The sequence below is a fragment of the Lactuca sativa genome, chromosome 9, assembly GCF_002870075.4.
Source record: "Lactuca sativa cultivar Salinas chromosome 9, Lsat_Salinas_v11, whole genome shotgun sequence".
Classification (NCBI taxonomy): domain Eukaryota; kingdom Viridiplantae; phylum Streptophyta; class Magnoliopsida; order Asterales; family Asteraceae; genus Lactuca; species Lactuca sativa.
Genome location: NC_056631.2, coordinates 61797888 through 61869976, shown reverse-complemented (window position 1 = coordinate 61869976; position 72089 = coordinate 61797888). Strand labels below are relative to the sequence as shown.

The 72089-nt window shown below is 37.4% G+C and overlaps 2 protein-coding genes across 2 annotated transcripts; both read left to right on the top strand.

Moving 5' to 3' along the window:
• Positions 1-50076: 50076 nt before the first annotated feature.
• LOC111903007 (dihydrolipoyllysine-residue acetyltransferase component 1 of pyruvate dehydrogenase complex, mitochondrial) lies at positions 50077-55442 on the top strand. Its single transcript, XM_023898799.3, has 21 exons — positions 50077-50322; positions 51110-51160; positions 51577-51628; positions 51704-51737; positions 51849-51898; positions 52001-52045; positions 52198-52271; positions 52398-52467; positions 52564-52755; positions 52849-52967; positions 53046-53115; positions 53202-53594; positions 53693-53753; positions 53840-53884; positions 53978-54061; positions 54151-54227; positions 54315-54377; positions 54551-54621; positions 54722-54843; positions 54934-55014; positions 55103-55442. The coding sequence occupies exons 1-21, from the start codon at positions 50225-50227 to the stop codon at positions 55159-55161; spliced, it is 1911 nt and encodes a 636-aa protein (XP_023754567.1). The 5' UTR covers positions 50077-50224; the 3' UTR covers positions 55162-55442.
• Positions 55443-58254: 2812 nt separating this feature from the next.
• Positions 58255-58822, top strand: LOC111903008 (60S ribosomal protein L27-3). Its single transcript, XM_023898801.3, has one exon. It carries the CDS (start codon positions 58303-58305, stop codon positions 58708-58710), a length of 408 nt encoding a protein of 135 aa, XP_023754569.1. The 5' UTR covers positions 58255-58302; the 3' UTR covers positions 58711-58822.
• The last annotated feature ends 13267 nt before the right edge of the window (positions 58823-72089 follow it).

The window sequence follows — 72089 nt, the reverse complement described above, 5'->3', positions numbered from 1 at the left end:
AGAACATTAGGATGGTTTCGATTAGCTGTCATGCTACTTGAAGGGTATTTCTAAGGTTGTTTAGAATAATATATCATAGTGGGTGTACATGCTCCAAATGTGCTTGTATACGTGTCAATCAAGGTTCAGTTACCTCCTCGAAAATGGGATAACGATACTACGCCATGATGGTTTCTTCCATCGTTAAGTAGTTGTCTATAACGATGTTCGAGAGGTAATATCCCCTCCAAGTATCGAATGATGTTGTAATGGGTTAGTTGCCCTCCATATTAAAATTTTGTAATTAGGGATAAAAATGAAAGGGATTCGAACTTAGGGATTAAGGTAAAAGATTAAGGAGTATCTAATATTATAAGATACTTATATGTATGCTACCAGTACACTACAAGGTAATGAGAGTGAAGTCTATAGCAACGTAAAAGTACTAGCGATATAACATGGTCCGCGATCAGGTATGCGACATATGACGATGAAGATGTCGACCTAAGGAGACTTTGACACAGCTGACTAGCACGTAGGTATCATAGGTAGGTTCCAAACTACTAACCTCCTCTCCGGGCACCAATACCATATAGGGGTCCTTTACTAGCTCAGTACTGGATTAGTTAACTAATGCACATCCGATAATGTATCTTCATGCGTCGCCCGATTTGGGAGCGTGAGACATAGAGTTCAACCCAACTAAACTGTACATAAGGAATTCTAGCGTTTAAAATCATTTTAGCAGCCTAATGTAACGTGGTAGCTATGTACGTCTAAGGGTTTCTATTTTTATTTAGAGTTTAAGCAGATCCTAGGTTGTTCATACCACTTACTATCACCAATTCCGGTCGTGCACTTGCTCCTCCTTACTTATACATAGGTGATCAGGATATGTCTAATTAAGGTCCAGTAGTCCACTACCCGATTTAGTTATACTAGATGGCATGATTATTAACTCGTTGGTTATAGTTTAATCTTTCCGAGGGAAAGGAAAAATTAGTATTTGCTATAACCTTCGACTCTGATACCAAATCTGTCACACCCTATTAAAGTGGAAATACGAAGAGTGGTGGGCTAAGGTCTCATAACACAAGGTAAATAGGAGTACCAACCATAATCATTTATACGATATAGTCTAATAAAATCATAACATCAAACATAGATCGTTGTGGCGTCTTAAATTGGCTCACTGACCGTTTCCTGAAAATCATGCAAAAACGAGGGTCAACTATAAAATAGTTGGTGAGTTCATAGGTTTATAAAGGTACATCATTTCAGTAAGAAAATATAGATTTGTTCAACAAAAGTTCCAAATCAAAATAGTGTTAAATGCCAAAGCACCCCATTCACAACCAACCCTAGCGACCGTTCTTTCCCCATTCCATCATGTCCATGGTTCCCATGATGCCAGTTCACGAAAATATGCATTCGCGGTTCTCGACAAGTGAGAGCTGTCTACCCCAAGAATTCGAGGTTTTAACCGCATACGCGCAGCGTACCATTTGGTACGCCCAGCGTATGCACATGGCCACCTCAACTTCTTATTAAGAGCTTAATCCATCAAGTCCTTACGTCCAAATCCATATCCAAGCCCAAAATATCATTATAAGTCATAAAGTTTCAAACTTTATGACTTTGCGTGGCTAGAAGTGCTTAATACCAACAAACCCACCCTAATTTCTTAATCCATTAGGACGTCCTAGAACATGCATGGGGAAGAAATAAGAACCAAGATCGTATTTTTATGCTTCTATACATCTCAAAAACGTCTTAAAGGACAAATTATATGGGCTAGAGTATGTCATACTCAAAAATGTCAAGATTCGGGACCAAAATGCTTCAAGACTCAAGACTTAACATGATCTAAAGAAATGCACACCATGTTCAGAACTTCCTTTCTTCGCCTTCGAGGTCACCAAAAATGCACACCAAAGGTCAAAAATGTTCAAACAAGGAACTATGGTTTGCTATGGTCGAGTGAAGTGATGAAGGCTGATGAGAGAAAAGACTTGGAGGCCATAAAGAGGTTTAAATAGGGTCCAGACCCTAAAAATTAGGGGTTGTGATCCTGCCACGTACGCCCAGCATACGTGCCCCACGCCCACTATTTACAAAAATGCCACTATGGACCATTTTGCAACTTTTCTCATACACAAGGGCTAAAATGCATTAATATTCATACCTAGGGTTAAAATTTGGAAATACCTCAACATCGGGATGTTACAATTCTCCCCCACTTGAACTAGACTTCGTCCTCAAAGTCCACTATTGTGAACAACTCAAGGTAATGCTCCCGCATATCCGACTCGGGTTCCCACGTTCATTCGGAGCCCTTTTGATGATGTCACTGAACCGTGACCAAAGACACATCCTTGTTGCGCAAGGCCTTCGTCTTCTGATCCAAAATCATCACTGGCCTTTCAACATAGTTCAGGCGATCATCAACCTAAATATCATCCATAGGAACTACCACTTAATCATCAACCACACACTTCCAAAGCTGAGAAATATGGAAGATGTTGTGGGTCTAACTGAGCTCCAGATGCAAATCCAACCTGTAAGATACATTAACAAACCTGGCGATCACTTGAAATGGCCCCATATACCGGGGTCCCAAATTGCCCCTCTTCTTGAAGCATATTACACCATTACAGGGTAATACCTTCAACAAAACCATGTTGTTGACCTGAAACTCCAACTCAGATCGACGCTTGTCGATATAACTCTTCTGCCAACTCTAAGTTATCTACAATCTCTGTCTAATATGTTGAATAAGCTCTGATACCAACCTGTAACGACCCAAAAATCACAATAAATTTTAACTTTTCAAAAACAACCCAAAACCATATTTTTTTACAAGAAAAACCATTGTTTCAAAAGTACAGTCATAGACAAAGTATCCCAAGAACCAATATCATAAAAACAGGAAGATGTGCACAATCACGCCTTCACTCTCCCACGCTCCTATGAAGTACCTGAAACGATAAACTAAAACCATAAGCCAAAGCTTAGTGAGTTCCCCCAAAGTACCACCACGCAACATAACAAACAAAAACATGCATACAAGAGCCATCAACATGATTCGACCGCCTCGCAATCCCAACAGCCTATCTGGACCGCTCTCTAGGCCTTCTGCCTGATTGGACCGCCTTGTAGGCCTTCATTATATCCATGTCGCGCTGGGTGTTTTGGCCTTCAGCACCAGCTGTTCTACCTCAACTCATCAAACCATAACATGTTGACATATACAATAATAAACAGTAATCAACAAAACACAGGTAGTCCTACAGATCTACCAGTCTAATCACATAACCAGTGAACACGTATCTAAACATAACATTATGTAACAAAAAAGAATATCTAATCCAAAGGTCCGGCCTTGGTGTATTCGGACCTTAAGTACAGTGAGGGAAAACTCACCTCTTAGGCCAAACAAATAATTAAATATGTATCTGCTAAGAATATCAGCTCTAATTGTCACCTATTTACCATATAGTAAGCAATCTCAAATACAACTCAAAGTACCCAAAATACCCTTACGTCAACTTGGTCAGATCCTAGTCAAAATCAAAGGTCAACAAACCAACCGAGTCAACTCAGCTAAGTACGTTGGGGATACTCAGCTTTACACGGGGTGTACTCAGCTTGACCAAGAAGTCGAGGTTTTAACCATGTATGCGTAGTGTACAATTTGCTACGCCCTGCGTACACACCTGGCCACCTCAACTTCTTATTAAGAGCCTAATTCATCAAGTCCTTACGTCTAAATCCATATCCAAGCCCAAAATATCATTATAAGTCATAAAGTTTCCAACTTTATAACTTTGCATGGCTAGAAGTGCTTAATACAACCAACCCCTAACTTCTTAATCCATTAGGACATCCTAGCACGTGCATGGGGAAGAACTAAGAACCAAGATCATATTTTTATGTTTCTATACATCTCAAAACATCTGAAAGGACAACTTATATGGGCTAGAGTGTGACATCCCCAAAATCTCGGCCAGAAAAGACCGATTTCATTTATGCTTTTTAAAACATTTTCAGAGTAAATCCGTTTGATTTTAAAAGAGATGCGGAATTTGTTCCCAAAAACAAAACATGATAAAATAGATATTTATCAAAACATTTCATATAGAAATATGATTTCATTTCATAATCAAAAGTCGGGATGTCATGTTCCGATATAGATCATAAAGCATAAACGATGATATTACAAGTCGTTCAACAAATATATACATATGCAGACTTGTAAACAAAATGACTTGATGATTCGCCCATCTTAAGCTCTTGCGCCACTTCCTGTAATACAAATCAACTGAGTGGGTCAGGCTTGGGAGCCTGGTGAGCATATAGGGTTTTCAAACCCACAATAATTATATTTAATTTCATCAATCAACAATAAACCCGATTACCCATTCCCGTTATCCTCACCTTACGTTCCTAAAAATAACGTCTATTATAAGGAACTTATATTCAGGATTTTCATCGGGACGGACATTACTGCAGAGGGGCTTCCTCAACAATAAGTGTCCTAAAGGCAACCATGTGGGGGATAGAGTACACCGGTGAACACGTCGTTCACAACACCTACAGGTAATGAGCCTGCTAGTGTTCCACAGGACAGTCTAGAATAGTCCGTGGTCGTCATCCATACTCTGCTGAATGACTAGAATAACACCAATAACACCGAGGCCTCTCATCTGTTTATTTCACACCAATTATCTACCCATGTTCTACCCAACATATTAGTAGATAAAAATATACATTTTTATACATTGTTTAAAAACCTGTATAGCATGCTTTAATCAATACATATTCCACATAACAGATGAGGCATACACACATAACACGTATTTCATAGAGAATATATCAGATCTATGAGATAGAAGAGAGTGAATATACATTCACACATATAACCACAAAATATATACACGTAGCACGTATTTTATATTAAATACTTCATAATATTGCGTTTTGAAAAGGGACTATACACTCACTTGATCAGAAGATGATCCGGCAGCACTACGGCTTATAGAAGTAGTATACTTCGATAGATCTGGAAGATCTTCACCAAAATCGAACTCCGCGCGGGCAGAGCTTCGGCTCGGGAATAACGCTCTTCGGGATCCTCGGGGCTTCGGATCTCGCTTCGGGGCTCGGGAATAATACCGGGGCTTCGGGATATGATTGGCACGCAAATCGAGGCAAAACTTAGAGAGAGAGAAGAGTTTGAACAAGAGAAAATGGCTGATTTCGAGTTCTATTTATAGGCTGAGGGTCTGGGATTACGCGGGGCGTAATCTTAAATTACGCAGGGCGTACTCAGTACGCGGGGCGTACTCGGTTACGCGGGGCGTACTTTGACGTCACTGCATGCGTCGACTGGTGGCACTCGAGTATTGGTCAGACAAGTTGCATCCGACTGAGTACGCGGGGCGTACTCAATTACGCGGGGCGTACTCAATTACGCGGGGCGTAATTGACTCGTCGAACTTCTAAATTGCGTAACTTTCGCATACGAGCTCCGTTTTCGACGTTCTTTATATCCACGCGAAGGTCAGACCATACTCTACAACTTTCATTTACACTCCGTCGGCTAATTTTGACTTTTAATTTTATTATTTATTTTTAGAAGGCCGGGACAGAAAAACTTCGTTATAAATTCATAACTTCTTCGTCTGACGTCCGTTCTCGCCTAACTTTTCATCGTTTCGCTACTAACAACGAGATCTTCGATTCTCATTTAGATTGTTTCGGCTAAAAACCGCTCGATCTCAAATCGAGTATTCGGGCTGCATACTGCTAAGTCAAAACTTTAGAAAAATCATAACTTCCTCATACGAAGTCAGATTTGGGCGTTCCTTTTATGCACGCTCTCGGTTTAACGAAATCTACGACTTTCGTTTAGATCGCTAAGGCTAAATATCGCGCTATCTTAAATTCATATTTTACGTCACTCGACGTCGTGCCGGTTCTGTCGCGAAACTTCGACAGGTCATAACTTCTTCGTTATAACTCGGATTTTGGCATTCCTTATATCTCCGGAATCCTTGTTTCAACCACTACAACTTTATGCAAAGATATCGAGCATATCTCACACTTTAATTTTGACGCTTATTTCATTCTTAATTCATTAAATTATAAAAATCAAGAAAATAAACACATAAATCACATAATTCACAAATAATACATTCTTATTATTTCAAGTTGAGTTACAAAGGTTAACCTAGACTATTACATTGCTAAAAATGGCAATCCCAGAAACACGGGCGTTACATAGAGTATGCCATACTCATAAATGTCAAGGTTTGGGACCAAAATGCTTCAAGACTCAAGAGTTAACATGATCTAAAGAAATGCAAGCCAAGTTCAGAATTATATACCTTTTGGAGGTTGTTAGATAGATAGGGTTCTAGATCCAAAGCTTCCTCAAGCTCCCAAGGTGATTCCACTTCCTTCATTCTCATTCAAAGGTCGCCAAAAATGCACAACAAAGGTCAAGAATGCTCAAATAAGGAACTATGGTTTGCTATGGTCAAGTGAAGTGATGGAGGCTAATGAGAGAAAAGACTTGGAGGCCATAAATATGTTTAAATATGGCCTAAACCCTAAAAATTAGAGTTTGGGATCCTGTTACGTACGCCCATCGTACAATATGTACGCTCCGCAAACGTACCCCACGCCCACTATTTACAAAAATGCCACTATGGCCCATTTTGCAACTCTTTTCATACACAAGGGCTAAAATGCAAAAAAATTCATACTTAGGGTTAAAATCTGGATATTCCTTAACATCAGGATGTTGCTTAGGCAACCTAGTGTTCATTATAATCTAGTAAGCTGGAAGATAAGCAAGCCTTGTCATGAGTCTGTCGTCAATATTAAAGTATTGGTTCCCATGTTTTCAAGCCAATAAACTCGTCACAATGGTTTTTTATTAAAATTCAGGATGATGGAACACCTGAACTAGATAGAGAAACCACTTAAAATCTAGATTCATGTGTGTTTTAAGATATCGCGTAAGCCTTTTAGAGGCATGTTCCTGTAAATGGATTCCAGTAGGAAGTCGTAGATAAAATCCCATAGTTAATCACCTCATAACCAGTCGATGGTATCAACATTTTACATCTGAAGGCAATCGCTAATCGTAGCATGTAAATTTTAGAAGTCCAAACCAACGAATTCCCATTTTTGGAAGACTTCACAAATAATTTGAGAGTACTTCTACAGTAGAAAAACAAAGTTCTACGGCCAAATATGTACAGAAGGACGAATTCAATGCGACAATGTTGGCCGGATCCTGAGTTGATCTCATGAAACCCTTAGTAGGGTAGTATGTAGGCATTATCCTAAAGTACGTTAAGAGTAGGATTTCGGGGGAAAAATTCTGATAAGTGGGAAAGAGTTGTAACACCCCATTTTCTCCTTATAGTATAAACGACCAGTTATGCAAATAGACGTCTTTGATAAAGGATTATTTAGGATAAATAGTCTTGACAAAATTCATAGTATTCGTAAATGCGAGAGTGTACACATTTAGAATGCCTAAATCTGACTTCGGATGAGGAAGTTATGATTTTTAAAAGTTTCAGCATAGTAGTGTACGGCACAGAAACCAAAATAGAAATCGGTCGATTGTTAGGAAAAACAATCTAAATGAGAATTGAAGATCTTATCCACATGATTCCGTCGATATAAAGACAGTCGAGAACGGAATTCATATGAGAGAGTTATGATTTTTATAATGGCTTTAACAGTCTAAGCCTGTTAAAAATATAGCTTTAAATATAAAGTGAGAATTAGTAGATGAAGTCTAAATAAAAGTTGTAGATCTCGTGGATAGCTACTCGCGGATATAAAGAACATCGAAAATGGAGCTCATATAAAGAATATATGATTTTTTGAAGAATCTGTTAGATTGCACGCAAACTGACACGTACTGACAGACTGTAACACCTAGTTTCTGGTACGCATTTGATTCCAAGTATTGTTGTATTTTACCATGGGACTCGGTGAGTTGAAGGTCCAACTCGTCGAGTAGACTCGGCTTTGCGCGTGGATTTTAAGTGACCTACTCGACGATTCGGGAAACCGACTCGGCGAGTAGGAGCTGTCTGAGTGAAACCCTAAATTTGAGGGTTTGCACCCTATTTAAATAACTTATCTCCTCCCATATCAGCCTCCATCGTCCCTCACACTTCCAGAAGACCTTAAACTGAAACCCTAGCCTTGTTTGAGTGCTCTTAAGCCATTTTTGTGCATTTTTGGTGGTTGTGAAGCTTGAGAAGAAGAAAGGAGCTTGGGATTTCAAGTTGAAGCTAGAAGATCCGGATATTATGTTCCATTTCCAGCTCATTTAAGGTAAAAAGCTTCAATCTTGACTTTCCATGTGATTAATCAACTTTAGGGCTTGGATTTTGGTATCTTTAGGGCATTTCTAATCCATTTGCGGGTTGTGGGTGTAATGTGGAGATATGGCTTTAGATCTTGGACTTTGGAAGGTTCTCATGGCATAAAGGTGCCAACTCTATGGCCATGAGAGCCCCATGCATCTAGTAGGTCTCATTTTTGGTCCTTTTGAGCTTAAAGACCCATCCATAGACGTAAAGTTCATAACTTATCGTGTTATATCGACCCTAGGAGGTCATATCGACCCTTTGGATGAGATGAGCTCAACAAAAATCGAGTTTATGGACATGGAATTTAGGAGACTCAACGATTCGTTCTTGGGACTCGGCGAGTCGAGCGTTGGTTCCCCAACCTTTTGTTTTGGAGGAATCTGGTTGAGTCTAGTAGGGGGACTCAACAGAGAAGGACGTGATTATAGACCTAGAAATCATGGGACTCGATGAGTGTATGAACAAACTTTGCAAGTCCAAGGCAATCTCCCAACCCATGAAGATGAACTTGACGAGTTATTCATACAACTCAGCGAGTCATAGACTGAACACCTTCTTAGGAGGGAGATGAACTCGACGAGTTCAAGGGGAACTCAGTGAGTCGGTTGAAGATGGTCCCGATATTGCGGTTGAAGAAGGACCCGTCAAGTTGTTGCTAGACTCGACGAGTAGAGTCGGGAGTTGAATCATTTTGGAGGAATAGGGACTCGACGAGTTGGTATATCAACTCGGCGAGTCAAGTCAACTGGAGGTTGGCTTTGATCAAAGTTGACTTTGACCAAGATTTAGGTTGACCCTTTTGGGGGTTGTGAGTACGAATTGATAACTTGTAGAGTTTTCGTGTAGCGATTGAGGAGTCGAGGAAAGTCGATTTTCACGTCGGGGACAATTCAGACACTACACGACTTCGAGGGGAGTTTTCTTCTAGTATGGGTGGGTCTACGGCCACAATGTCGGCCCACAAGTGAGAGTGTTGGATAGATGATTGTCTTTGTGATAAATATTTAGGATTGATATGTGATATGCTTACTGTGCTTGATATGATTAATGTGCTTGATATGATTATTGTAATTAATGTGTGATAGTAGTAGTAGGTGTGAAATAGTCCCCGGTTACCGGTTGAAAGATACCGAAGGGGAGGTTAGCTCCCAGTTACCGGTTGAAAGATACCGAATGGGGGGTTAGTTCCCAATTACCGGTTGAAAGATACCGAGGGGGAGTCCAACTCCCGGCAATGCCTGACGGTTAACGGTTGAAAGATACCGAGGATTATGCATTATTTGGTATGAGTATGATGGGGGAACTCACTAAGTTTTGTGCTTACGGTTTTTAGTTTTGGTTTCAGGTACCTCTTCATCTAAGGGGAAGGAGTTGGCGGTGTAGCAGCGCATCACACATTTGCACATGATTCTGCATTTGAGAAGCCTGAGATTTGTGTACTCTGATATTATATTATATTATTTGTTGGAATGCTTTTAAAACTTATGACTTATGATTTTGTGGCAAAAGGAATTGTAATGTTGTTTTTGATGAATATTTTTATAAGTAATATATTTTCAAACAAAATTTTTTGGGTCCCGATTTTGGGGTGTTACACACACCACCTAGAAGCTGCCATGTGTCACCACCCAGACGACGCCACATTAGCACCTCCGACCAAGTACGTGGAGCGCACCGACCATGTGTGTGGCACGCATCCCGAATCAGCCTATAAATACCTCTTGAACTTGCACTATTTCCTCACATTCAACCCTTTATTCTCTCTGAATTCCTCTGAAATTTGGAGCTCGAGTTTCTCTAATTATTAGGGTATATTAGTAAGATTCTGAGGTTCTAGAAGCTCGACATATATAAGCTATTAGGTCGAAGTTCTACCAGCACGAATCCCGATTTTCGCTACGATCCCTGTAAGTTAAGTTACGCTTTTAGTGTAACTTATATTTATATTCATAGTCGTTGCTATATATATATATATATATATATATATATATATATATATATATATATATATATATATATAAGATTTATCAGTAATTCCGGTTATAACATTGATTGATCTACTTACATGATAGGTATCTAGAATAGTCATGTTGGCTTGGTTATTGGATTTCAGAAAGGCTATATGCCGAAATGATCCTGCCTCCCAACTATCCGGCCTGACTGATCCTTCTTTAATAAAATTCTCGGTATTCATTTGGATTAGTGACGGATCTAATTTTCATTACCAAATTATCATAAGGATTTATAAGTTAAAGTATTATATGCTAATACTCGTTCAACATGTTACCCACTAGTAGGATTGCCTAGATAGATGTCAATCATCAGTAATTGTCCAGGTAAGTTATCTCACTATACCATGTTATATTATATATATATATATATATATATATATATATATATATATATATATATGCATGTATGTATGTATGTGTGTGTGTGTGTATATATATATATATATATATGTCCATGTGTGTTAGGATAGAGAGCGAATAGAGTAATAACTATTAGTATAGTCTCTTTGTGCTTAAGTAGAGTAGAAAGTATAAATGTGCTTGTACCAGTAGAATCTAGAGTGCAGTCTATATGTGCGTAATTGTTGTGATATTAGACTTATATAGGGGACGATAGGTAGAACGGTTAAAGAGGTCAAGAGCCTATAGGCCCGCATGTAGACGAAATGGCGTGTAGGTTGTAAGTACACATGGACCTGTGTTAACAAAATGGCGTGAAGGTCGTAAGTACACATAGACATGTGTTAACGAAATGTTGTGAAGATCGTAAGTACTCATAAACTAGTGTTAACGAAATGGCGAGTATGTCGTAAGTACACATATTACTGGCAGATCGTGAGCTATTGTTTGTACGCATGTATATGTATTGTGGTATATGGTATTCTGGGGAACTCAATAAGCCTAGCGTTTACCGAGTTGTTATAAATATTTCTAGGTGCTTCATGAGAAGGACAAGGTTCGACTGTACGCACGCGCATTCACAACATGTTTCCACATGATGTAACTATACTCTGATATATTTAATAAATAAAAATGAAAATTTTTGGGTTGCAAATCGTGACATTACAGTAACCATTCATGTTTCTCCATCCAAACCATTCATAATTCATCAATTCATGATTTTTAATATCATTTACACGTTTAGATGCTCAAATTCATATATTAATTTCATAATTTAACAATGAAATCTCCAAGTCATCATTTAAGTTTTGATTATATCATTCTAATGAGTTTGTAAGTTCATGATGGAGTTATTGCAACAAAACTACATCTATGATCATAGAATTATTTATATAATATTTTTGTAATTCCATAATCATAATTTAAGATTCTAGGATTCATGGCTAGATTTTACCCAAACTTCACATCTATCAAGTAAATGATATAACTTATACTAGAACCATATATACCACTCTAGGAGGGTTAGAAAACAAAACCTCAGTGTCAAATTGATCATAAGATGAATTTGGGTCTCAAACCCTCATCATACACTCAAATTTAGAGATGAACCAATGAGGAATTATACCTTGCAAGCCCTAGATTACTTCAAGTGTTACTTCAACTGATAAATCATTTATTGGATCAAACCATATATGTATTTCTTCTTCAAACTCGTCATAAATAAGCTCGCCAAAGCCCCTAGATCGATTATGTGGTTGTGGAAGAGATGATGCACCTTCTATTTCCTATATTTTCAAATTCTACCCTTGAGGTTGCGTATTTTGATTAAAACCACCACTTTCCTCATATTTGTGAGTTTTGACTTTAGTGGTTGACCCAATTAGACCTTCTCTATCCATAGTATGCTTTAATAGTCCAACATTCCATTAAGTGGGTCAACTCTTTGGTCAAACACATTTTCCTTATTTTTACACTTTCAACCCTTAAACCCAAACTTTTATTACTTAAACATTTAGTTTCTCGAACTATTACTTTAACTAATAATATGATTAACTTTTATTATTATATATATTAATTTGTATATATTTATTTATTATTAACATATTTAAATTTATCCAAAAAATCCTAGCCCCTGAATCGATTATTACGCTTTACCTTTACTCGAATTTACGCGGTCATAGATCCACATAGACCAATTATTAGAAAACTCATAAACTCCATACTTTAGAATAAATAACTCCAAGAAAATGATTCATAATACTTTTTAAAATCAATTTTGAAAAATAGAGTTTTTTTCTTCATATACCACTCTACAATTTCATTTACCAACATATACTCATTAGAAATTTGTCTACCTTTAATTAAGACTATTCAATACTTATAATGGCATCAACCACTATAGCCAATTTGAGAGTATATTTGTATATATAGTGTTTTCGTTTAGCCATCTATATTTTTTTGAGAAATCTTCAGAAAAATCCTAATATTTTATCCTAATTTACAAAGAAAAAAATCTCGATTAATATTTATTTATGAAAAACATGAATTACTGGTAAAAATAACGATTTAACCGTTTTTTCCGGTTTACCAGTTTTATTATTTATCCGGTTCCATTGAAGTCTCATTATTTTATCATAATTTATGAATAAGTCCCAAACTAAAACTTAGTTGTGATTTGCCGCTTTTCTCCCTATAACATGTATTTTACCGGTTTCATTGTTGACTTGGACGTCTAGTCCTTAAATGAGTTGATGAGATGGATATGGTGAGTTATATAATGTTATGTTTACCATAAAACTTGATATCCTATTGTATTGTATATTTTTTGGAATATAAAATACATCCAACGAAGGCTGCAATAATTACATAAACTAACAACAATTTCATCATTTTTAAGTTTATAAGAAATGCCAGATTGTCTATCTAATCTTATGTAACCAATCATATACATCTCATCGACTCATTTCCCTCCCTTTTTCTCGGAAACACATTTTACCGGGTTCATTGTTGACCTGGATACATAGTCTTTAATGAGTCGATGAGATACATATCAAGATTTACGGTAAATTTAGTATTATATAAACCATCATATCCATCTTATTAGTTCATTTGATGACTATGCGTTCAGGTTAGTAAATAAAATCATTAAAATATATGTTACATAGAGAGAAATATCAAATCATCATTTAATTTTAATTTGAAACTTATTCATGAATTGGGGTAAAATAATATGACTTTAATGAAACCAATTCAACAATGAAACCAGTAAACCAGGAAAAAATGGACAAATCGATATTTGTACCGATAATTCATATATTTTCATATATAAATTTTAGTTTAAGATTTATTCGTAAATTAAAATAAATTTTGATATGTTGGAATGGTGGCCAAACCGTTAATTATATATATATATATATATATATATATATATATATATATATATATATATATATATATATATATATATATATATATATATATATATATATAAATTAACGAGCATTAGTTTTACACGTTTATCAAGGACCATTTTTGCTTTTGTTAGATAAAGATATGTTGGAATGGTGGCCAAACTGTTAAAAAATTATAGCATAATTGCCGGTTCTATATTCTTAGTAAAGTGAAGGGACTAAAAGTAGAACTAGAAAGTGGTAGTTAAGAAGTTCTAAAACATGGTTTGACGAGCACGCCATTTCAATCCGGTCAGAAAACGAATGCTCAAACACTTTATACCGTGTACTTCTTGTTTCTAATGGTTAAAACACTTATAGTGTGCAAGCGACATAGAAAATAACATTATTTATGAGATCTTTTGTAATTGACTATGAGTAGGTATAGAATTTTAACTGATTTATTTATGAATGAGTTCATACAAAATGTATTTTTAATAAGTATAACCTTATGAGTTGTTTTATTCAAAACTAGCTGTAAAATTCATGTATTATATGGGTTTATATATATATATATATATATATATATATATATATATATATATATATATATATATATATATATATATATATATATATATATGAAGTTCTATTCATTTAAAAGTTTGAATTTATAAGAAAATTAGAAAAATATTTAATTATTAAAATTAATGTGTTTTTTTTTTAATTTAAACAAATAATTTAGATAAATAAACAAATGAAACTAATTAGGTTTTAATTTATAAATTTAAAATTAAAAGGAAAGTCAATTAATGAAATTGATATGCATTTATTATTACATTTATTATAATTATTACATTTAAATATTATGTAGAATTTGATAAAATGAAAAAAAACCACAAAATGCCATGTGGAAAAATTTAATTGAAAATAACCACAAAATGACATGTGTCCAAATCAATAAGAGCATGACATGTGGCAAAAAGATTTTTATTTATTAGAGTAAATACTAATAGTATTAGAGTAAGACTATATTACATAAAACGTTCATATGGTGATGATAGCTTAGGCTCCACTTATGGAACAATCTTTGTTTTTTGTTTGTAATTATGATTGTATTTGAAAGATTTTGTTATCACTATTTTTGTCATTGGGACTAACACCATTGGACTGGTCGGTATGGGTTAATTTCTTAAAATCATTTTTTTTCCATCTTACATACACTGACGGATCTATTAAGGAGCTTGGGGTCACTCGTACTACTTCTCAAATTTTTAGGCGTAGTGGGAATTTTTTTTGATGTAGTGTAATTTTTTCGACTTACTGCCTTTGGTATTTTGTTCTGGCTTCACTAATAACGCATCATCCTCCACACCACACCATTTTATATAGAAAATAGTCACCACACCTCCACACCACTTTAATAAGAAAAAAAATTCCATTGTGATTGTTTGGAACGATCAAAAGCATTAATTTTATACATTGAGACACGTTAAGATGACAACGAGCCTTAACACAACATATATTCGGGGCAGTGTTCTCCAAACCTTAGCGACATTAAGGGGTGTCAAATAGGATCATCCACACAATGGATTACCCATACTAAACAATCTTAGTCTTTTATTATTAAGTGTATATATAATTACTTTCTTTTTTATCCTTGTTTATATTTTAGAGATCATCTATACCAACCAACCAATTGGAAACCAAAAATAAAACTTTCAATATGCTATATAAATGAAAATTGTAATTTACCCTATTAAAATTCATCACTATAAATCTCATGGGGGCTTAGAGGGGGGCAAAATGAACAGTTGCATAGGACCCAATTTTTTTCATTATATATTTTTATTTAAAAATACAAAATTATAATAAAAATAAGAGTTTTTTTTTTCTTGTTCGTCTTAAGCCTTTAAAATATTTTATTTTCAGGACCAAACATAAACCAACTAATCAAATATAAATAGTAACAAATATAAAAAACTCACAACATATTAATGTAAAAAACTAAAAAAGTACACGATCCGCTAATCGGATATGGACCAAATTGTATGGACAAGAAGTTATCTCTTACAAATATTTTCTAGGCAGTAATAATGATCAAATTTTTTTCTATATAATTAAGGATCCTTCACTTTTTTTTTCTTTTTAAATTAATTTTATACAAATTAAATTATATTTTTTTAAAACCATTGAATTACTTTTTTTAATAAAAAAAATCAATAAGGTTTATATATGATTGTAACTTTTGTTTTCTTCTTGTGTTTAATATCTAAGGTTTTATATGTATAAAAAATTATGTGAAAATTATAATAGACACAAATAGTGAAGATTATAATAGACACAAATAAATTTAGTTTTTTTTAATTATAAAATATTGTTCTTTTTTAATTCAATAATATCTTTATATTGAAGAGGATAACATCATTTTCGTTGGTTACACAAAGAAACATTACAATTGCATGTTCCGTGTTTTATAATTTTAGAAGGAAAGTAAGATTGAGTGATAAGTTTTTTTCTTAATACGAACAACCCAATGTGAAATAATATGGAATGGGTAAATTTTTTTAAAAAATGTTATTGTTGTTGTATAAATTATATTTCAGTTGTAAACCTAGAATTATTTAAATTTCAATGTTAAAAAACTTTTTTAAGTTTATAAAAACAATTTATTTATATTTCGATTTATTTTATCAACCTGAAGACGTTAAAAAACAAACACTCTTCTTCTTGCAGACTACATACGTTTGGTTTGCCTCTTCTTCTGCAGATGTGGTCTACATATTGCATACCTTATATCTCTTAAAAACAAACAACACTTAGATACTTTTAATTTGCATCTTCGATTAAAGATACTTCCTACTATGTTAAATTTGGATTTAAAAAGGCTTAGATATTCGGACTATTGTTTGTAGCATTTGTAATTCGGAAATTGAAGACAACACGCATGTTTTTCTTTCTTGTCAAGTGGCGTCAGACCTATAAAGATTCATTGGGAAATGGTGTGACATAAGCATTCCGACTTTTACAAATATTGAAGATGTTATTTTTTGGATCGATACAATTCCTTTTTCCATTATGGAAAAGGAAGTTTTTGGATTCTATTATTATAGTTATGTGGTGGTTACTTTGAAATTTTCGAAATTACATTCTTTTTAGTCAACATATTGTTACTAGGAATTCATTGGTTGATAGATTGATCGACTATTCTATAACTGGTTTGTTATTAATAAATAAGCAAATTAGTATTAGTCGAGTATCGCGAATGTTAAATTCGATTTTTTCTATTCCTATGTAATTAATCGTTAGCTATTTGCTAACCTGTTCTAATAAAGTTATTCGGTCGTTTAAAAAAATTAACTTATTTACGTAATGTGTTGACACGATACTCCACACAAATTTAAACGAGTTAATGTCAAACTCTTTCAACCTATTTAGTGTTTCAACCCGCCACAACACTACATGTTTATAATGTCTAAACCCTAAACCTGCTAACCCGACACACATCCAACATGAAATAAAACATTTTTAGGTAACAAATTGTAACACGTTTAAGTGAAAGTGTTGACACGGCACGACACGAAAATCAAATTGATAAAGTTTCGGTCAAGCTCTTTCAACTCGTTTAATGTTTTAATCGAATATGGGTGAATATGAGTCAGTTTGAGGTCAAATCGAACCATAATTGAACCAATATGTTAATTAACATCCTTAACCAGTGGATATCGGTTTAGTTGGCTTTTTCGATTTTGGTTATGCATTACTATCGGTTAACGATAATGATTCAAATTTATATGAAAATAGAAAGTACATCACTATAATATTAAGGCTACCGGTGAAAGAAAAATACATGTGTATATTATTGTATTCAATTTCAAAGACCGCCTCTTAAAATTCCTCATTCCATATATGATATACTATATTTATATTTTTTTATTATTATTAAGGTTATGGCACGGTTTCACATGAATATCATAATCGAACCATATGATATTGGTTAATACATATAAGAAATTGCATCATGTTATTTAGTAAAGATTTAGTTAATTCATTTTGGTTTGATTTTTCAATCAATATGTTCACCCCTACAACCGAACGTGTGCCCGTCACGACACTACATGTTTACCGGGTCTACATATTATAGTTTGTATATCATGCAAACCATTATGTTAATTTATTTAACGAAATACTTGTCTATTGTTTTTGACATTTTACTCTTTTTTACTTTTGATGTTTAATATGTTACGACGAAAAAAAGATAAAATCAAAAAAACTATCATAATAATTATACAGGATAACTCATATTTATTAACTTTTTAACTTTTAGGCTATGGAGAGTAGTGGTAGAAGATGACGAGCCCCACATCACTTACCACACTTTGTGTAACACCCTGTTTTGAATCGTTTCATAATTCAGGGTCGTGACTCGAAGACCGGTTGTTATAACGCTTAGGGCCTTTGGGAAAGAGACTTAGGCCCATGTTGAGTGTGGATAATGTAGGTTAGATGATATGCGATTTCGGTTTGTGTTTTGGAGTTCAATGGTATATCGATAAATGGCAGTTCAGGCCTTTTATGTATTTTGGATTTTAGTTCGGAAAGCTTTATAGCAAGAGGATTTGATAGAAGTGTAGGGCTTCTCATTATATCTCTATGGATATAAGGATCCTCGAAATCAGATTTAGAACGAAGAAGTTATGGCCTTTAGAAATTTGGTGGCTTTAAGTTAAGCCTAGTATGCATGGCATACATTGGGAGTATGTTGGGCGTACTAGGCAAGTGGATCGCGAGCACCTTATGGAGTACGTTGGTCGTACTAAGAGCACGCAGGGCGTACTCGAGCCTCATGCAAACTCTAATTTAGGGTATTGGACCCTATTTAATGATCTTAACTCAACTTCAATCCTTCTTATCTTCAACCTCCATCCTATTAAACCCTAGCTTCCATTTGAGCATTTTAAGGTTCTTGGTTGATTTTGGTGTGCCTTGGAGAAGAAGGAGTTTTTTTTGAAAGCATTGCTTAGCTTGGAGCTTGTGGATCCAAGCTCTAATCATCTTCATCAACTTTCAAGAGGTATAAAGTTTCTAACTTGATGGCTCTATGTGTTAGATCTAGTCTAGGGCATTTTTGGGTTTATTTTGGTCTTTAGAGTCATCCTTGTGAGTATGAGTTACTCTAAGAGCTTAGAATGTTTGATCTTAGCACTTTTGATGTTGTGGGTGCATAAAAATATCATCTTGATGGGTTTAGGTGAGTCATGATTAAGTTGGTGCTCATAATTATGGGTTTAAAAGGATAAAAACAGGTTTTAGGTCCCATTAAGGCATGCAAGAGAGTAAAGTTGGCAACTTTATCGTTTAAGACCTTATCTAGGGATCAAATATGTGTTTGGACGACTTGACTTAACCTAATAAGAGCATAATAGGGATTTTTGGGGCTCTGATGGGTACGTTGGGCGTATGTAGGAGTACGCTCAATGTAATGCTATTTTTATGCATCGAATGCTTGTACGTGGTGCTTCGGGGGTGAGTACGCGGGGCATACGTTTCTGGTACGCAGGGAATAGTCCCCAAAGTGTCCATTTTGGGCCTTTTTAGGTTTTGGGCTTTGTTGGGCTATTCGACTTTTGAATTTGGGCCATGGATAGATTATGGGCTTTCTTGGATCTAGGTCCATGATGGTTTTTTGGCCCAATTAGGAAGTTAGGCCATATTGGGCCTTAGATGCCATTTAGGAAATTGGGCTTTTTGAGCAAATAGGTTGGGCCTTGATTTTGGGCCAAGTAAGAAAAAGGGTAAAATGGTCTTTTACCATGGATATTGGACAAGTAATTTAGATTCTTGATTATTGGTCGAGATCCAATTATTAATTGGATATTATTTGATGGTGCTAGCACGTGGGGATTTTCCGGATCAGCAGACCGAGATTTTATCTGAGAGGTTCAGCCACTAGAGGTGGGTTTCCTTCACTGTATCCATGGGTGGAAGGCACTAATGTCGGCCAACTAGTTTGTGTGGTAGTATGATGATTGTCTTCGTGACAACTGTCAATTATGCCTGTATTTGCTTGATGACTATGTGATTCTTTTGTTATGATATTATATGGTAATGGTAGGGGTGAAATAGACCTAGTATCCGGTTGAAATAGACCGAATGGGATTGCAAACACACATATATGCTTGACAGTATCTGGTTGAAATAGAGCGAAGGGGATTGCAAGCACTTGGATATGCTTAGTTGTATGTTTGTATGGTATAAGGTATTCGGGGAACTCACTAAGCTTTGTGCTTACGGTTTTATGTCTATGTTTCAGGTACTTCTGTTTTGAAAAGGAAGAGCTCGGGATGACTGTGTTGCACATACCACATTGCTCTGCATATTACACGACTTTGATGTACTTGGATGTTTATTGACACACTCTGATTTACTATGGTTTTTATGATATTGTTTTGGATAATGATTTTATTAATCTAAAAATCGAAATTTTTAGTCTTAATTTTTGGGACGTTACAAGTTGATATCAGAGTCTTAGTTTGAGGGATTTGGGCATACTCTCGGGTGTGTATGAACTCAAACTTAGGGTTTGCTATATTTTTCAAAAATAAATGTTTTATAAAAAGGGTTTTCTAATAAAAGAAAAAAATTTGTGGTGCATGCAATCGACCGAGATCAAGTAAGTTTTCCTAAAATACCCATACATGGTTTATGATATGATTTGATTTGTGAACCAGTGAATCACATGCTAGTTAGGGCTAAGGATCTGCTCAGGATTTGCATGATAAAATTCTAGGAGAGATGCCTTTATATGCCTATTGTATGAGCTTGTAGATTTGCATGCTAGTACTGATCATACACTAATAGGATGACATGTTTAGGTTATGCTTGTTTCGATTACTTAATGCTCGAATGTTGCTTGCTTTATGCTTTTAAGAGTTCCCATTAACCTCATCTAACTAGTAAACGAGTATATTAAGTTACATATTGTTGAGACTAGATAATTTTAAAAGGTTAGGCTTTAACTCTATTGCGCAACTCTTGTTTGAGTCCAACCGTTGTAGTGTGAGACCTTTCATTCGAAGAATTACCTGGTGTTGGTGATATGTAATTGTATTTGTGAGCTAGTTAAAGGATGTTAGGGGGAGTTCCTTATGCAACTGATGACGGGGAGTAGTGTGGTGGTTGCCCTAGGTACATCAGTCCTTTTCAGGGTTTCGGACCAGGTGGGTCGGGTTGCTTATCACTTGGATCTTTCTGAGTTGTTTAGTTAGATCCATAGCACGTTTCACGTCTCTTAGTTGCGGAAATGTTTGGTGGATGGATTGTTCTGATATGTGATGCCTTGTAGCCTAAGAGGAATTGGATGTTATATTAGATTTGAAATCTTTCTTGGTAGGAAGTGAGATTGAGATGTCTTCTGTTTGGCTGCGATTTGGAGTGTTATTGCACAAATGCTGCTTGATTTGTGCTTTGTGGGACTCATGATGATGTGAGTTAACTATTAAGTGACTATGTTAAGTCACATGTTGCATAGGTTAGATAATCTCAGAGTGACGGATTTGACCCTACTGCACAACTCCCATTTGAGTCTAGCCGTTGCAAGGATGAATATTTTACTCGAAGGATTATCTAAGCTTTTTTGTATGTGATTCTATTCATGAAGTAGTTAACTAACATTATTGGGAGTTCTTCAGCAGTTGACGGCAAGGTGAGGTCAGGAATCTAGGAGAGCCTAGGATGTGATGTAATGGGTGGCCTGTGTTGTTTAGAGATGGGTATTCGTTTGAGAAAACGTGTATCAGAATGGATAGGACAGATGTGGACAGTAGTGGTTACTTAGAGGACCCGAGATGATTCTTGAGGAAAGTATGGATAGGTGTGGAAGGTAGTATTGGGATCGTACTACTGGAAGCATAGTATCCATACTCGACTCGAGGAAAATTTGGGGGAGTCTAAGGAACCGGTTAAGGAAGATGGCATGGTTTGGCACCATGATTTGTTGCAGTGTATTTCCGCCTTTATCGTTTTATCGAGTATGATCGTCCAGGTTGAGGATGGGTCAGATGATCGTTCAAGCCTCAATGGTCATGTCTGTTGAGTTTCAATGGCACGAAAATGTGAAAGGTAGTTGATTCCGAGGTATGGAGGGCCTTGCACAAGTAGTGACAGTTGAGTCATGGGACCTAAGAAGGAAGCGATTGTGATGAGTGACTATAGGATTGCAGTTGGAGATTAAGTGATCAGCGGATGAATTGGGATGTCACTATCATCGACAGGGTTTATATACTTCCAACTTTCTACGACCGGAGGGAAGAGAGATTAGACATGTGATTTTTATAGATGGGATGTAGTCCCGACACGAGACTAGAAGATTGTGGTTTTATTTTTGACGAGTATGGAAACATAGGAATACACAAAAGGGCTTTGTGGTACGGTTTCCTTGAGATGAGATCACGAGTCTGCTTTCTTGAAATTAGTTAGGATAGGTGCTAGTTGATTGTTTCAAGAACCAATGGAAGTGAATCAGTAAGAGCAAATTATGTTGTCTTTGATGTATCATAACTAAGAGAATGATGCTTTTTATAATTATGAGTAATGTTCTCGTTGAATTGTGTGTTGGGGAATTAGGCAAGGTGTGTGGTAGTTCATTTGTTTCTAGATGTAGAATTGGTGTCATGAGTGAACATAATTATTATTTGTGCATCTGCATAGGAATATTATATTAGAGGTGGTTATGATTGGGAGTTTTTCGAGGTTTCCATCCAAGATCCAAGATAACATTGTGTTCGCTTGGTCCTTATCTAGAATAACAGTTTGAGATGTGGTATGTCTGCAACATCATTTAGTGGTAGCTTGAACCCTAGGTGGGGAGAACCGACTATTTTGGTTGAATGATCATCGCTATGTTTGATTTTATGATTTCAGAAGAATAGGTCTTAGGGATTTGTGGTTCGGGTATGAGGAACTTTATTTCAGGATTTGGTCAGGACGAAGGTGCAAAGCAGTTTATCAGATGTATGTGTTTAGGAATGCAAGAGTCGTCTTCGCGGCAAGAAGATGTTAGACAAGGAAGCTTGTTGTAGTCAGTGGTTCCTTTCAAAATGTCTTTGAATTGATCAATATGTATTTGGGGCGCTCAGGTTGAGCATCAAATGTTGAGGGATTCTTCAACTCGTTGTATAGATTGCTACCCCTGTTCTAGGGTAAGCGGTATTGATCGGTAAATCAGCTTCAAAGTTTGGTATGTTTAGTCTCATACGGGTTTTATGCAAGTAGTGTATTGGGTTATTGGGTAAGTTGTCAACGCATTCTCGATCGTTTGTCTTTTCATTCATCATCAAAAGTGGCAGTTCTTCGAAAGTTTCAAGTTGTGTCATTTGAAGTTCCATGGATGCGTGAACCTATCGTCAAGTTTCATATGTTTTATATTTTCGTTGGTTTCTGGGTATGTTTACCCTCAATTATGGTGTGGAACTTTGGTGCATAACAGGCTCAAGTTTTGGCAACATTTCTAGACCACCTTGGGAGTTTTCTCGAGCTAGTTATGTATTGGTGGAATATTTTCAGCTTCAATCAAAGTGTGGGATCTTGTATCGATCGTTCATGAGGAATTATGCATGATAGAAAAGTATGGCTCATGTTGTGATTGGATAACATTAAGAGGGATGTTGTTTGGGTTCCTGCAAATTGGTGGACAGATGGTTAGGTATCTTTAGGTCCCTGTAGTGTTGGTTGCGAGTCTTCAGGCTATGGATATGATGACAACAAGATCAGTTTAGTACTGTGAGCTTATCGTTTAGTCGATAGCGGGTGTCACGATGTATCGTGAACCGATGGTTGTATGATTTATATAGGTAAGACCCGATATTCTTTTGATTTAGACTCTTAGGTCTTGGATCGTTAGCTTTCTTGGCTTATTTTGGTGTTAGTGCATTGTGGGAGTCGGGAGATTCGGTGACCAGTTGGTTTGGATCATGTGGGCAGTTAAAGGTTGTTAGGAATGATGGTTGTGCACCAGTAGCCGCTTGCAGAGTGTTTGTATGATGAACTTTAGTTGCTTGATGGTTGTCTATCAGGAGTTCGGTTACCAATGTTAGGCATCGGTTATGGAATCTCGAGCCATGAAGTCCATTGTGAATGTCTCGAGCGATTCGTCAGGTGGGGGTACACCTGAGCTGGCATGGGATTTGTTGGATTAGGTGTCTAAGCTCATAACTATAATTGGTATGTACTTGAATTGATAGCAGCACAGTCGTTTTGGGTTGCCCTCAAACCTAGCAACCGGACAAGGAAATTATGAAAGGAGAGATATTAATTTATTATAAGATTAATAAATTAATATAAATGAATTTATTAATATGTTAAAAGATTAATATATTAATAAGAAATCATTTTTTTTAATTAATTGTTAGCCAGAAATTAATTAGAATTAATTTTGGGGTTAAAAGAATTAATTATAAAGTGCAGGGACTAGTTTGCAATTATCTAATAGTTGAGTGGAAGGCTCCAGAACCTCCTTGGAAGGAGGTGGACGAAATCTATAGGGGAAACCCTAAGGATTTCGTCCAAGGGGGCTTGGATAAGGCCTTTGGCTTTGCTTAGGCCCTAAGCAAGGAGCATTAGGGTTTTTCCTAAACCCTAGATCCCTCAACTATATAAGGAGCCTCCTGGTTCACATTTTGGTCACTCTTTCTTTGGAAGAAACCCTTAGGGCCGAAAATTGCATACTCCCTCTCTCTCCTTCTACTTTCCTTCTTGCTAGTTTGGGTGTGATTCCATTAGAGGCATTACACTTGTGGTGCTAAGCTTCCAAGAAGATCAAGATCAAGATCAAGGGAATTATCAATTGTTTACTATAACAATTGAAAGGTATGTAATTACTAAACCCTAGTTTGTTAATTTTGATATTAGCCTCTCCCCTCTAGGGTTCTTGTTTTGCAATTCAAAGTTGTATGTTCAATAGATAAAACATAGATCCAAAGTAGGTTGCATGTGAACTTAGGAATTGTTTTCTAGTTTATTTGTTTTACCTAAAACCATCAGTGGTATCAGAGCCATTGTTGTTTTAAATTGAATTGCTATAATAGTTGAATTGCAAATTAGGGTTTATAGCCATTAAACCCTAAAGGCCAAAATTTTCGATTTTAGGGTTTTGGTGCAAAGGGTTTTCGAAAACCCTAGCCTCCATGAGCCCTAGTCGAAATTAGGGTTAGGGTTTCCAAAACCCTAGCCTCCTCCCCTTGTAATTTCGAAATATGCTCCCCCTTTTAAGGTTTCTTTGTTTTGGATAATAGTTGCCTTATTGGATAATTGAGATAAATAAGGAAATTATCCTATCCCCATATTTTCGAAATCTAGAAGGGATATGGATTACGATTAAATTAAGTGTTTGATTTAATTAGATAATCCTTACTAGATTTAATTAATTAATTAAAAGTTAATTAATAGACAAATATTAAATCTAGTTATTTGATTGAGAAAATTAAGGAAATTATCCTATCCCCATATTTTTGAAATCTAGAAGGGATATGGATTAAGATTAAGTTAATTGTTTAATTTAATTAGATAATCCTTAAAAGATTTAATAAATTAATTAAAAGTTAATTAATAGATAAATATTAAATCTAATTAATTGGTTTACTTAAATTTAAAATTTAATAGTTTAAATTTCGAAAAATTTATATAAACCCTTGGAGTTTTAAAATGTTTTAAAACACACCTTATATGTATATTATAATTAAAAGTTAAACATTATATATGTATAAGAATATGGTCAGTCAAATCGCTAGTATGCCTCATTCACGAAGCTAATCTATAAGGGGGGTATAAGGAAACTGCCTATAAAATGGTAGTTGAATGGGTGTCCACTCTCACCCACCGCTTCCTTGATTAGTGGAGGGTCGTTAGCAGAACGGATTTGATAGGACAACTACATCTCATTAAAAGTATAATGTTATTAAAGAAAGTACTAGAACATTATTTTACAAAATCCCAACTCTAGTTACTTTAGGAGAAATGTGAAAAGTATGCTAATCCATGAAATTACACATTATGCTTTATTGGTCGTTAGTGGAGCATGTGTGGTTAACTGGCACACTAAAAGGTACTAATAAAGAGTAGTAATGGGTATCTCATAATTGTCATTTTGATGGAGCGTGTGTGGTTTACCGACACATCAATAGTTAATGATAAAGACAATGAAGTTACCAAGCACATTTGCATGGTTATTCACATCTTGTTTGTGATCCTCGGCATCCCAGTCACAAATAGAAGAGCATAATCCGAGATTAAAACATGCCATTGAATAGTTTCAATGTATCTCAAAGAATCTAGGAGTTTTCAATACATTTAAAACTTAACCTTCTTTTTCGTTTTTCATGGTGGAAATTGGTAAATCGTCATTTACCTACCTTCAAATATTCTGCGAATTGGATTACGACATCCCTCTTCCAATTTGTGGAATGTTGTGTTGGATCCTAGCCTCGATGTTTCTTTTGGGTGTTACATCAAGGATTCTTATCAACTAACTTGAATTTTCTCCCATTTTTGTAGATGTCTGAATCTAACCATGGTCTTCCCAAATCTAAAGGAAAAAGTATTCCTGCTCAAGGTTTGTTCCACTATGAAGGTGAAAGATCAATCCCTACCATGTGGACTAACTTGATTCCACTTCCTCCACCTCCTACCGTTGTTCTTCCAAACCCACAAGTTCGAAGGCTTGAAAAGTTCAAGCTCACTCAAGCCCTTTTGGCAAGTAAACATGAAGATGGGAAACCTATGTGTGCACACGTCTTAGAGATGAAGTCACACATTGATAGGTTAAGCATCTTTGGTGTCGAGATTTCAAGTGAGTTGGCTGTTGACTGGGTTCTTCAGTCACTTCCTGAATCATATAGTGAGTTCGTTAGAGAGTACTATATGATGGATCACGACGTGACCCTCATTGATCTCACCTATTTGCTTATAGCTGTTGAATCAGCAATGATTTGGCGTGCTGATCAAGCAAATTTGTCTGGTGAATCAAACTCCCAAACTTCAAGGGGCATTGAAAATGATGACATTGGAGATCCAGAAAAGGTAAACTCTGAGATTGTTCCTTGTGTCATTCCAAAAGAGTCCATTTGCTTTTATTGCCAAGAGAAGGGGCATTGGAGACGAAGCTGCCCTATCTACCTGAGAGATCTAAGAGATGGGAGAGTCTAGTGTTATGACTCCTCCTTGGGTATAAAATCCACTATCTAACTCCATCAAGTTCCTATTCATTGATTCTTAATACATAATGTGATAAGATTACATTTGAATGTTTTGCAGGATCAGAGAAAAGAGAGGAAGCTTGATGGAAAAGCAAGATGAGTCTGATCACGAAGAAATGGATCACCGTCGCATGGATTCGAAGATCAGATTTTGAGCTTAGAAAGTTATGATAGATTTGTTAGGAATAAATACATAGTTTTTCAGTTGATTTTGCATTGTAAGGACAAGTTTTCCGCTGCTTTTATGAATAAAATAAAATTTTTGGTTTGAATAATTTTATATATCCTTGCAGTGAAGTCGTTATGAAAAATTGATGTTTGTGTATTGTTATCAATAATGGATTTGATTCTTAATTATGTCATTTGTGGAAATGTCGAGAATTTGCCAAATGAGGAAAGATTCTCATCGCCTAAGCTTCAATTGGACAGAAACTTGGAGTCATGCGACTTGATTGAGTGATGAATGAGAAACGTCATATTTGGAAATTAGACTAATTATTTGACAAAGTGTCAAGAGAAGGACTAGGAGATCAAGTACACTAGGTTGTACATTGATCAAGTCCACCACGAGAGTGATAAAGATATTCGTCATAATTTACTAAAGTTTAGTGAATATGGTTATGCTTAAAAGATTAAATATAATTCTGAGTTGATTGAAAGAGTTTCAATCAATGGCAGAACGAATAAGAAGAATCAAGTAGGCAGAAAGATAAAAGTATCTCTATTCTAAGAAGAAGGGAGAGTAACTTTTATTGTGTTTTATGATAAGTATTAATGATTAGGAACCATATCTCAATTGATCCTCTGAGTAAGTCTTAGTACATTTGCAGAGGAATCGAGAATTATGGAAATGGTTAAAATCAAGAAGCCAATCATACTTCGTTCCAACATCAAGTCTTAGAGTTATACTCCAAGATTGTGAATTGAGTGACAAGTCTCAAGAAGGTTTATAACACTCATCAAATGTGGAATTTGGAAAAGTTTTCTTATTCTTGCACATTTAAAAATTTGTAAGTTGTGACCAACTAGGACAAATTTTGTGAAGTGTTTTGTCTTGATAAGAACCACACTAACTCTTGAATATTTGTTTTGTCGAGGAAAGTTTCCTGACAAGAGAATCGTATATGTCAAGAGGTCAGTGGGAGTTTTAATGATCTTGAAAAAGGTTTCAAGAACAAATCAAGAATAAACCTTATCGATCATCACTAGCACACGACTTGAGGTTTATAGCCTATCGTGGATGACATACTCCTTTTCTATGCCATTCCAATTGAATTAATTATGCAAGTGAGTTCTATGAGTTCTCATGTGAATGCATAAAGACATAGCACCTTGATCAATGGAAAGTACATTGATAAGTAAGGATGAGTTGATAAACCACTTGGAAGACATGGTGGGCACTCGTGTTACCATGAGGCAAGAAATCGAGATTGAGAAAGTTCAGTCCATATGAGTTTGGATTTCTCACAAACTTTGGTTTTGACAAATTCACATGGATAGGAACTTATACACCACAAAATCTAAGTGTCATAAGATTACCTCCTTCATGAAAATGACTGTGAGGAAATGCTTTCACTAAGAGAGATTTTAAGAAGATAGCAATTGTGGAAATTGTATGCTCAAATTCGATTATGGTTACGGCATCCCTTTCCATAGTTCGAATTGTGAGATTTGGCAATTAGTCTGAACATTTGGGACTTAGTGACATAAGTTCTGAATTTGTCTAGACACACATATGAGCTTTCTAAGGCAAAGGTGTATGATTTTAAGAAGCTTTGATAAAGGCTTATCAAAGCATTAGGTATTAGAAATATGAACTTAAGGAATTCAATAAGCATTGTTCTCTGGAAGTTTAATTGTTTTCTGAATACATGTCAAAGCTAGTGGGAGCATAAGTGTTATGTTGGTAAGAAAATAATCATCATGTTAGTGGGAGCATGATTATTATGGTAAAGTATTGCGAGTTAGCAATATTAATTATAGAAAACAAAGATTCACTTTGCAAAGTTGTAATGTTTGAAAAGTTGTTTTGCTATAATTAAAGGAGAGAACATTATACTTCATTTCAAAATTCTAAAGCTTAGATCGAGAAATGTTAATAAATTTAGTCAAGGATATATAGTGCATTCTCAAATTCGATTATGATCACGACATCCCTCTTCATAGATCGAATTGTGGGAACAGGACACATAAAATATTATGGCAGAAGGATGATAAAGTATCACTTCTTTATGTGAGACATTATGCATCATGTCCAATACGCTTCGGGTTTAGGATCGATTGCATATGCTGTAATATTTTACCATTCTAAAATTTTCCAAATGCCTAGGGCATTAAGAGGGAAAAAGGAACTAGAATCGGTTTTGACTAAAATAATTAAACAACTATCAAAGGAAAATCTGAGGTTCACTGAGGATTTGTCGCTTGTGAGTAGTTAGAAGTATAGTACTGAATGGGCTATATTGACATTATTATGAATATATAAGATTCTATTAAGAATAAGCTGTCATATGGCAAATATGGAAATGTCTCCATATTGGGAGTTGGATGTTGAGAGTCTGTGTCTAGATTAGAAACTTTTATGCAAGAAGGATGTTCAAAGGAATGTACTTTGAATGTGAGACTTCACGTCTATGGAATTATCTTGTAACAATTTCCGATAGAGTACTTTGTAATTTCATTGGCCAAGTCTTGGTGACTTTTGTGCTATGACTTTGCGAAAGGATCGTTGCATAAAATATTAGAATCTAGCATATTTTAGTAGTTGCAAGAACCTTGTGTTCTAACACTAGTAATAGGGATTGGGAATTGTGAAATGAGCATCATTGGAAAGGTTTTTCAATTGATTTATTTCACAAAGTATGGACCATAGGAAACCAAAGTGTGCATGCTTGGAGCATGGGACAATTGTGGTTATAATTCAAGTAATAAGTTGATTTTCTGAAACTATAAGCAATGAATAATGAGTGATCAATATGGTGTTTAAATAAAAGTGTTTTTATTTACGCTCAAAAGCTTAGGGGCCATATAGGATTAATATTATTATTGCGTTTCACTTTGCATGTTTTGACTTCCCGAATAATAAGATTATTCAAACTCCACAGTCGCTCGTACTTTTGGAAGTAAGTAGTGAATCAAGACTGTCATGAACTGGATTGTAGATTGTCTAAGGATAGACTTGGCAATAGATTTGCTGCAACGTTCATGAGTACTCAGAAATTGAGATTTGAGTATTGGATAAACCCACGCTCAGAGTATTACTTCATGGAATTCATCACGAGTAATACTGAGACGATAATATCTATGATCTTGAAATAGAGATATATGAGTTGTAATTTGCAAGTCGGCTATACATTGGTGATATGAAAACGCATCAGTAACTTGGTGTTATAAAACATATTGTCATGTATGGTTTGATGAGTAAAAGATACAAGCATATGAGTCAATGTTTATTCGTTCCTTTTTCCCTAACGGGAAAATCGATATCTGTGGGCCCCTCGATGATTTGGTGTTGACTTATGCGCTGGGCCCAGCCAGGACTGAATTGATGTGTTCGATTAGAAGTCCTATATCATCACAAATCAGAAATCGGGAAACATAGATTTTGGACAAAGAGATTGATTGTATTCCATGTCTTATGTCTGGGGATATCTTGCAGAACGAAGGATTATATGATCACTTATCTTAGGACTCGTAACTGACTAGGTCAGAGTTCGGCAGCAGCTTTTTGGAAGCTACAATTTGCTGGTCAAATTTGAAGGCATACTAGCAATTATAATTACAGACTTATCCAAGTGGGAGACTGTTGGATTAGGTGTCTAAGCTCATAACTATAATTGGTATGTACTTGAATTGATAGCAACACAGTCCTTTTGGGTTGCCCTCAAATCTAGCAACCGGACAAGGAAATTATGAAAGGAGAGATATTAATTTATTATAAGATTAATAAATTAATATAAATGAATTTATTAATATGTTAAAAGATTAATATATTAATAAGAAATCATTTTGTTTAATTAATTGTTAGCCAGAAATTAATTAGAATTAATTTTGGGGTTAAAAGAATTAATTATAAAGTGCAAGGACTAGTTTGCAATTATCTAATAGTTGAGTGGAAGGCTCCAGAACCTCCTTGGAAGGAGGTGGACGAAATCTATAGGGGAAACCCTAAGGATTTCGTCCAAGGGGGCTTGGATAAAGCCTTTGGCTTTGCTTAGGCCCTAAGCAAGGAGCATTAGGGTTTTTCCTAAACCCTAGATCCCTCAACTATATAAGGAGCCTCCTGGTTCACATTTTGGTCACTCTTTCTTTGGAAGAAACCCTTAGGGCCGAAAATTGCATACTCCCTCTCTCTCCTTCTACTTTCCTTCTTGCTAGTTTGGGTGTGATTCCATTAGAGGCATTACACTTGTGGTGCTAAGCTTCCAAGAAGATCAAGATCAAGATCAAGGGAATTATCAATTATTTACTATAACAATTGAAAGGTATGTAATTACTAAACCCTAGTTTGTTAATTTTGATATTAGCCTCTCTCCTCTAGGGTTCTTGTTTTGCAATTCAAAGTTGTATGTTCAATAGATAAAACATAGATCCAAAGTAGGTTGCATGTGAACTTAGGAATTGTTTTCTAGTTTATTTGTTTTACCTAAAACCATCAGGATTTGGATGCAGGATGAGAATTTTTGGACTGACCATCCTTATACTTGTGGGATCAGCAGGTTGGTGATGACTTGTTAGGAAGTCAAGCGCATATTTGAGGTTGTTAGGCACAACCTCCGAATTGGGCATTTGGTGTAATTCCATATCGATATATTTTGAGCATTCTTTCTGCGTAGTAGAATGGTATTCCTAGTCAAGGACTAGGGGTGGGTGCGATGAATGAATGATTGGTATTCCTAGGGAATAATCTTCTCGGATTTAAATTGATGGGCTCATATTTTCAGGAAATTATTGTTTTGAGTGGTTATTGTTGTGTTATGAGGTCTTCCAGTCGGCAAGAGTAAGATGGTTGTTTCAGTTCTCAGGCAGGGCAGTTGGGATTCCTTCTTTTGGGCTGAGGGCAGAGTGTTAAGGTTCATTCTTTCGGAGGTATAAGCAATTTCTGCCAAGACAGGGCTTGGATGGTAGGTTTGGGAGACGGTTGTCGGTATGGGATGATTCTTCTGTCTTAATCGGAATTCAGGAAGTTTGGGCAGGATCGTCTAGCAGCGGAGGAAGTAGTAAGGAATGATTTTAAGGGTGAAATCTAACTTGAATGGGGGATAGTTGTAACAACCTGCTTCAAATTGTTTCATAATTCGGGGTTGTGACCCGAAGACCGGTTGTGATAAGACTTAGGGCCTTTAGGAAAGAGACTTAGACCCCTGTTGAGTGTGGATAACGTAGGTTAGATGATCTGTGTAGTATCCCAATATCATGTATTTTTATTATTGCTTTTATCTTTATCAAAAGTGACACAATTGTTCCCTTGAGGAAGAAGGCTTGTATTGAGGTCGTACGCGCAACGTACTCATGCAACATGTAATTGTGGGTGATAAGCTAGTATGTTGTGCGTGATAAGCTAGTATGTTGTGCGTATGTGTAGTACGTCGGGTGTACTAGCCCAGACTTCAAACCCTAATCTTAAGGGTTGCACCCTATTTAAACAACATTATATCCCCATTTGATCATCCTTATCAACCACCATACCTTACCTAAACCCTAATTTTGAGTTTGAGTTGCTTGTGTGAGTTTTGCAAGCTTATTAAGTGTTCTTCGTGCATTTAGTTGAAGAAGGAGACTAGAGAAGAAGGAGTGGGTGCTAGCAAGCTTGTAGATCCATAAACCTTTCCTCTTTGTGCATCATTTTCTGGTATAAAGTTTATACCTTGATAAGTTTTCCATTAGATCTACATGGTTGAAGTTTTAAGAACTTTTGTCCCCCAATATTGGACCTTTATGAGTTTGGAGCACTCCATGGGCTTGTAGTTATCCTTTCATGCATTATAGGACTTGTAGATTCATAAAAATGATTGATTGATCAATTCAAATGGCTCATGCATGAGCAAAGTAGCTTAGAATGTGTTGGAAGTTTAATTTTGTTGCATTGGGACTTTTCTAGCCATGCAAAGGCTTACAGTCGATGACTTTATGGAATAAGACATCTTAGAATGGTCAAATATGTGGTTGGGTTAGTTCTCGTAAGGGATTAAGACACAAAGTGGGTGAAAGTGGAAGCAGACGGAGTACGTCGTGCGTACTCCTAGCTACGCCCCATGTAGCCGGTTCCAACCCCGACCATATATTGTTTAAGTTGTACGCCCCGCGTAAGAAGAGGTACAACCAGCATACTCGTCGGGCAGTTGACTTTTGTTGACTTGTGACCTTTGGTCAATATTTAGGGTTTTGGACCATGGGAAGGGCAAAATGGTCTTTTTTCCCTTAGAGGAATTAGTTGTGGGATTGAACTAGCGAGTTGGGTTTTGTAGCTTAATTGTTAATTAGGGTTAACTATTTCATTGATTAGGCGGAGTCTAGTTCCGACAATTCGGGTGTGAGGTTTACTTGTCGTCGGTATCAGGTGAGTCTCCTTACTTATTCTTACTTGTGTGGTAGAATAGTTGTATCTGTGATGACCAGTCGGGTATAGCTGTTATTATTATGATATGTTGTTTATATGTGACTGAGACTGTTGATAGTCTCCAGGGTTGCTGATAACCCACAGAGCGTGCTGTTAACCACTGGGACTGCTGATAGTCCCCCGGGTTGTTGAAAACTCATAGTTGTTTGCTTATGATGTTTTGTATGTGGTATCTTGGGGAACTCACTAAGATTCATACTTATAGTTGTTGATTTTATGTGGCAGGTACTTCTAAGGACCGTGGGAAGGCGAAGGTCTGATTGTACACACTCGCTGGGAGATTTGCTACTGAAACAGTTTGAGAACTTTGATATTTTGTGATAATGGTTGTTTGGATAATTATGTGGTTGATAACATGGTTTGTGAAACTTATTTTGGTCTAATATTTGAGGTGTTACAATCTAGGAGTTCGGTTGTGTTTTAGAGTCCAAGGGTATATAGGTAAAGTGGAAGTTCAGGCCTTTTATAAATTTTGGATTTTAGTTCGGAAAGCTTTATGGAAAGGGGAGTTGATAGAAGTGTAGAACTTCTCATTACATTTCTATGGATATAAGTATCGTCAAAATCAAATTTAGAACGAAGAAGTTATGGCTTTCGGAAGTTTGGTGGCTTTAAGCTAAGCCTAGTACGTGAGGCGTACATAGGGAGTACGATGGGCGTACTAGGCAAGAGGATCGCGGACACCTTATGGAGTATGTTGGGCGTACTCCAACCTCATGTAAACCCTAATTTAGGGTCTTAGACCCTATTTAATGATCTTAACTCAACTCCAATCCTTCTTATCTTTATCCTCCATCCTATTAAACCCTAGATTCGAAACCCTAACTTCCATTTAAGCATTTTGAGGTTCTTGGTGTGATTTTGGTGTGCCTTGGAGAAGAGGTAGTTATTGTTGGAAGAATTGCTTGGCTTGGAGCTTGTGGATCCAAGCTCTAATCATCTTCATTAACTTCCAGGATGTATAAAGTCTCTAACGTGATGGCTTTATGTGTTAGATCCAGTCTAGAGTATGTTTTGGGTTTATTTTTGTAACACCGAAAATTTTAAAAATTTATTTTTCACAATTCATAAAAACATTTCTCTTTTAATTTAATAAAACATCAATTTCAAATTCCAATATGTATCGTACAAATCCCAAGATCACATAATTATATCAAATTCCTCCACGTGTGTACAGATCAAGCCGGCGCCTTCCCACGGTCATCGCTAGTACCTGAAACAACAACACTAACACTGTAAGCACAAAGCTTAGTGAGTTCCCCAAAATACCACACATAAAACACATATTAGCCACTCGAGGCCATAACTCTATGGGTCCGTGCACCCAACTCTGTGAACCCTCAGGTTCTAACTCTATGAACCTTCCAGTTCCAACTCTATAAACATGCACAGCATAGATCACGTAGAAATAATGCAGTACAACACGTAACATGCACATAACATACATACACTAACACATAACTCTGATTACCGACTCAAGGTAAAGTATAGCGAGAAGACTCACCTCGCGTGTCTCGGTATCTCACGATCCCTGGAAATCCCTCGTGCTCGATCCTCCGAGCTCTAATCCTCCTATAACATCACAAGGCTCTAATTAACACTTTTATCTCTAAGGTTGACTACCCCTAAGAAGTCAACACAGGTCAACGGTCAACGGTCAACGGTCAACTTTGACCGGACTCGGCGAGTGCACACGGCAACTCGGCGAGTCTAGACGTTCTCACCACTCTCTAGGATTCCCTTTCTACACGTCGAGTACTCCCCTTGACTCGACGAGTTCCACCTGGAAGAATCGCGGGGCCACCCCGACTCAACTCGCTGAGTCTCAAGAACGACTCGGCGAGTCCCAGCTCGACTCAGACCTCATGACAATCCTCTCCAACTCGCCCTGACTCACTGGGTCAACTCCTGACTCGTCTGGACCACTCACTGGCCGGTCCAAGGCAATCTTCAAGCTACTCGCCGAGTCTGCTCATCGGACTCGGCGAGTCCATTCCATGCAAACACTCAAACTTGCTTCTAAGGTCAGATCTACTCCAACAATTCATAGATCTGGCCCTCCTAGACTGATTCATCACGTAAAGTCCCAGTCTTGACGCATGAACAACCTTTATATGACTAATTATGAAGAATCTTCAACAAATCTCACTATACAAGGTCATGACCTCCATTGCTCTCTATAAAGCTTGAAGAATGAGGCTCTCTGGACCTCTATGGATCCAGATCCGAAGTCTCATCACTAGCATGGGACTATTTGGCCATCAAATCAACTCAACAAAGCCACAAGAAACCCTAAAATCGATTATACTTCACAAAACAGGAGATGGGTCGAAATTATACCTTTAGATTGAAGGGTCAAGCTTCCAATCCACCAAATAGCAGTCCCCTTTGCCTCCTCTTGGCTAGAGCCTCTTTCTTCTTTGCTAAACAACACACAAATGTCAAGAAATGCCTCCTTTCACTCTCAAATCGCTAAAGCACTTTTAGGGTATCTCTCTATGGAATGATGGATGCAAAAGACGACCATAAGGCCATTTAAATAGGTCCCAAACCCGAAAAATTAGGGTTTCATTAAACAGCGTGGACTCGCCGAGTCCATATCCTGGACTCGCCGAGTCCGAACGAATCCCGCGTCCAGAATCGCGACCCTACTCGGCGAGTCTGAGCTCCAACTCGCCGAGTCCCTTCTCAAAACTCAAAATATTAAAACAATAAAATACCTGGAGATCCGGGCTGTTACAATTTTGGTCCTTAAAGTCATCCTTTTGAGTATGAGATACTCCAAGAGCTTAGAATGTTGGATCTTAGCACTTCTAAGGTCGTGGGTGCATAAAATGTCATCTTGATGGGTTTGGGCGAGTCATGATTAAGTTGGTGTTCATATCATGGGTTTAGAAGGATAAAAACGGGTTTTAGGTCCCATTAAGGCATGCAAGAGAGTAAAGTTGACAAATTTATTGTTTAAGACCTTATATAGGGATCAGATATATGTTTGGATGACTTGACTTAACCCAATAAGAGCTAAATAGGGATTTTTGGGCCTCTGATGGGTACATTGGGCGTACGTATGAGTACGATCAACGTAATGCTAGTTTTATGCATCGACTGCTTGTATGTGGTGCTTTGGGGGTGAGTACGCGAGGCGTACGTTTCTGGTACGCAGGGCGTACTCCCCAAAGTATCCATTTTGGGCCTTTTAGTGTTTTGAGCTTTATTGGGCTATTGGACTTCTGACTTTAGGCCATGGATAGACTATGGGTTTTCTTGGAATTAGGTCTGAAACAACCCAAAAATACGACCCAAAAATTTCGTTTTTCAACATAACCAAAAACCATAATTTGAGTGTCATATCATGAAACCATACATAATGCATCTCAAAATAATAATAAACCACGTTACGGAAAACTGTATTATATCCATGTCATATAAAAATCAGGAACTAAATCAACTCCCAGGATGAAAGCTGAAACGGTGGTGTGTGCAATGCCATCAACCCGAGCTCCTCCCTCTGCTAGCGGAAGTACCTGAAACCAAAACTGAAACTGTAAGCACGAAGCTTAGTGAGCTCCCCCAAATTACCACATACCATACAATAATATATATATCAAGCACATACTGGGGCCTTTCCCCCTCCATCGGACCGAAGTCCGAAGCTGACTGATCGGGACCTTGTCCCCTACATCGGACCACAATCCGAAGCTCACATCAGACCGAGTCCGAAGCTGACATCGAACCAGAGTCCGAAGCTGACCGGGACCTTGTCCCCTACATCGAACCTGAGTCCGAAGCTGACATCGAACCGGAGTCCGAAGCTGACATCGAACCGGAGTCCGAAGCTGACCGGGACCTTGTCCCCTACATCGAACCTGAGTCTGAAGCTGACATCGAACCGGAGTCCGAAGCTGACCGATCACAACATAACGTATCACTTAGCATGAACACACATAATCCTGTCTGAGCCACGAAGGCTTCAAACATGCTAACTACTGCGTCGGATAAAGATCTGGATACTACTGCTAGCTAAACGGGCCGGCATTGTGGCCTTAGACCCACTCCTATTGGAAAGGAACTCACCTCGTGAATTGGCTGCTGAGTGAATAGCTCTGAGGGCTAACTGCTGCTGCTCCGGTATCTCCCCGGCTACAAGGTCATAAACATACTCAATCAAATACTAAACATTACACTGGGTAAAATGACTCTTTTACCCTAGGTCAAAGTCAACTCTCGGTCAAAGTCAACCCATAGTTGACCTGACTCGCCGAGTTGGGCCGCCAACTCGCCGAGTCCCTATCCTTAATTCTCGACTCAACTCGTTGCTACTCGTCGAGTATGGAATTGACTCGACGAGTACTCTCCCGATCCAAGAACTCAGACAATCTTCATCCGACTCGCCGAGTCCTTATGAACAACTCGACGAGTTGTTCTTGAGCTTAAGAAGATTGCCTTGGACTCGCCGAGTTGTATGAACAACTCGCCGAGTCCCTCCATCACTGAGTCTACTCTCAACTCGCTGAGTCCACTCTCTAACTCACTGGATCCACTCGACACTGCTAAAAATGATGGAATCGGGAACTCACGACCCAACTCGCCGAGTCGTTCTTCCCGACTCGCCGAGTTGCCGCCATGCAACTGATTTTTACTCGATTTTGTATGAATCCAACACATACAATTGATAGATCTGAGTCCAATAAGCTGATTTACCACGTAAAGTTTCCAACTTTACGTGTACAACCTCATGAATAAGGGAATTAAGGCTAAAAGATGCACAAAATGGGTAGATCTATGGTTATTATGCAAAGTAACTCCAAAAAGGCAGTAGATCTGGGCTCTACAACGCCCCATCATTCAGATCTAAAGATATTTCGACTTATTAAGGCATTCATGCAAACATAAGGCTTGGAACAAGCATCAACTAGCTCTTAGGAGAGCCCTAATGGAAGTTTAAAGCATATAACAAGAGGGGAACTCCGAAAATACCTCAAATAACTCAGATTTGCCCTTGGATCTTCGCACTACCACTCTTCTCCTTGCTTCTTTCTTCTTCTCCTTCTTCACACCTTCACAAAATGGCACCAAAAACACTTATAAGCTCTCAAGGGGATTAGGGTTTTCTCACTGTGTTCTCAGGGTGAGGGAGGCAAGAATGGGGCTATAAGGTGACTTAAATAGTGGGCAACCCGGGGATTTAGGGTTTCACCCAGTCGGATGGACTCGCCGAGTCAGGGATATGGACTCGCCGAGTCCCCGGCTCACACGTGTTCGAAGTCGCGACCCTACTCGGCGAGTCAGGCTATGAACTCGCCGAGTCCCTCTTGCAAAACTACAAAATAAATACCGAGGAATTACCATACCGGACACGGGTCATTACAATTCTCCCCCACTTATCTCAGACTTCGTCCTCGAAGTCTGCTACGGCTGAATCTGCAAATAACTCTGGGTAGTGCTCCCTCATCTCCTCCTCAGCCTCCCACGTCCACTCAGACCCCTTCCGGTGCTGCCACTGCACCTTTACCAACTGAATTTCCTTGTTCCTCAAGGTCTTGGTCTTCCGGTCCAGAATTGCGATCGGTCTCTCAATATAATTCAGGCTGCTATCAACCTGAATATCCTCTAGGGGAACGACTGTTGACTCATCCACCAGACACTTTCTCAACTGAGACAAATGGAAAGTGTTGTGGATCTGGCTAAGCTCCTCAGGAAGATCTAACCGATAAGCAACCCGACCCACCCGGGCCAAAACCCTGAAAGGACCAATAAATCTGGGGCCCAACTTGCCCCTCTTTCGGAACCTGATGACACCCTTCCAAGGTGAGACTTTCAGAAGGACCATATCCCCCACCTGGAACTCCAAGTCCGAACGCCTCCTATCGGCGTAGCTCTTCTGCCGACTCTGAGCAGTCTGCAGTCTACTACGAACCTGCTGGATCAACTCAGTCGTCTTGAGCACCACCTCTGTGCTCCCAATGACTCGCTGACCGACCTCGCCCCAACAAATCGGGGTCCTACACTTCCTCCCATAAAGCATCTCAAAGGGAGGTCGATCAATGCTCGCATGATAACTGTTGTTATACGAGAATTCCGCTAACGGAAGGTACGTATCCCAACTGCCACCGAAATCTAGGACACATGCCCTAAGCATGTCCTCGAGAGTCTGAATCGTCCTCTCGCTCTGCCCGTCCGTCTGAGGGTGGAAAGCGGTGCTGAAATGGAGACGAGTACCCATCTCGTCGTGGAACCGCTTCCAAAATCTGGATGTGAAACGGACATCTCGGTCAGACACCACTGATACCGGCACTCCATGACGTGCCACGATCTCACGCACATAGATATCGGCTAACTTCTCCGCCGATATACTCTCCTGGATCGGGATAAAATGGGCACTCTTCGTCAACCGATCCACTACTACCCATATCGAGTCCACTCCACGTGCGGTCCGGGGAAGCTTGGTGACAAAATCCATGGTAATGTCCTCCCACTTCCACACGGGAATGTCTAACGGCTGCATCCTGCCGTGAGGTCTCTGGTGCTCCGCCTTGACCTTCCGGCAGGTCAGGCATCTCTCGACGTACCAGGCGACGTCCCGCTTCATGCAGGGCCACCAATAATCGGGTCGAAGATCTCGGTACATCTTTGTCGCCCCTGGGTGGATAGAAAACCGAGACTTATGAGCCTCATCCATCAACACTTGCCGTACTCCACCCCAGTACGGTACCCACACTCTTCCGTGAAGCGTCAGCAAACCACGACTATCATAATCAAACGAGGCTACTCGGCCCACGATCCTCTCACACTTCTGTCTCTCCTCCTTGAGACCCTCTACCTGAGCCTCCTTGATCCGCTCCAACAACGGAGTGATCACCGTCATCCTCAAACATAGATCCCTGATAGGGGCCGCCGACACCTTGCGGCTCAGGGCATCGACCACCACATTGGCCTTCCCTGGATGGTATAGGATCTCACAGTCGTAATCCTTTAGCACATCCAACCACCTCCTCTGCCTCATGTTCAAACTCGGCTGATCCATAAGATATCTCAAACTCTTGTGATCCGTGTAAACAGTACAACGGACCCCATAAAGGTAATGCCTCCAAATCTTGAGGGCAAACACAACTGCCCCCAGCTCCAAATCATGGGTAGGATAATTAGCCTCGTGAGGCTTCAACTGTCTCGAGGCATAAGCTATCACATGGCCTCGCTGCATCAGAACTGCTCCCAAACCTGTGATCGAGACATCACAATAGACTACAAAGTCCTCTACTCCCTCTGGCAAGGTAAGGATCGGAGCCTCGCACAATCTCTGTCTGAGGGTCTCGAACGCTGACTGCTGCTCCGGACCCTAACGAAATACCACTGACTTCTTGGTCAGTCGGGTGAGCGGCACTGCTATCTTGGAGAAATCCTGAATAAATCTCCGATAATACCCTGCCAACCACCCTAGGAAGCTCCGAATCTCAGATGGAGACTTCGGGACCTCCCACTGCATCACGACCTCTATCTTGACCGGATCTACCAGAATACCCTTCTGGTTGACGAGGTGACCAAGGAACTGCACCTCGCGCAACCAAAACTCACATTTGGAGAACTTTGCGAAAAGTCTCTCCCTCCTCAAAACCTCCAGCACCTCCCGCAGGTGCTCCTCGTGCTGCTCCTGCGTCTTGGAATATACCAAGATGTCATCTATGAACACTATCACTGACCGATCCAGCATCGGCCTACACACGCGGTTCATGAGATCCATGAACGCGGCTGGAGCATTGGTGAGCCCAAATGGCATCACCACAAACTCGTAATGACCATACCTCGTAATGACCATACCTGGTCCTGAAAGCAGTCTTCTGTACATCCTCATCTCTAACCCGCATCTGATGATATCCGGAGCGTAGATCGATCTTGGAGAACCAAGATGCTCCCTGAAGCAGATCAAACAAATCATCTATCCTCGGGAGTGGGTAACGGTTCTTCACCGTTACCTTATTCAGTTCCCGATAATCAATACACATACGATGCGACCCATCCTTCTTTCTCACAAACAGGATCGACGCTCCCCAAGACGAACTGCTCGGCCGAATGAAACCCTTGTCTAACAGCTCCTGCAGCTGTGTAGACAACTCCTGCATCTCAGGGGGAGCTAGTCGATACGGTGCCTTGGCTATCGGAGCCGCACCAGGAATGAGGTCGATCCTGAACTCAACCTGTCTCTCAGGAGGTATCCCCGGCAAATCCTCGGGAAACACGTCCGGGTAGTCTCGAACAATAGGAACATCATCCACTGTCGACTTGCCCTTCTCCCGGGCATCCAAAACGTAAGCTACAAAACCGGCGCAACCCTGCTGAACATAGCGTCTCGCCCTTGCGGCGGAACAAAAGGTCAGTCCTCGCTGTGGCCTCTCACCCTGAATCACCAACTCTCCCCCACTGGGAGTGCGAACCCTCACTAGCCGAAGCTCACAATCAATCACCGCCCCATTGGGGCTTAGCCAATCCATACCCACAATAACCTTATTCCCTCGCAGGGGAATAGGTACCAGATCCACTGAAAACTGCTCATCAAATAACTGAAGAGAACACCCTCTGTGCACTCTGCCGACCCTCACGGTCCTATCATCCGCTATCTCAACCTCTAATGGACAATCCAGCTCCCCTGGAGCTCTACTGAACCTCTTGCTAAGCGCAAGAGATACGAATGATCGGGTAGCCCCCGAATCGAATAATACCAAAGCAGAAATGTCGTTCACAGAGAACGACCCTGAATAAAACATACAATCATAAGCAACATTTAATCAATAATAATAAAGAGATAAAAGGGAAGATACATACCCGTCACCACATCAGGAGTCGCTCGCGCCTCCTCTGCTGTCATCTGAAACGCCCTACTCTTCGCCACTGGCGCATCAGCTCGGCCCTGCCGGCCATCTGTAATCCTCAAAGTAGCAGGGGCAGGTGCAGCCACCTTCCCTGCTGCAGCTAAACCCGGACACTGGGACCTTTTATGTCCCCTCTGATTACACTGGAAGCAAATCAGATCTGATGCTGCAACGGTAGTAGCAGGAGCCGTACAATCCCTACTCAAATGTCCAATCCGACCGCACTTGAAGCAGTCGGAACTCCCTGCCTTGCACGCTCCCTCGTGCATCTTCCCACACCTACCACATCGACCGTGGCTCGGCTGTCCCCTGGACCTGTGATCTGAAACCCTGGGCTTTTTGCCCGAACCGCCTGAACCCGAAACCGCCTCCGGTTTCCTCTTCTTCTCCATCTCAAGATCAATCTCCCTCTCCCGAGCTCTAGCAATCATATCTTCCAGCGTTTTACAGCTGGACCGGCTCACAAACTGGCGGATATCGCTCCGCAACATCTCATGATAACGGGCCTTCTTCATTTCCTCATCAGCTACGTACTGAGGAACAAGAAGAGCCCTCTCCCTGAACTTGGCGGTGATCTCCGCCACTGTCTCTGTAGTCTGGGTGAGGTCCTGAAACTCCCTAGCTAGCTGTTGCACCTCAATGACCGGTGCAAACTCCGCCCTGAACCTGGTAGAGAAATCAGCCCAGGTCATGGCGTCCAATGCTGCATCATCCCCAATGGCATGCCCGACCTCCTCCCACCAATCTCGTGCCCTGTCCTTCAAAAGACAGGACACCAATCTGACCTTGTCCCCCTCGGGACATCTGCTAGTGCGGAAAGCGTTGGCCACATCCGCCAACCATCTGCTGCTCGCTATGGGGTCTCGCGCCCCATGATAGTCCGGAGCTCCACATGCCCTGAACTCCCTGAAAGTAAGGGTGCGCGACCCCATCATGGCCGCCACCTCGGCACGGAAGGTGCCCAATCTCTCATCCATCAGCTCTAGAATCCCCTCCTTGATCGAACCGAAGATCACAAGAGTCTGCTCTATAATGATGCGCGTAATCTCCGAAGAAAGGAACTCTCGGGTCTGCTCATCCATGCGCTCATCCCCTGAACCTGAACCTGATCCCTCCCCGGCACCTCCGCTGCCGGCTGCTGGTCTCGAACGCAGAACCACCATTCTGAAACACATCACAACTACATCAGAAAACAGAAATATCTTGAGGGATCATTGATACTACGACTAGCTTCCTGGTCTTGTCTCAGCCTTTCTTGATTCGAGTACGGATCCTCTGCTTCCAGTAGTACGGGCCCATACTACCTTCCACATCTATCCGTACTTTCTTCAAGAACTACCCTGACTCCACCAAGTCACTTCTACTACTACTGATCTCTGCTACTCTCATCCTAGGCTTGCCCCAGGGAAACCTCAGACTCAACTCAACTAGTCCTCAGCTACTGCAGGTCTCCTTATAATGCTAATTAACCATCACCTGAACACCATCACATGTGACGAAGATCAGATAATCCTTCAAGTAAAAGACCCGTCCCTATAACGGTTGGACTCAAACAAGAGCTGCGCAATAGGGCCAGTTCCAGCACTCTGGGATTATTTAACCCTGATCACATGTGGTGTAACGTGTTCACCTAATGGCTAACTTCCATCACTCAGAACTCCCACAAAGCACGAAGCAAACAACATTTGGAATAAGGGAACATACTTAGGCAAAACTATTCTCAAAACGAGAAACTGATCTAGCATGCAGTGCTAAGCTCATACTATCAGGCATAACCTAAACAGGCTATCCTACTGCTGTCTACTCATTACTAGCATGCAATACTCATAAAGATGTAACGCATAAAGCAGGCACATAAGGCATCCTCCTAGATCCTTAGTCCTATACTAGCATGTTGTTCTATTGAACTGAAACTGAACAAGTAACTTGTATGGGTAATTTTGGGAGTACTTACTTGAGCTCGGCTGATCGCATGCACCACACCCTTATCTTGTTTAAAAAAAATCTCTTTCTTCCTAAGTGCTTTCCAAATTCTTTTAGAAAACATTTTCTTTTTTTTTTTTTTTTTTTTTAAATCTTTTTATTTCCCCCTTAGTTTGAGTTCAGATACACCTGAAAGTGTGTCTGAATCCCTCAAACCAGGGCTCTGATACCAACTTGAAACAACCCAAAAATACGACCCAAAAATTTCGTTTTTCAACATAACCAAAAACCATAATTTGAGTGTCATATCATGAAACCATACATAATGCATCTCAAAATAATAATAAACCACGTTACGGAAAACTGTATTATATCCATGTCATATAAAAATCAGGAACTAAATCAACTCCCAGGATGAAAGCTGAAACGGTGGTGTGTGCAATGCCATCAACCCGAGCTCCTCCCTCTGCTAGCGGAAGTACCTGAAACCAAAACTGAAACTGTAAGCACGAAGCTTAGTGAGCTCCCCCAAATTACCACATACCATACAATAATATATATATCAAGCACATACTGGGGCCTTGCCCCCTCCATCGGACCGAAGTCCGAAGCTGACTGACCGGGACCTTGTCCCATACATCGGACCATAATCCGAAGCTCACATCAGACCGAGTCCGAAGCTGACATCGAACCGGAGTCCGAAGCTGACCGGGACCTTGTCCCCTACATCGAACCTGAGTCCGAAGCTGACATCGAACCGGAGTCCGAAGCTGACCGGGACCTTGTCCCCTACATCGAACCTGAGTCCGAAGCTGACATCGAACCGGAGTCCGAAGCTGACCGGGACCTTGTCCCCTACATCGAACCTGAGTCCGAAGCTGACATCGAACCGGAGTCCGAAGCTGACCGGGACCTTGTCCCCTACATCGAACCTGAGTCCGAAGCTGACATCGAACCGGAGTCCGAAGCTGACCGGGACCTTGTCCCCTACATCGAACCTGAGTCCGAAGCTGACATCGAACCGGAGTCCGAAGCTGACCGATCATAACATAACGTATCACTTAGCATGAACACACATAATCCTGTCTGAGCCACGAAGGCTTCAAACATGCTAACTACTGCGTCGGATAAAGATCTGGATACTACTGCTAGCTAAACGGGCCGGCATTGTGGCCTTAGACCCACTCCTATTGGAAAGGAACTCACCTCGTGAATTGGCTGCTGAGTGAATAGCTCTGAGGGCTAACTGCTGCTGCTCCGGTATCTCCCCGGCTACAAGGTCATAAACATACTCAATCAAATACTAAACATTGCACTGGGTAAAATGACTCTTTTACCCTAGGTCAAAGTCAACTCTCGGTCAAAGTCAACCCATAGTTGACCTGACTCGCCGAGTTGGGCCGCCAACTCGCCGAGTCCCTATCCTTACTTCTCGACTCAACTCATTGCTACTCGTCGAGTATGGCATTGACTCGACGAGTACTCTCCCGATCCAAGAACTCAGACAATCTTCATCCGACTCGCCGAGTCCTTATGAACAACTCGACGAGTTGTTCTTGAGCTTAAGAAGATTGCCTTGGACTCGCCGAGTTGTATGAACAACTCGCCGAGTCCCTCCATCACTGAGTCTACTCTCAACTCGCTGAGTCCACTCTCTAACTCACTGGATCCACTCGACACTGCTAAAAATGATGGAATCGGGAACTCACGACCCAACTCGCCGAGTCGTTCTTCCCGACTCGCCGAGTTGCCGCCATGCAACTGATTTTTACTCGATTTTGTATGAATCCAACACATACAATTGATAGATCTGAGTCCAATAAGCTGATTTACCACGTAAAGTTTCCAACTTTACGTGTACAACCTCATGAATAAGGGAATTAAGGCTAAAAGATGCACAAAATGGGTAGATCTATGGTTATTATGCAAAGTAACTCCAAAAAGGCAGTAGATCTGGGCTCTACAACGCCCCATCATTCAGATCTAAAGATATTTCGACTTATTAAGGCATTCATGCAAACATAAGGCTTGGAACAAGCATCAACTAGCTCTTAGGAGAACCCTAATGGAAGTTTAGAGCATATAACAAGAGGGGAACTCCGAAAATACCTCAAATAACTCAGATTTGCCCTTGGATCTTCGCACTACCACTCTTCTCCTTGCTTCTTTCTTCTTCTCCTTCTTCACACCTTCACAAAATGGCACCAAAAACACTTATAAGCTCTCAAGGGGATTAGGGTTTTCTCACTGTGTTCTCAGGGTGAGGGAGGCAAGAATGGGGCTATAAGGTGACTTAAATAGTGGGCAACCCGGGGATTTAGGGTTTCACCCAGTCGGATGGACTCGCCGAGTCAGGGATATGGACTCGCCGAGTCCCCGGCTCACACGTGTTCGAAGTCGCGACCCTACTCGGCGAGTCAGGCTATGAACTCGCCGAGTCCCTCTTGCAAAACTACAAAATAAATACCGAGGAATTACCATACCGGACACGGGTCGTTACAAGGTCCATGATGGTTTTTGGGCCCAATTAGGAAGTTGGGCCATATTAGGCCTTGGGATGCCATTTAGGAAATTGGGCTTTTTAAGCAAATGGGTTGGGCCTTGGTTTTGGGCCAAGTAAGAAAAAGGGTAAAGCGATCTTTTACCCTGGATATTGGACAAGTAATTTAGATTCTTGATTATTGGTCGAGATTCAATTATTAATTGGATATTATTTGATGGTGCTAGCGCGCTAGGATTTTCCGGATCAACTGACCAATATTTTATTTAAGAGATTCAGCCACCAAAGGTGAGTTTCCTTCACTGTATTCGTGGGTCGAAGGTACTAATGCCAGCCCATTAGTTTATGTGGTAGTATGATGATTATCTTCGTGACAACTGTCAGTTATGCCTGTATTTGCTTGATGACTATGTGATTCTTTTGTTATGATATTATATGGTAGTGGTATGGGTGAAATAGACCTGATATCCGGTTGAAATATATTGAAGGGGATTGCAAGCACCCATATATGTTTGACATTATCCGGTTGAAATAGGCTGAATGGGATTGCAAGCACCCATATATGTTTGATTGTATCCGGTTGAAATAGACCGAAGGGGATTGCAAGCACCAAAATATGTTTGGTTGTATGTTTGTATGGTATGAGGTATTTGGGAGAACTCACTAAGCTTTGTACTTACAGTTTTCAGTTTATGTTTCAGGTACTTCTGTTTCGAAAGGGAAGAGCTCGGGATGACTGCATTGTACACCACATTGCTCTGTATATTACACAACTCTGATGCTTGGATGTTTATTGATACACTGATTCACTATGGTTTTTATGATATTGTTTTGGATAATGATTTTATTAATCTAAAAATCGAAATTTTTAGTCTTAATTAGACGTTACACTTTGCCATAATTTTGTCATACAAAGAGGGTTGTGTTTGCATATCAGGGAGAATATGTGAAAGTGGCAAGTTTCTATCGAGTTGGGACGCCAAGCTCAACATGTCGAGCTTAAAGGGTGGTGTGCGTTGAGATGTATTGTGAGACCACTCTCCACAGTCTTAAAAGCCCTATATCATTATTATTTTTCTTTTCATTTTTATATTCTATAGATGTTTGGCTTACCATATGATTTAGACGTCGACATGACTCTTTTATGTTGACAAGCAGCAAACAAAAACAAAATTTATTAGAGTAAATTACACGAATAGTCCATATACTTTGAGGTAATTTACATGTTCGTTCCTTAACTTTTCTTTTAACTCGGACAGTCCTCATAGTATGTTTTTGTTGTGTCATTGATCCGGACAGTCCTCATAGTATGTTTTTGTTGTGTCATTGATCCCTGAGTGATGTAAAAAGTTTATTATGCCTTCACTCATTTATTTTTCAATTTATTTATTGTTTGTTTATTATTTATGTAATTAAAAAAATAATGGGACCCACACTACCCTAACCCACCAAAAATATATCTCCTCTTCAATCTCCACTCTTTCTTCACTCACGTTCGACACCACCTCCAGAAACCATTTTGCATAAGATATTTGAGCAAAATTAGGAATACAAAAAACATTAAATCCAAAATACACACATAAATCTAAAGAATATCAAAAGCCTGCTATCATGAATCTAAAGACTTCAAGGTCAGATCTATGAGTGGTTTTTTCGATATGGATGAGAGGTGTGATCTTTGTCAAATGAGTAGAGCAACACCGGAGAATATAAACATGCGTGGTTTATTTCCATTGGGAACAAAAACGGTGGAGCAACACCTCAGAAGGTGGAGGGAACTGTTCACCGGGTTCAGATCGAAAACACTATGGCATCATTCGTTGAGTTTCAGGCCAGAAAAACCATGGATGCGGGTCGTTGAGTTTCATATTGGAAATATTAAGTCGTTGAGAGAAGAGAGGGGGGAAACATACAATGCGTTGATTGATCGGAAACATACATGGTCGACGACTTTTTGTTGAAAACATACAAGGCGGCGACGATTAATCAGAAATAAACAATCGGCGACGACAGTGGAAGTAAGGACGATGGTTGTGGAGAGTGGTTTTGGGTTCATTTTTTTAGAAGAAATAGGGAAAATACGATCAGGTTCAAAGAGAAGAAATAGGGTAAAGGTGGAGCCTATAATATATTTTAATAATATAAACGATAAACAATAAAAAAAATTAATTGAAAAATAAATCAGTAAGGGGAGAATAGACTATAAGAATTGTCTAGTTAGGAAAAAAAATTAGACACCATAAGTAAAAGTTATTCAAACCATAAGGACTCTTCGTGTAATCTATTCAATCCTTCTTAATAAATGAAATTTTTTTTTGCTACGTCAATCTTTCATAAGTTTTGACACTTGTCATTTTGTAGTAATTTTGAAATAAATATTATCCACTTGTCAATTTTTAGTTTGTTTCAATTTTTAAATTAAAGTCATATATTTATATATGTAAAGTATTAAATATCATATATATGATATTAAATTACAATAAATACATTTCTTCCTTTGTTATTTTAAAGTTATACATTAAAAAATATTTTCTGTTTATATTTTAATATTTAATTTTTTTTAAATCAATCCGTATAATATACGGGTCTTACACCTAGTTTATTATTATTATTATTGTGCACTTGCTCCCCAACATTGCCCAATTAGTCATATTCTCTTACCCCAACCTACCTTTTTTATTACACATGTTCACGACATTTAAGAATTTTTATATAACTGCACCAAATGTATAACATAGTTGCTAAGCTAAGACACACCCACCTGGTTTGTGCATCTGAAATCAAACAAATCTTCTTCGTTACAAAATGAAAATATGAAAAAAAAAAAAAAAAAACAAAACAAAGGAATGATAATGAGAAATGATAGCTTAAGAAGATGATAAAGAGAATAAGAAGAATGAAAGAATGAAAAGTATTTACAAAATCCATATATTTAAATAGGTGGTTATTTGAGCTGTTTGTTCAAAGAATGGCTATTTATTAAAATGTTTCTAGAAAAATATGGCTATTGGTGTTTTTAAATGTATATGGTTTTTTCATAAGAGAGCAACTTGTGCTTTTTTTAAATTTGTTTTTTGATAGTAACAAAAAAATATATAAAAAATTTAGAATATCAAAAATAATAAAATAAATCTTTCCATCAAAGAAATTAACTAAAACATTTATGGTTTTCTTATTTTTGTTTTTGAAAAATACATAATATATATTTTTTTTTCCATAAAGATCATAATCGATTAATCGGCGAGGTTACAAAATGCAATATTTTTCAGATGATTGAACCAACCACAGTCGTCTTTGAGACACATTTTTTTGAGTGCTGAAGAATCAAAAGTTCTCTGGTCCACGACTGAAGAACAAGAACAGAATCAGAGGTGAATGATCGATGGCTCTTTTACGACTTCGACATCATCCGGTGATCTCACGAGTACCTTCGCTGCTTAGGGCTCGCCTCCTTTCTTCAACCTCCAGATCCATTTCCCGGTGATAATTCTTTACTTCATTGTTATTCGCCGATTCCATACTAATTCCTACTTTTGAAGTTATATTGTTTGTAGTTTTGTTGTACACGAATGTTCTGTGAATCACTGAATTGCCTAGCTTCTTTTAGAGTCTTATTTATCAGTTTATGTAGCTATTTTGTTTGTTGTTTTTAGTGATTGTACTGTTACTAATGTAAGTTAAGATCCATATGAGGTTGAACTATCATCCTTTATGTTTGTTTGATGAGAATCAGGGAATTGTAATTTCTTTGATTTTGATTGATAGAACTGGTTCCATGTTATCTGAAAGTGATTGCCAATATTAGGAAAAGTTTAGATGAATCAGTAAATTTGTAAAAATACGCAAGGGGAAGAGGATCTGAAATTTGGACTGCGAGCTATTACCAGATTACCACCAAGAGGATAGTGTCTGAACTTGTTCTATGTGTTTTTAATATGATCGAACAAAATCCCTTGGTCAATTTAATTAGAAAATACGAGCTAATTGTAATGTGTGTGATAGGCTGATAGCAGATTAATGGAGTTATTTCAAACCCTCAGCACCTAAAAGCCTCTAGGTTTTTTAAGAAGGGTATCCTCCAGACCATCTAATACTTACTTTTTCATGATCATTTATATTTTTGTGTCTGTAATATCCAAAAATGTTACTTTGTAAATGCTAGGGCCTAGGGGATCTCAGATTATGAATGTAATCAGGGGATAATCATTTGATGCTGTTTAATGGCTTTACTCACATGTTGTTACTTATCGATGCATTCTTTGTGCAGCTATTCCAGATTGCAGAATTCTATTGTTGAAGATGGTGGCACTTTGTTAAGGTCTAACTTTGCTTGCTCTCCATTACCTCTTTCAACACAGTATTATCACGTTTTATTATTTCTATCAGCTTTTTTGTGTCCATGTAAGTTCATACTCATGTATCAGCTGCAGTTTGTGAGTTTTAATTACAAAACAAAAGAAGTCTTTGTTATGAGTGAAATACTACCAGAACTTTAACCTGGTTCATGTATTAGTTGCATTTGTGAGTTTTAATTAGAGAACAAGAAAAGTCGTTACTTATGAATCAAATACTAGTTGAAGTTTAACATTGTTCAAGCTGTTATGTTTGAGTTATAAAATTGTTCATAAATTTGTAAACACCATATTGGAATTTGCTATATCTTTTGTACCGATTAATTTTACTAGTCTATTCATCCTTCTGTTTTCATAATTTTCTAACAATGAGGTTTATCAGGCCCAAATTTTTGTCTGCATTCAATGGTGTCCATGACCATTGTACACTAAAGGTTAGTAGTGAAACTTCAAACATGCTTTTCCTTTGACCAAATATTCATCCCCTGACAGTGGTTGTTCATTTACAGTTTCCGAGTGGCATCAGATGTTACTCATCTTCAGGTATGAATCTTTTTAATTCCAATTTACACTTCTTATTTGCTTTCCTATACGAAATTTACAATAAGTTACGAGTATAAGATAGCTAAATTTATGGGCTTTTTCTACATGCAGAACCTCCTGCACATATAGTGATTGGAATGCCAGCTTTGTCACCTACAATGGTATGATGTGACAAGAAACTGATTCAATTTCTTTATCCTGTTTTTAAGGTTTGATTTACTTCCCTTGTTCATAATTTTTACATTCTTCATGCTTCAATATAGACTCAAGGTAACATTGCAAAGTGGAGGAAGAAAGAAGGAGATAAGGTCAGTTGTTGTTATTATCATAGGGAACTCCACTTTCATGTATTTAATTCCATGCATAGCAAACACCAAGTTTGATTATATAGAAATTTAGAGATCTATTATCACTAATTATGGTTTATTATCTGTATCTAATCATTTGTTTGATCAAATAGATAGAAGTGGGTGATATCATTTGTGAAATCGAGACAGATAAAGCCACCCTTGAATTTGAAAGTCTTGAAGAAGGGTATTTCTCTTTTCCTTGATTTAATCTACCACCAATATCAATGATTGTTGTCTGCTATCTTTATATATTTCATGCAACAACAACCCTTTGAGTGCACTTTTATTTTCTTGAAATGATGTCATGCAGGTTTTTGGCAAAGATATTGGTGCCTGATGGTGCAAAAGATGTGCCTGTTGGACAACCTATTTTCATTACGGTATGTATGTACATACATACATATATAAGCACACACATATACATACATACATATGTAATTACCTTTTCATATGACTTATGTGTACACATAAACTAGGTTGAGGAAGAAGAAAATATAAAAAACATCCCTGATAGTGTTCTTGGTGGGTCAGAAGTCAAAGAGACTGAGTCAACTCAACCTAATGTTAAAGCTGAAGACACAGCAAACGAGTCAACTTCAGGGAAAATTGACGCATCTAACCTACCTCCGCATATCCTCATTGAAATGCCAGCTTTATCACCAACCATGGTTAGTTAACCAAATCAGAGTCTAGTTCATGTCAAAATCGTTCTCATTTCGCTTCTAGAAGCTTTAGACTTGATGCTTTAAATAAAATTTCAGGACCAAGGGAACATTGCTAGGTGGATTAAGAAAGAAGGTGACAAGATTGAAGTTGGTGATATCATATGTGAGATAGAGACTGACAAAGCTACCCTTGAATTCGAATGTCTTGAAGAAGGGTAAAATTGTAATCTTCTGTTATGCTTCCAAAATGCTCAAATTCTTTTAATTCTTACATTCTTGATACTGAACTACAGTTACCTAGCAAAGATACTGGCACCTGAAGGTTCAAAAAACGTTTTAGTTGGACAACCCATCGCAATAACAGTAATTTTTTTTTTCCACTTTTCAATTACCAAAAAAAGTAATAAAACATAAAATCGAAGCTGATACTACTGTTTTTGTTTTGTAAGGTTGAGGATCCAGCTGATGTGGAAAAGGTGAAATCATCTGTTAGTGGTAATACTAATACGGCAGCCAAGGAGGCAAAGCCAGCTCAGCATGCCACGCGTGATGACGAAGCAAAAGCACAGAAGTCCATCTTCTCTAGAATCAGTCCATCTGCAAAAATACTAATTGCAGAACATAAGCTGGATGCTTCTTCAATAAACGCATCTGGCATACGTGGGACCCTCACAAAATCCGATGTTTTAACCGCAATAAAATCTGGGACAGGTGGCAAAAAAAGTTCATCATCTGAACCTGTAAAACCCCCAAAAAGTCAACCTCAGAAACATACTTCAATATCATCAGAAGTCCAAGAGTCAGACTCCTATGAGGATATTCCTAATACCCAAATCCGTAAGGTATACACATATTCATAATACTTTTTTTTTTTTCACAATGCTATTATCAATAAATAAGTAAGTATAATAGCAAGTAATAAAGTATACTTGTTGTGCAGGTGATTGCGAAAAGGTTGCTAGAATCAAAACAGAACACGCCTCATTTATATTTAACCGCAGGTTTTATAAGCTTCTGTAATAAGTTCTTGTGGTAAATACAAAACAACATTGTATTTGTGGTTAAACTATTTAATGGTTTTTGACAGATGTTATACTGGATCCTCTTCTGTTATTTAGAAAGGAGCTCAAGGGTATGTTTAGGGTTTGCAAATCTCTTATTTGTTAAATTTTCTTTTTTTCATCGAATTAATGGATGCATGATTTACGTTTTTTTTTTTGTGCAGATAAATTTGGGGTCAAAGTCTCGGTGAATGATATCGTTATAAAAACTGTAGCAATTGCATTGAGAAGTGTTCCAAAAGCTAATGGTAAGTAAGACCCTTTGATGATGCTTATAATTTAAATATGATTATTATTATCAAGTGCTGATAGTTGACTATAAAAAAATACATGGCAGCTTTTTGGGATGACAAGAAAGGAGAAATTGTATTATGTGATTCTGTTGATATATCAATTGCGGTTGCTACTGAGAAGGTATTGATTTCTTTTTTACATGTTATTTTCTATTTATTTTTTTCCTCTGTTATTGCTAAAGTTAATTTTATTTTGTTGAATTTATAGGGGCTGATGACTCCAATTGTGAAAAATGCTGATGAAAAATCCATATCGTCTATTTCCTTGGAGGTATTATCGGTGGTTAAATAAATGTTTATTAGTTTGACGTCTCTCACATAGAATCCAGGAAGGAATGGAATGGTTCATTCCATTGGAATTAAAATATAACCATTTATATATATAATGTTCTTAACGATGATAAAGGGCAAATAGTTAATTTTATATGTACTGTTTGTTTGAAGGTCAAGGAACTTGCTGAAAAGGCACGATTAGGGAAGCTTACACCAAATGAGTTCCAAGGTGGCACTTTCAGGTGAGTTTTTTTTTTCGTCATATCATTTACTTTCAATATTTAAATATAGCATCTCAAAAAAGTAATTTCTCATGAATATTGTTTTTATTCATGTTTACAGTATATCAAATTTGGGTATGTTCCCAGTGGACCAATTTTGTGCCATTATCAATCCACCGCAAGCTGGTATTCTTGCAGTTGGTAGGGGCAACCAGGTGGTTGAACCGGTTTTTGATGAAGATGGTAAACTCAACTCTCAAATCATTTTCTGTAATAAATATTTTTATTAGATAATTAATTAGTTAAACTTGTGTTATCATTTATTACTTTCAGGAATCGAAAAACCAGCTGTTGTTACAAAAATGAACGTGACATTATCTGCTGATCATCGTGTATTTGATGGAGAAGTTGCAGGTATTTGGTTTAACACATTTTTATTTTTTATTTTTTATTTTTAATTTAAATTCAAACGAGATGTGATGAACGGGTGATTTGTTTTCAGGTGATTTCATGGGAGCTTTAAAGTCAAACTTCAGTGATATAAGGAGACTACTTATTTAAGTTAAGATCCTCATATGATTCTTTTGATGAATGCAAATTCAGTGTACAATTTTACTCTATTTTACATCTCTTCCAGAGTGTGATGAATTCGGCCTTTTTTTATTTTTTTCGAGAGATATGCAAATGACTGATAATAATGAAAGAGGGTTTGACTTTTGGAGAGAGGTTTGACTTGACCATTTTGTTGAGGTAGGACTGGGCAAGAGTCCCGCTTTGTAAAAAAGAAAACAATGTACAATGTTTTTTCTTTGTAATAAACCAATTCGGTCAAAATTCATCAACTTAAATATGTTATATGGAACAAAGAAAATGCCGATTAGCCCCCAAAGTGAACTAGGCTCGTCAAATTTGTGATGATTATATATTATGAAGAGTTCAATTAGCTTAATTTGACAATATGTTATTATATTGAGTGCAAATTTTACAAGATAATGTTAACCATCTAATGGATTTGTGATATAAACTTTAACTATTTAGAACAAATTACACGAATGGTCCTTAAGGTTTTGTTTTTTCCCCTTAAAGTACGAAACTTTTTTCCCTCATATGGTATCTACAGAGCAAACCTTGCACACAAATTATTATTATGACTAACTTTGTTAACATACTCTGTTAAGTGTGTATGAAAAGACGAAAATACCCTTTGCTTTTATTTATTTATTTTTAATATTTTATTAATTTGAAATTAAAAAAAAAATGAGGCGCGCTCTCTCTCACACACACATTAAAACACCACCCAATTCATCTTCTTCAACATGTCTCTCCCCCCACCTTACACCATCAAAGCACCACCCAGTTCATCTTCTTCAACATGTCTCTCCCCCCACCTTACACCATCGCTTACTGACATGCCATCTCCATCTTCTCCTCTCTCTTGAAATCTCATGAAGGGGAAGATCGTTAGATTCAAAAAGAAGTTCAGGGTTTTCGATTTGCAACAAAAAAAAGCTTTAAATCTGGATCAGATGGGTCCTTTTAAACCCCAACCCTAACAAAATCGCCAATGGAGACACCGTCTTCCACCACCACCAATCCCTTCCCAGACGCTAGACCAAAACAAAACAAGAAATCGAAGTGTCACCTCCTCTAATGGGTTCATATATGATGAGATTAAATTTCTTGTTCTTTCCGTCACTTAGCAGTCCCGTCGAGGGCTCTTTCTGTCAAAGAAGTTGCCGACGAACCAGGAGTTGCCCTCGCTGCTTCTAATCTCTCATCCGATTGTTAAAGAAACCCACGAACCTCCCTTCCTTCGCTACTGTTACTGCTCATTCCTTTTTATGGGGTTAAGCAGCCTCGAACCTACCAATTTCTATTTTGCTCCCTGATCATATGAAGACGGAGACTTGTTCCCTTGGTTCTCAACTGGCGATGTACTTGTTGATCTAATTCGTATCTTGGCTGCGCAATCCAGAGGGCATGTGCTTTTTTCTTGAAATTTCTTTTTCAAACGTCACCTGCAACTGTGATTGCAGCAATGGAGGATTTTGACCATTAAATTCCTTAAATTACAGCAGATTTGAGCCTTCGTTGGTTTGTTTATTATAGAAAATTTGTGTAAGTTTGTAGAAAATTTTTGTTTCATTCTTTGCTCTTATGAGTAAGTTTGCAGAAAATTTGTGTTTCATTCTTCAAATCTAAAGAGTTATATATTCAAATCTGAATCTCTTTCAAAACATCTTCGTAATTTTGCCCTTGTCATAATTTGCTTTCGCTTGTGTTCATCTATTGAATGATGTAGGTTTTTTGCTTCACTACGCAGTTGGGTTGTAGGTTTGATGATGGTAGTGGGATTGATTTCTTCACCACAGCATGAACACATCAGGAGAGAGAGAGAGAGAGAGAGAGAGAGAGAGAGGACCATCATTGTGCATAAAACAAAGGGTATTTTTGTCATTTAACAAAACTTAACAGAATATGTTAACAAAGTTAGTCACATGGAGCTTTTTGTGTGCAAACCTAACAGAATATGTTAACAAAGTTAGTCACATGGGGCTTTTTGTGTGCAAGGTTTGCTCCGTAGGTATCATCTGAGGGAAAAAAAGTTTCGTAGGGACTACTTTAGAGAAAAAAGAAAAACCTTAAGGACCATTCGTGTAATTTGTTCAACTATTTAATATAGAAAGTTTATCGTTGTAAAACTGTTGCATAAAATGGTTTGAAAATATTAAGGTTTGGATGATTGAAGCGCATAAAATGGTTTGAAGATATTAAGGTTTGGATTATTGAACCGCTTATGAAAAAATGTGGATTTTATGTACCATTGCTTCTAGGCATATTTTGCCATATTTGATTCCTACAACTTCATTTTATTTTTTCAATAATAGAAGAGACCTTGATTGATAAATGCAATATTATCAAACTACAATGAAGTTAAAGGTGCTTTAGGTTATGTTTGATAAACTAGTTGACAACTGAAAAAAACGATGTTGGGTAAAAATTAGTTTATGTTTGACAAACTAGTTGGTAGTCGATAAAAATGACATTTGGTAAAAATTAGTTGATAAACTAGTTAGAAAGTGTAAAATAACGTATGAAGGCATGTATAAAAAAAGTGTTTTATATAATTAATAAATGGTATTTTTTTGGAGAATTTAAGAAAAGCTCTATAAGCTAGTTGACAAGTTGGCTTATAAGTTATTCTTTTGGTTTATTAAACATAGCAACCTAAAAAAACTCGAATAATAACATGACAAACATACCCTAATTAGTTGTTTATGGGCCAACATTATTGATGATTTCGGTTATTTTATTACTCGAGAAACTATTGTATATCTTCTAGAATGATGGGTGTGACTATGATATTGATTTATAGGATTTTACATAATTGATAATTGATAGAGTATATTATAATATATTTGTTTAAAGCTAATTCTTATATTAACAATGTTGGTATAAGATAATGGTTTTAGCTCTTATATGTAAGTAAATTGGATGATAAGGACTCACTATGCAATGCGTTGGAAAATCAGGGCATAAGTTTTAAATTATTCAAAATTTTCTAAACTTATGGCATTTATGCAATTCTAGGAAGTACTGGGGTTCCTTCTGTAAAAACAAATGTTATAAAACAGAGCCAAAGGTGCAACCCCTAAAACCCTAGAAAGGATCTACTAGTTTGTGAGATCAGCGGCGGCGAAAATGGTGAAGTTTTTGAAGCCAAACAAGGCTGTGGTGGTTCTCAACGGCCGTTTCGCCGGAAGGAAAGCTGTAATCGTGAGGCAATTTGATGACGGAACCCGTGATCGTCCTTATGGCCACTGCCTCGTTGCCGGAATCGCCAAATACCCGAAGAAGGTGATCCGAAAGGACTCGGCAAAGAAGACGGCGAAGAAGTCGCGGGTGAAGGCATTCATCAAGCTAGTGAACTACAACCACATCATGCCGACTAGGTACACGCTCGACGTCGATCTCAAGGATGTCGTCACCGTCGACGCGCTTCAGTCGCATGACAAGAAGGTGACTGCCTGTAAGGAGACCAAAGCACGATTGGAGGAGAGGTTCAAGACCGGGAAGAATCGTTGGTTCTTTTCAAAGCTCCGATTCTGAGCAAAAGATAAGTTGTTTTACATTTCCTTTTTTGTGTTTGTTCTTCTCAATTTTCCGCTGATGGATTTTAATGCTCAGACTTTTATTGATACTAGTGCATCTTCGATTTATATTTTGCGTCTTCTTTTGTAGTTTTTAATTATAATTGAATTTTGTGCTTATGATGGTAATATGCTGGATCAAATCGATGTTGGATTTGGGACTTTAGTTGCTTATTAACCTGAAATGATTTGTTTTTAGTGTAAAATTGCTTGATTCAACTTGGTTCCGTGATAGATTAACATGATAATCGAAAGTTAACTATATTAACAAAATGCATATTGTTCATGAATCAGTGCTCTCTATCTTTTTTCATGAGACTCTAAAAGCTGCATTGTGCTTTTAGCTCGAACTGAATATTTGTTTATACTTACAAACTGAAGTAAGTTTGTGAAAACATCATAAATGAATACATAAATGTTGGAATTTTGTCTTTTTTGTTCAGTGAGAATTTCTGTTATTAAACATTCCTTTGATCATTAGTGGGTTTGATTGATAACAGAATTTGATTGAAAATCTCTCCATATTTGTTTGAAATCTTACAACTTTTAATCCGTGTTTTTCAAATTTGTTTACAACACTTGGTCTACATGGTTTTGTAGTATATGTTTTAAAGGTGCAACAGTAGGAATGAAACTAGGTTGCTATTTGATGAAAATGTCTAGACAGATTCATTTTCGTCCACTTTACCAAAATATTGAAGTCATGTCGTCCACAATTGCTTTATGTCTTCACATAAGTTGAAACACTCCTCACTAAAAGGGCATTCGGGATAACAACATAATTTCGAAAAAGTATAACATTTTAACAGGAACCTTATTGTGGGATCTTGGTATCTTACGTCTTACCTGATTTCACATCATCAAATAATAGTTCTATGAGTGTTTGCCTCAGATTCTAGATTGATACATCTCGTACAAGTCTATGTCAAAACTATTTACAACAATGAGTAAATAAATCCAAATTCTCTAGTCATTTTTTACTTGGTCATTGCTTTATAATTCTTATTGTTTCTGACACTCGCATCCAAATTAATACATTAAACTTGGAAACCTAGCAATCAATGTGTGGGTTTAGAACTCGTATATAAGATTTAAACAAATAAAATCTTCAAACTTGTACTGGTATAAGATAACATCTTTGAAACATCATCGTAAAATTGGAATTCATGTGACATATAAAACTCGTTAAAGTGCATGTCCTTGCATATTACACCCCGGTCATCTAGTCCTAATCCCCACCTCATAAGATATAGTTATCCTTTCTACGTAGTTATACTTTCTAATAAATGAATTTTTTTTTTTTTTTTTTTTTTTTGCCATTGGTTACATTCTTATTCAATTTGTCACATGTAATTTTATGGTTATTTTGAATTTAATTTTTTCCATGTGTTATTTTATGGTTTTTCTATTTTGTGAAATTCTATATAATATTTAAATCTAATAATAAATTTATATCAATTTCATTAATGAACTTTCTTTCTAATTTCAAAATTACAAAATTAAAGTTACATTAATTTTCTTTATTTATTTATCTAAATTATTTTTTTAAATTGAAAAGAGAAAAAAACACTTTAATTCTTATAATTCAATATTTTTCTTACTTTTTTTATAAATTCAAACTTCTCAAAAATTTTGAATTTTATATTTAAGTTTTATTTTAAATGAACCTACGGAATACATGAGTCACAAATCTAGCTGGCTAATATTTCCTCTCCTAAAATTATAATCTACAAATAAAAAACACATTAATTAAGGAAACTTTAATTATTATTAGTTTTATCCAATAAAATGATAGTTTTACTTTTTTCTTGCATTTAATTTCATCAATTAAATGTTTTGGTTGGTTAAACAATACTATGGACATTTTGGTAAAAATGATATATATTTTAAGAATTAGGATTTTATTTTGAGACAACTAAAAAAAAGATAGACTATAAATATGGAATGGATGGAATAAATAGCAAGCCACATTTGTGACCCAAAAAAGTCAATTTCAACGGTTAACACAATAGGTTGGTGATTTAAATCCTGATACATTTGATAGAAATCTAGCCGTTGAGACGGTGAAGTTTACCATTTTTTATATAGTATGCCTATCATGGTTGTTTTCATGCCCAAACCAACATATGATAGAAATCTAGCTGCTAAGATGGTGCAGTTTCATGCCTATAATGGTTGTTTCTATTCATCCCAAACATCATATAGCATCTTTAAAACATATTTACATTGTAAAAAAAGGTCTTCAATACATTTTTACTGCATAAACGTCATATGAAATCTTCAAATCTCCTTTAAGCATATCTTTAAATCTTCGCTAGTAAACGCCGTGTATCATCTTTATACCCCATGTAGACAATAATATTTAATTCTTATGGAATGCCATATATGATGATCACATAAGAAATATATAGTAGTAGCATAATACACAATTACCTTTTAAGGATAAAAGTACTTCATTTTACTTGAGATGTGCTCATAAAATGATGTGTACTTGCTTTAGTTCTTGTTTGTTCGACTGTTAGATTTCTTTAAACATTGGAAACCCGATGGTACCTACGTACACATAATAATGGAAGTTAACATCGACACTCCAATCTTAAAAATTACTACTAATACTAATTATCCAGTTTTATATGGTTATAGTCCTCTTTTGACCCCTTATTAGCCTCTACCAATCATAAGTCACTAAGAATAACTCATAGCGGCTTGATTCAAGTTGCCAAAAAATGACTCAAACACCTACAACTTTCATGTTTAAAGTTTTCCCAAATTTCACACTGATATCGCTTAGTTTTGTGACCATTGACCAACACCAAGGCAACTAGGAGACTATTCCTAGGTAGTCATGGTTTTTTTACATTAATAGATCTGGTGGGTTATCTATATATTCTATGTACAATGGATCCGGTTTTTAACCAGATAGCTTTGGATATTTGATAATGATATTAGTCTCATATAATACGGTTGCAAAGTCGGATTTATCAAACCATAATAATCAGACTTTATAAAGTGCATTGTAGTGGTTGCATACGTCAATGATGACTGATGCACAATCGGTGATCGGTCCTTATCAACCTCTTGTTCCTTCTATCAATATCCTTCAAAGGTTTCACTTGAACTATAGAATTTTTGTGTCTTGATTTTGATTATTTTATATTAGCATCTCCCCACCCCTCATTGTCATGTCACTTCCACCATGCCCAATAGTGGGGGTATACCCACCGTCTAACTGAAAAAAAAAAATGAAAAAAAAAATCAAAATTTATTACCTCAAAGGGAAAATGACACATACGGCTTATGAACTTTCTAAGGTTTATTCTTTTAGTCAGTTAATTTTTTAAGTAGCTTTATGAGGGAATCAACTCGTAGACAACCTGTTTGTTTAATCCCATTTACTTGTTCTAGCAGGTTTCAATGACACATAGGCAAAACTTGACACATCACCAATGACATCGCAACCCAAAAATCAAATTTGTGCGATCGGAAATTCCATGGTTTACAAGTGAAAACAACATGTTTGTACGATGGCTTTAATAGCCCCCTTCGTCAAAATCATGATCCTCCAAAAAATCAAAAAAGTTTGTTGCTCCAAAATCAAGTTTGGGTGGGTTTTGTTCAGATTTTGACGAGGAAACGTCGGATCTAGCAAGATAAGGTCAGGCACGTGAAGTGATCGGAGAAACTCAGTGAGTATCTCGTCGTTGGCGAAGGAGGGTCGGGAGCAACCAGAGACAGTGGTGGAGCACGAAAATATGAGAGTATTTGGCGCAATAAACCTAAGTTCTGAAAAATCACCTGAAGACACCCGTCCTGCTTCTGTGTTTCATCAGATGAAAGTTTTTGTTGTCTTTTTTCTCTATGATATTCTTCGTTATCTGTTGTCAAGAATAGACCTCGCGTAAGTATCATACAATCAATCTTCCTATTTTTTCTCTTTGACCGGCACAATTTGATTTCCTGGGTTGTTTTTTTGCTTTATCTGTTTCTGTTGATTTTAGGTTATCTTTGAAGAAGAATAGTATGTCGGTATTGTAGATCATGCCCAAATCTTGTTGTGCTTTGATGTGACTGGGATCTAAATAATTGTCAGAAAATAGTTGTATTAAAGGTGTGGAGATTATCTGATTTCAAATGTTTCGAATTAATCAAAGCCCACAATGACACCATTAACACTCTCACCACCAACAAATGAATGGCTTTCTCTGCTTCTGCAAATGAGAAGATCAAGGCATGAGGGAGACCTGAAGTAGAAGGTGCACATTTGTTCATAATGGGGTCAACTGATGAAGCATCATTCTTGAGGATGAAGGCTGATTAGGAGGGGTTGATTGACTGGTGAGTGTGTATGTGTGTGTGAAAGAGTGGAGGGAGACGTGGACAAATGATGAACGACGTGAATTTAACTTTTTTAATTAATTAAAAGCCACTTGTACATAAAACCGGTAATAGTAGGTTAGAGGGACCAAATAAACAGGTCACTAACAACAGTGTTCCCCAATAAAAAAAATTACCAACCCTAAAAAGTTCGTAGGACATTTGTGTCATTTTCCTTTACCTCAAAATAGGGTTTTTATTTAAAAGTTATCTAACACTACCTTTTTGTATGCAAATCTATATGGCCACACACTTATATATATATATATATATATATATATATATATATATATATATATATATATATATATATATATATATATATATATATATATATATATACCAACTTAAAATCTACTATAATAAATGAAGATAACTTCACCACATGTCAGTCTCTAATGAGTTTTGACATTTGTCATTTTGTGATAGTTTTTCAATAAATAATATCCACATGTCAATTTATAGTTTTTTTTCAAATTTTAAAATTTAAAAGCCACATAATACTTATAATTATATATGTAAAGTATCAAATGTAATAAATATTATACTAAATTGCAATTAATATGTTTCTTCATTCCTTATTTCAAAATTTTATTTTAAAAAATATTTATTATTTATATTTTAATATTGTATTTTTTTAATCAACTTGTGTAATACACGGGTTTTACACCTAGTAAATAATAAAAGTAATGGTTGTATAGGTTAATTTTATATGTATCTTTAATTGTTTATTGTACCCCTGCGAGTGAGTGAGTATGGGTGCACCCCCTCATGTTTGATACAACTCACACGTCTCGATTCCAAGAATATAAGATATTATCATCCCACCAATGACCCGTGATAAAATCCATGAAGCGATCCAAGTAAGCGTGAGTTTAATCCAATGCTCAAATCATATTCATAAGCACTCATGAACGTTGCAACAAACATTTGCTATGTCTAATACACTTTAGGCAATCTACAAACCAATTCATGACAATCTTCTTTCATACCTACTCCCAAAGTATGAGCGACTGTGGAACGTTCGAATAATCTTATTATTCAGGAAGTCAAAACATGCAAAGTGAAACACAAGAATAATCGAACACAATAGGGCCCCAAACTTTTGAGTATAAATAAAACTCCTTTTATTTAATCACCATATTGATTACACATTATTCATTGTATAATGTTTCGGGTAATCAACTTATTGCTTGAATTATAACAACAATTTGATGTGTGTTGAGAATTCTAACACTCCTATGGTGTACATTCAACCGTAGAAACCTTGATCTATGTTTGACTAAGATATGTCACACCCCCAAACCAGAATGGCGGAAACATTCGGGGGTGGGTGACTTCACGTAGTACCATAACAGTTGAATATTGTAAAGAAAGTAACATAACCATCATAAATATAATAAAAACTTACATTGTCACGTGTATTACAAGTTTTAAAAGAATATTACAAATATGATGATTCAAAAAGTTTTAATAATAGACGCCTTAGCGTTCCTTCTCCAAAAGTTGATGGTTACCTGTATTACTGATTCCCTGAGAAATACAAGTAGTTTCAAAAAAGTGTCAACAATTAAGTTGGTGAGTTCAGAAAGCGTTTTTGGTACTGAAAATTGTATGTCCTTTAGTAAAAGAATAACCGAACGTTTTCCTAGAAAATCCAACATTTTCCACATATAGTTTGAAAAGTGTCAAAGGCTGACGTGTAATGGTATTTTTTTGTACTAAAATGGTGAAAGTGTAGCCATATCCAAATAATGTATTTATTGAATGCATTCAAGAGTCTCGTAAATTAAACTTATTTTAATACTTCCATGTGAGTTTTATAACCATGCTATTGACCCAGATTGCCTGCAACAATGTTATTCAGGCATTGTAGTGTTATGACGTTTGTCACCCCAGACCTGCCGGTCTAACTGTAGCTAACAGTTTAGGTGCGGGATTGTCAATCCCGTATGGATCTATACACAAGTATCACGCTCTCCCTCCAAGAGATTATGGTTTATAATACAGGACTTGAAATGCGTACTTGTGAGTACGTTGAAGTTGAATGTCTCACAACCCTTAGTATTAATAGATTTACGAAAAAGAAAGTCTATATTTCATCTAGATGAAAATATTTCATTTTCACAATGTTACGTAAAAATGTAATGAATAACCGACAAACTATACCCATTATAGTTGAGAGCGGACAGCTAATGCGTTCCACTTATTGAACAGGGTTCTATGGTAGGTTTGTGACCCCTGGATGTCGAAGGCGTCCTTGGGGTAATCTCGTAGTTCCTACGGGGTGGAGATGATGGGGTCGGTCCATGGATTTTCCTTCCTTTTGTCGCATTTCGCTCAAAGGGTTGAAGGGAGATAGTGCATCAAGCTATTCGCAAGGGCCAACTTGATCCTCTTCCCCAGGGATCCCCGATAAGGGAACCTTAGGAGAGCTGCCGACTCCAACTACCGTCCATGTACGATCCATACCAGATCTGACCAACTGCCCATCCTACCTCCTCTACGCTACTACGGGTACATGCGAAGAAATGATGAAAAGGGGCCCACCTCACTCATCCCATCTCCCCTTCCTCCAACTGCGCTTAGACCGACAGTGGCAAAAGCAAGATCGGATAGTTGGGCAGGTGCTCCCCTTTGGGTGTGGTTGTGTGTGGATAGGCTAAGGCACCTTAGTGTGCAAGGGGCTAAGTCGGTCATTCAAGGACCGGCGCTTTCATCTGAATTCTCCTATGTTCGAGAAATCTCATCTCCAACTGAGACCACTCGACCAATCTCATCCATTTGAAAATTCGTGTAAAAGTTGCTAATTCTACTTTCTAATAGAGTCGTTAGTTCAGCAGCTCTCGGAGAGAATTCCATGATTCTATTTATTTTGGGCTATATATAAGGGGGAATACCGCTTTCAATTTCAAAGAGCTCTATTTCCGCCTAAGATCTATTCTTATAGATCAAACCAAGACCGATCAATATCCGAACGGAACGGATTCAAACTTCTCCTAACGCCCTTCCCCGCCTTTTTTTAATCTGGGGTGAAGGAAAAGACTGACCCCTTCGGTGACTTTCGCGGTCGCCCTCACTGAACTGACTTGAATCTGAACTACGATTCAGACCAAGTCTTAACGAAATGAAATGCTTTAAAATAAAGAATATTATTAAAGAACGCATCAATACTACCATTATTATTATCAAAATAAAAGGTAAAACCTTGTTTATACAATGCATGAAAGGAAATAACATTTCTTGCCATTTCTGGCGAATAATAACATTTATTCAAATCTAATGTAAACCCACTATTTAGCACTAAGGAATAAACTCCTATCTTGGTGACAGGTGAAGCTTTCATGTTTCCCATGATCAAGTTTATCTTTCCCTGTTCCACATTCTCACTTCTTCTTAGTCCCTGCAAATCACAACATATGTGAATACCACAACCTATATCAAGGACCCAAGACTTAGAATGAGATGAGTTATTAGACAATATAATGTATATACCTGCATGGTTGGGTTTTACTTTCCCATCCTTCAAATCTTGCTAGTACTTTGGGCAGTTTCGCTTCCAGTGCGACTTTTCATGGCAATAGAAGCATTCAGCCTCATTAGGGTCAGCAGAAGGAGTGACAAAACCTTTCTTGGTTTTGCTTGAAGAGGAGCCTTCAAGGGTCTTACCCTTGGCACCCTTAGAAGGGTTATTTCTCTTCTTCCCTTTGCCATGCCCAATTGCCAAGACATTGGCCGCAGTTGGAGTAGGAGTAGGATTGGTAACAACCGACTTACCCTTTAGACCACTTTCGGCGGTCTTCAAGAGACCTTGAAGTTTCATGATGGTGACTTCTTCCTTGTTCATGTGATATGTCATGCGGAATTGATCATGACACGATGGTAAGGAGTGCAAAATGATGTCTATTGCTAACTCCTCGGGGAAGTTCACATTCAGCTTCAGTAGACGGTCCACATACCTTTGTATTTTCTGCATGTGGCCCGTGAGGGGTTCACCATCCTTCATTCGGTTTGTTATCATGGATGAGATTATTTCATATCGCTCTTGACGAGCACTTTGATGGTAGCGATCCATCAAGTCCTGGTGCATCTCAAAAGGATAATAGTCCTCATAGGACTTTTGGAGCTCAGCTGTCATGGTGGCTATCATGATGCATGCCACTTTTGTAGCATCTCTTTCATGTACCTCGTATTCAACAAGCTCTTCAGGAGTAGCAGTTGGCTCGGGTACCTTCAGCTCCTTGTCGAGAACATATTCTTTATTCTCATACGAGTGACCATCCTGATGTTTCTGATCCAATCAGTAAAGTTGGATCCATTAAAGATGGCTCTCCTACAAAGATTCATGAGAGAGAAGGAGCTAGTAGGGTTTGAGCCGTAAGCATTGTTATTGGAAGACATCTGAAAATAAGAGGGAATAGATTAGATTAGATATAGAGATAGTCCTTAATAAAACACCCAAATGTAATATTAAGGCTAGGACCCAACACAATATTTTATAACTTAGAAGAGGGATGTCGTAATCTAAGCTATAAGATATTTGAAGGTAGGTGAATGACGATTCACCAATTTCCACCATGAAAAACGAAATATTTAATTAGGTTTTAATTGGTTTAGAAACTCCAAGATTCTTTGAGATTCATTGAACTTTCTTCAATGGCATGTTTCAATCTCGAGTGTGCCCTTCAAGTTTTGTGACTGGGATGCCAATGATCACAAAACAAGGTGTGAAGTAACCATGCAAATTACTTGGTACCTTAATGTATCACCCCTCAATCGATGTGTCGGTTAACCACACACACTCCATCGATACTATGATAAACATTAAGTCACCATTTACCTACCTTCTTAAGTTCAAGTTAGTGTGCCGGTTAACCACACACGCTCCACTGACGACTTAAACAAAGTGTAAAGTGTAATTTCATGGATTAGCACCTTATTCACATTTTCCTAAAATAACTAAGATTGGGAATTTAATAAGGTTTAGTTACTTTAGTATTATCATTATACTTTTAATGAGAATTTATAAGTCCTTCTCCTACCCGTTCAGCTAACGACCCTCCACCGATCAAGGAAGCGGTGGGTGAGAGTGGACACCCATTAAGTTGCCATTTTATAGGCAACAACCTTATACCCCCCTTATAGACAGGCTTCGTGAATGAGACGTACTAGCGGTAAGACAACTTGATCTTATATATATATATATATATATATATATATATATATATATATATATATATATATATATATATATATATATATATATATATTAACTTATAATATTATAAAGTATAAGGGTTGGATTTTAACTTTTAAAATTCTAAGGGTTGGAACTAAAGTTTTAATCATGACTTTACTTGTTCCAAAACTTTAGGGCAAGTTTTGTAAACTTTCAAAACTTTTCATTTCTTATAACTTATGAATTTAATTGAGTATTAAAAATGAAGACTCTTCATTTTTATAACCCTTGTGTTCTTTTAATGGTTTTTATTAAAGTGTGACCTTTGGATTTCCATAACTTGAGGACAAGTTATGGACTCCATTAAACCACATAATGATCAAGAATTAAACTACCAAGTAGGTTACAAACAATTCTTATGATCATCTAATCTTCATAAGTTCAGGAACATGAATATGAACATTTCAAGAATCATAAATTACTCATAAAACTTGTAATTTTTGATAATAGCCATTGTAAATGGATTAGCATAAACATCACACCATCTAAAACAAGTTTTATAACACCAAAACAGTTTAGGGTAATGTTTCTAGTCCATTTCCAGCAGCAAAACATGAGAAACTACATTCTGCAAGCTAAACTCGTCGAGTTCCCTAAGGAACTCGTCGAGTTCATGTGTTAACTCGTGAAATCGGGGAGTTTTTGGCCAGAACTCGTCGAGTTTTGCAATCTGTACAATTTTAGTTTTTGAAAAACCAACTTTTGCATCAAGTATCATACAAACAAGCCTAGGCTATGATACCACTGATGCATTTTGAGCATTCTAACACTCCTATGGTGTACATGCAACCGTAGAAACCTTGGATCTATGTTTGAATAAGATACATGCAAATAATTATTTTTCCAAGGTTCTTATCATATCTAGCATGGCATGGGGAACTTGAATCAAATAAAGCTAGTAGAACTACTTACCTTGTACTTGTAGTTAGTTGCTTGGAGTTTTAGAGCCTAACACCAATAGTGTGGATGCCTCAAATGGAAATCACAAATCACCACAAACTTGAAACTTTGAGAGAATAGTAATCACCTTTCTTGAAATCGGCCCTCTTACTTTACTCACCACAACTAGTGTGATTTCAATAACCAAAGCCTCCTTTATATAGTGTGGTGGATTAGGGTTACATCCATGTAAACCCTAATACCCATGTCTTTTCATTTCCATGAGATCCATGGGTTAAAGCTCCATGGACTATCCATGTACTTTCCATGCAAGCCTAGCCCATTCCAAATAAGCATTAGCCCATACTGTATAAATACAAGAGCTCATATTTAATTAGTCATACTTTTGATCTCTAAATTAATTCTAGATTAATTATAGATCCATACTAATTAAATAATATGATTTTATATTAATATATTAGAACTTATAATATGTTAATAATTTATAACTTGTATTATTCTCAAAAGATTATCAATAATTGTTTGGGTGAAGTGCAACCCAAATGGACCATGCCGGGTCAGGTCCAGTACACCACATATAGTTATGGACTTGGACACTATATCCAACACAATTGTCCCATGCTCTTAGCATGCACACTATGTTTACCTATGGTCCTTACTTTGTGAAATAGTATAATTGAATAACATTTTCAATCACACTCATTTCACAATTCTCAATCCTTACCACAAGTGTGAGAATACCAAATTCTTGCCACTTATAGAATATGTTATATTTTAACATTTTATGCAACAATTCTTTTGTAATGTCATAGTGCCAAAGTCACAAAAACTTTGCCAATGAAATTACGAAGTCATTTATTGGAGATTGTTGCAAGACAATTCCATAGACATGAAGTCTCACATTCAAAGTACATTCCTTTGAACATCCTTCTTGCATAAAAGTTTCTAATCTACATAGATATTCTTAAAGTCAAACTCTCAATATGGAAACAATTCCATATTTACCATATGACAACTCATTATTAATATAATCATATCTAATAATAATAATGTCAGTGTGGTCCTTCCATTACTATACTTCCAACAGCTCATAAGCGACCAATCATTAGCGAACCTTAGATTGTCCTCTTGACATTTGATTAATCACCTTTAGTCATATCTGGTTCCAATCCTTCTCCCTCTTAATGCCTTAGGCACTTGGAAAAATTTAGAACACACAAATATTACATCATATGCAATCGATCCTATGCCCAAAGCATATGGGATACGATTCATAATGTCTTACATAAAGACGTGATACTTGACCAGTCTTTTGCTATAATATCTCTATTTGTCATGTTCTCACAATTCGAACTATGAAGATGGATGTCGTAATCATAATCAAATTTGAGAACACAGTCTTAATTTTATATGACTAAATTAGATAAAAAAAATTCAATCCAAGTTTTTAGAACTGAAATGAAGTATAAAATTCTCTCCCTTAATCATAGCAAAACAACTTTTCAACCCTTGCAATTTCATGAATTGAACCTTTTGTTTTTTATAATTAATATTGTTATCTCGCAATACTTACCATAGTTATCATGCTCCCACTCACATGATGATTATATATTTTCCAAGCATAACACTTATGCTCCCACTAGCTTTGACACATATTCAGAAATTAGCTGGACTTCTAGAAACCAATACTTATTGACTTTATTTACAAAAGTTCAAATTTTTGAAACCGAGATGCTTTCGATAAGCCTTTATCTAATCTTCTCGAACTCATACACCTTTCCTTAGATAACCTATATGTGTGTTTAAACAGTTTTAAAACTTATAACAATAAGTCTAAAATGTTCAGACCCATTTGCCATTTCTCACAATTCGAACTATGAAGAGGAATGTCGTAATCATAACTAAATTTGAGAAATGCAAATTACATAATGCTATCTTCAAAATCTCTCTTAGTGAAAGCGTTTCCTCGCAATCATTTGCATGAAGCGGAGAGAAACCTTATGACACTTAGGTCTTATGGTGTATGTGTTCCTATCCACGTGAATTTATCATAACCATAATTATAAGACAATGTTTGTGACAAACCCAAACTCATATGGACTGAACTTATTCATTCTTAATTTCTTGCCATCAAGGGTCCCACCATTGCTTCCAAGTTATTCAGCAGTTCGCCTATACTAGTCAATGTACTTTCATTGAACAAAGTGCTTTGCCTTTATGCATTCAATTGAGAACTCATGGAACTCACATGCATAGCCGACTTAATCAGGAATGGCACAGAAATAAGAATATGTCAACACGATAGGTTACAAACCTCAAGTCGTGCGCTAGTGTCTAACAGGTTTACTCTTGATTAGTTCTTGAACCTTTTTTCAAAATCATTTAGACTCCCACTGACCTCTTGACATATAAGATTCTCTTGTCAAGAAACATTTCCTGGCAAAACAAATATTTAATAATTAGTGTGTATCTATATCAAGACAAAACCTACACGTAATTTGGTACTAGTTGGTCATTGTCTTATTCAAGACATCACAACTTACCAAAATGTGCAAGTGTAAGAAAATTCCTACTTAAGATTATGTCAGTCAAGTCACAATCTTGGAGTATGACTCTAAGACTTGATTTTGGAATGAAGTATGATACATCTTATTGACTTAACCGCTACAACAATTCTTGATTCCTCTTCTTAGCCAAACTAGTGCACTAAGGTGTTCTTGAAGGATGAATTGTAATATGGTTCCTACGATTACCAAGACAATCATAAAACATGATACAAAAGTACTATCCCTTCTTATTAGATTGGATAAACTTTTTATCTTTCT

Coding starts and splice junctions, on each gene's coding strand:
- LOC111903007 (XM_023898799.3), top strand. CDS start 50,225: ATGGCTCTTTTACGACTTCGACATCATCCGGTGATCTCACGAGTACCT. Junction 53,754..53,839: donor TCATTTATATTTAACCGCAG/GTTTTATAAGCT, acceptor GGTTTTTGACAG/ATGTTATACTGGATCCTCTT. Junction 54,844..54,933: donor ACCGGTTTTTGATGAAGATG/GTAAACTCAACT, acceptor TATTACTTTCAG/GAATCGAAAAACCAGCTGTT.
- LOC111903008 (XM_023898801.3), top strand. CDS start 58,303: ATGGTGAAGTTTTTGAAGCCAAACAAGGCTGTGGTGGTTCTCAACGGC.